Genomic DNA, 72,089 nt, shown 5'->3' on the forward strand with positions numbered 1-72,089 from the left:
CTCATGAGGGACCTACTACACGCAGAAAACTAAACGCATAAAACATATTCATGCACCAGAAACGCATTTTGATGCACTAAAGTGCGTGTTATGACTCTGCGAAGAATCAAGTTTACAGTTTGGTGCATTTTTGTATGTCGTGAAGGTGACACTAAAAACATTACACCGACCTAACCTCACCTTAGTTTCAAAATTAGAAAACCACTCCGACGCTAATGTTATTGAAAATTATATTCAAGATGGTTGAAATAAAAATGGAATTTGGGGTAAAAATACATTGGACGAATGTATGTCCTCTACGTCATATCACCATCGCCTATTAATGTATGGGTCATGGGTTCAATTGTTTGTGCAAACACAAATTCAGTTGTTCGTATGCCACGCCAATTAACCCATCTGCGCACAAAGTATTATTTCATTGCACTTTATACGGCACATAATTAGCACACAGCAAGAAGAGCTACTGTATATTCGCAATTCACATTACTCGCTCATCTTAAATTCATGTGTAAGATATCAGCGCAGAAAAAATGTCTTTCAAATTAATTTAAAACTTTAATTTCTCTATTACTTTAATTGGTTTAAGATATGTATAATTTTTTAATTAATTTAAATTTCTGTATGAAGTGTAAAGGTTTACCTTTTTACACCATAATCTACTGTTCTGAAACATAACTGTGTGGCTTGTAAGCCAGATACTGCTGAAATAACTTCATAAATTGAGCAGGCAGGGTTATGACCATTAGCATACTTGCAATGTACTCTACGTCGTGGCGAAATTCTCTTATCTTCTAAAACAAGGAAAATATAGGGGTGTGCTCTAGTTTTTTGCTTTTTTTCGCCTCTTGTTTTAAAACAAATGTGTGTTAAGTACGTCCGCGGAAGTAGAAGTGATATTTTCCACGCTCCAGTTTTTTTCAAGAATTTTCTCATTCCATGCTTCCACAAGACCAGTCTGCTTCTCGCAAAGGATCTACTTTTTCACATCTCAGAAGGCTGCCTTTGCATTCTGTATTACATGTAATTACATTTGTGCCACAAATATACTAAACTTTGCCAAAGAATAGCGGGACACTTTTAATCAATATCTTAAGTATTGCGTCCTTCATCACAAAATGGATACATGTTGCATATATTTAGAAACGTAATACAGCATACCACAAATAAAGATATATCTATCTTTTTCTGTGAGTATGCTTTTGGCAAGAAATATAGGATAATTCGGGGAGAGATGAACCAGAGATTCCGATGGACCAGTTTGTTATTTCTGAAATTAACTGCAAGAATGCACCGGTGACGATGTTGACTGGTAATGGCGGAGATTAGTGACACACTCTATAGTTTTGGTATTCATTGAGCAATTATTTTAGCCAAAATACCGTCTAAATTGAAATCAAGTGTGTCAAAGTTTTTACACTATTTTCATGGGATGGTATTATGAGTGTTATCTGATAATATTTTTGAACCAGCGTCTCATTCAAAGTGAAAATGATATCAGTCGTCGTTCTGTGTCGTAGCTGTGCTGGCAGCAACTGTGCCATCATGGCTGCCTGGTCCATCATGGCTGCCAGTTGGACCACGTCGCCACGGGAGAGATGGGCCATTTCGTATATGTGTAAGAAGTCCAGTTATCGGCAAATTATTGATAATTGGGTATTTTTATGAATGGTACTTCGGAAATCCAATCCATCTAAAGTGCATTTTTTTTATAAGAGTACTGTAATATTTTTATGTAAGATGCCCGTGCACGTACGCGTGCATGTGTACTTGTTTGTCTGTGTGCATAATGTGCGTTAGTTGTGTGTCTGTGTGTATAATGTGTATGTTTATTTGCGTGTATGATGTGCGTGATTGTCTGTGTGTGTGCTTGTGTATGTCTGTGTGTGCTTTTGTGTGTATGTATTTATTCAACTACTAGCGATAAAGACTGGATTTGATGTACAAAATGTTCCACTAGGCTACATGAGAACTGCAAAATAATATGATCAGAAATGCAACTTGTGTGGAAAGAAGGAATCTAAAACTTACAAACTAAAATAATTAAAATTTAAAGAAAATTGTGATTAGATATTTTATTTTGTCACAAATGTCTATTTTATACGAAAAAAATACCTCAAATATACTATACTGATAAAATAGTGTTTAATACTAATGTATTGTTCTAATTGCTCTCACTTTTATAAGGTCTATGACTCCCGTATAGCATCGTCCATTTAAGCCAGGGTGATATGGAATAGATGGACCACTGGCATAATTTTTCTTTATTTTTTAAAAGTATTTGTCTGTTCCTTTCACATTTATAACATTATTTATCATTATCATATATCGCCAAAATACTATGGTTCAATTTTTTTTACCAGTATTGCCATAAATAAAATTATAGCAATTCTTAAAAAGGGGGTCCATCTCTACCGGACTTACCCTATGTAGAAAATATGTAACGAAATTTTGAAATATACAAATTTATATTGAAATTATAAAGGAATCAATAACTGTGCATTCAATATTGGGTATTCACGTAATGCGCACCTCAAATATATTATTTTCTTCGTTATAATTAAATTCATCTACTTTACCAAAATGCCAATGTGAACTCCCCAATTTTTACTTGTAACTATTCACATGCCACAGGCCAAACCACAAAGTGTGTTTTAAATCCACATTATACACAGATAGCCTAATTGGGACTGTGCCTGAAGTTTAAAGTGGGATCCGAACCACCGTGTGCTTCCACCGTTCATCGAACCCGAGACACCTGAAATACAAGGCAACAGCGTTACCATTGCGCATCATGGAGGCCCAAAACATGCCACAGGCTCAAACGCACCTTAACCTTAAATATTACAGAATGTTCAGTTAGAGTCGGTTCTCGGGAATGCAGAGCCGACCATAAGGAAGGACAAGAAGGCACTTACGCAAGATTCTGCCGCACCTCCCCAAAGTGATTCAAATAATACCTGCTCAAAAATATTGAGAGTATATTTGCAACAGTTCTTTAATTCAAAGACATTTTACAATTATATTTTGTTATTTAGTTTTGTGCATAATCTGAAAAGAATGAAGAAAACTTCTGTTGTGTTACTCTATTCAATGTTGATGTTATTTTGTTTGTTATTCGTAACTATAGTGACTGTAGAAATTGCTTAATATACTAATTTTGTTAAGTAACATTTGAAAAGTTATTTTTATTTAAAATATTGCAACAAACTGCTCCACACCGGGGACAGTTGCAATAAATTGGCGACCCACAGCCAGGATTCGAAAATTGTAAGTTGATAAGAACTGAACTGATAATGCTACAATGAAGAAAAGAGAAGTGCCTTACGTGCTTCGAAGTAGTGTGTGCCTTCAACCGGATCTTAGTGATGTTGCTGAAGTAAGCAACGAAGAGGACAATTCTGGTAAGCAAATGGAGGATTTACTCTGTTGTAAGGACAGATTTTCTGACACTCGCATGATTGAATGCACGTCATGCAAGAAATGGGAACACGTAAATTGTAGGGGTCTTACAGTTATTCACTGGGTAATATTCAGCTCTATGAAAGAAGACTATTACTGTAAGGCATGCAAGCCAGAATTCAATCCATTCACTCTAAAATCATACTTGGATACAGTAAATCCCAATATTGACCAAATTTTATCTGCTTTTCACTTGAGTTTGGCCCAACATGAGAATAGGTTGCAAGACAAGTTGCTCCAGAATACCGAAACGCTGGAGAATAGGTTACTCCAGAATACTGAAGCTCTGGAAATTAGGTTACTTCAGAATACTGAAGCTCTGGAGAATAGGTTGCAAGACAAGTTGCTCCAGAATACCGAAACGCTGGAGAATAGGTTACTTCAGAACACTGAAGCTCTGGAAAATAGGTTGCAAGAGAAGTTGCTCCAGAATACCGAAACGCTGGAGAATAGGTTACTTCAGAACACTGAAGCTTTGGAGAATAGGTTACAAGATAGACTTGATCAGAACGCTGAAACGCTGCGCGAAAGTTTACAAACAAACTGTGAAGTTTGGGGCACAAAATTGGTTAGGTTGCAGCAAAGTACTGAAAAACTAAACGAAGGACTCCAACATGTAGAAAATAAGTTGCAGCAGGTTTCTGATTCTTGTCAATCAGCTAATAGGTTACTAAATGAACGTATAAATGATGAAGTAACTTTATTAAATTCGAAAGTCAGTGATCTTGAATCAAAACTAGACCATCATGATGATGAGTTAAAACAACACGTATCAAACCAGTTGTGCCAACATGAAACTTCTATAAGTACACTACAAACAAATATGAATACTACGCAGGTAAAGTTGCAAGAATTTGATTCCATGCTTAAGGATTTAAATGAGAAATGCATTAACTTAGAGCAAAGCGATGTTATTTGTACTAGTATGGTTAGAGACGTTCTACAACCAGATAAAGAACTAAGTAATGTTGATGCACTTATTAATGAACATAGGCATATAGCATGCCAAACTGATACATTATTAAATTCTAAAATAAAGCATGTTGTTTTTAGTGAACACAATAAATGCGAAACATTTCATACAGGTTCTTCTGGCTATGATACATCTGATGCTGAAGTGAATTCTGTAAAGGAAAATGTAACCAAATTGTGCAAGGGCAAATCTGCTCACAATAAAAGTAGAAATAAATTTGCTAAAGCTTCCACTTTACAAGGCAAGAATACATATGCATTGCGGCATTGTGTTTTAGATAATACTGGATTTAGTAATAGCAATCCTACTGTTGACAAAATCAATTGTACATGTTCACTCAATAACCATTCATGTCTTTCTTCGTTGAACAACTCTTTACTGTATGATAATAAGCACGTACATATTTGTGATACTGAAAATAATGCACCTAGTTCTTTATGTGCTACAGACACATCAAAGCAAATTTGTTCTACATCTAACAGAAATTCCATACCTTCTAGAACTTATGTTGCTTGTGATAATAAAGACAATTTCACAGGTCTTGAAACTTCAGTATGTGGTTGCCAACGTCAAAGTACATGTCATTCCTTAATCCATGATCAGTTTCCTGATGACTTAAATGTAAATCATAGTCCTTGTACTAGAACAAACTGTACTTATAACCCGATGTGGCTGAATAATGATTCTACATGGAATTCTTATAATCAGTCTGATACATGCTCTAATAGATTTTCACGAGTTAGTGAACTCAGTCAATTGCCACGTTTTGGAGGAGATGTTTCAAAACAGTCTGCTAGAGAATTTATCGAACAACTAACTACAATGTTGAACATAATTGGTGTTCCTCCCAAGTATAAATTATGTATAATTCGTAAGTGTTTTTATAATGTAGGTGCTTACTGGTTCAACAGTGAAAAGAAGAGTTTCATTTCTTATGAGGACTTTGTACATAAATTTCTTGATCAGTTTGCATCTAATGAGTTATTAGAAAGTCAGTTGACATTGTTACGATCAAGAAAATACAACCCAGCTTCAGGTTTGTCATTGGAAGCATACGCTTTAAAAACGTACTCTGCTTATTGTAACCTTGTGGAAACTCCAAACAAAGTTGAAGTAATACGGATGATTTTGAAGCAGCTACCTGAGTCAATTTCAAAGAATGTGGGCTGCCATAATATTACAGATCTTAAGCAACTGACGCAGAAATTAAGGACTATTGATTTGTATTCGAGCGAAAAGAATAAAAGTTTATCTTTGCCCGGTGATAATACAGATTCTGATGACAAGGCTAATAAGAAGAGAAGTTTCGACAGACCAAAATACTTCGTCGGGCAAGTAAATGTGGAGCGGAATTCTTATGATTCTACAACACAGACCGAAAATGCAGGAATCAATGTAAATCATCGCCCATCTCCCAGAAGATTTGAACGCAATCCCTCTAGAAGGCAGTTTGTAAGGTCTGAAAGAATTAATAATAACGTAAATAATTCGAATTTCAGACTTGGCAATACCCCAACATCTGATAACAGAAGATATAGTAGAACTGGAAATTACAATGAACAACCAATAGAGTATGGTAATGCATCTCATAGTTCACAGGAAAACAGTGTTACAGTAGGCAGCACCAACTTGCAGCGTAATTCTGCAAATATGGAACACCTAATTCCGACTACTACTACCAGCACAAGTGCACATTCTTGTAACTACTTAAACAACTAAGGCAGGGTGATATGCTCCGATTTACCTTGCCACAAATAAATGCAAAGGAGCTGGATGGTAGAGTTAATAACCCTTATTTAGTACATGTTAAGGAATGTCTGAACGATTATAATAAAATTAAATCTTTAGGCGTTACCAGAGATAAAGTTTTATCTGTAGCATTTTTATTAGAATGGTACGATTCTGAACCAGAGTGGATTATGTCAGAAAACGGTACTCCAATACCAAAAATTGAGAATCCAGAAATACAAGGTAAAATTGCGGATCTGTCTTTAAATTGTTTAATTGATACTGGAAGTCAGTGTAATTTATTAGATTATAAAATCTGGACAATTCTAAGTTCAATTATACCAGGAGCAAAATTGGAACAATTAGAAGGAATAGAATTGGCTTGCTTTGCAGGAGATCAACGTATAAAGGTAATGGGTTTCAAATATGTAACAGTTCAAATAGCAAATGAGTTTTTCCACATGGGACTGTATATTGTCAAACAGTTACACGCTGATTTAATTTTGGGTTCGCCATTTTTGTGGCAATATAAGGCGATTATAAATTACAGCAACGCAACCGTCATGCTTTCGAATTCATTAGGTCAGGAAATAATTGCTCCGTTTTTAGTGCAATCTGAAGAAAGTCTTCCGTCAATGAAGGGAATAGTACGTTCTTGCAAATTACCAATTTCAACCACTTCACAAATTGAAGGAACATCTGACATCGCTTCGGAGGAAGATATTCGGCGTGCAGCGTACATGAACAATACTCTTCCATCTGATTGTTTGGATCAGTTATTTCATCTTCTTCTCGAATACCAAGTTTTATTTTCTGACAGACCTAAAAAAGCAAATGTGGAAGCTTACGATATACAATTGGATACTGATGTGCCTATAATAGCACCCACTTATCCTGTTCCTTATGCTAGACGGGATGATATGGAAAGAGAGTTACAAAAATGGCAACAGTGGGGCGTTATACAAGAAAGCACATCTCCCTATAGGAATCCACTCCACATAGTCCCAAAGGCGGGAGGTTTATGGAGACCAGTGGTCGACTTCCGTAAATTAAACCAACACGTAATTTCTCCGATGACACAGGTAGAACCTATCTCGGAATTACTACAAAGATTGAAGGGAGCAAAATACTTCACATCTATTGACCTTAGTTGCGGTTATTTTCAGATTCCTTTGACACCAAGGTCGTTTAAGTTTACGGCATTTTCTTATAGAGGCATTTTGATGGAGTTCCATTTTTTGCCTTTTGGAATCAAAAGTGCCGTGAGTGTGTTCGTTGATAGAATGCATAAAATATTTGGCAATCATACAAATTCTTTTCTGATTGTTTATATTGATGATATTTTAATTTTCTCTCCATCAATTCAAAACCACTTAGAACATTTACGTTATGTTTTATCAACTCTGAAGACAGCTAATATGTCTATTAAATTGTCGAAATGCAAGTTCTTCCAAACTGAAATACATTTCCTAGGCCATGTGATTTCTGGAGAAACCATTCATATTGATCCTGAAAGGAACCAAGCAATCATGGATTTTCCAGTTCCTCAAAACAAGAAGGCTCTAAGGAAATTTTTAGGAATAGTAAATTGGAGGAGAAAATTTGTTCACAAATTTGCAATGATAGCTGCTCCTTTGTATGATTTACTAAAATCAAATAACAAGTGGGACTGGAAGGAGAATCATCACCAAGCTTTTAATGATTTGAAACAGCTAGTTACATCTCCTGATGTATTAGCTCAACCGGATTTTAGTAAAATTTTCCATCTTAACACTGATGGAAGCAAAGTTGGAATTGGAGGAGTTTTATGGCAGTTATCAGATGAAGATGAAACGTTAGTAATACAATATGTTAGTAGAGTATTGCGTGGTACAGAATTAACTTATTCAACTCATGAGATTGAATGTCTTGCTATCCTCTTTTCAGTAGAAAAGTTTAGTGTTTATCTTAGTGGAAGAACATTTGTTATTCATTGTGACCATCAGTCACTTTCATGGCTGCAGTCGGCTAGAAGTTTAAACCCAAGACTAAACCGCTGGGCATTAAAACTTCAAAGTTTTGATTTTACTGTTGAACATATTCAAGGTTCTACCAATATTGTGGCTGATGCCTTAAGCAGATATCCTGCAAGGGCACAGGGAGATTTATTCACATCGAAACTCTACGTTAATAATACAAATATCGATCTCCTATCCCAAGATACTCCACAATATTGGGTACAATCTCAACAGAACGATGAGCAGTGTCAAAAGTTAAGAATTGCGATAAACAAGGGAGATTCTAAGTTCGAAATCAGAGGACATTTTAGAATGCATGAAGATATCTTATTCTATAAATCTATTGCGTCTGAACACTGGAGAATATTTGTACCTAAAAAAGCTGTGGAAAAGGTACTGTATGATCATCATGATTTATGTGGACATTTTGGTTATTCAAAAACCTTCAGAAAGTGTTCAAAATTTTTCTTTTGGCCAAACATGAAAGCCAGCATTAAATTATATCTGAGAAATTGTCTTGAATGTGCCAAGTCAAAGCAGAGAGTGCAACGTGTCACACGAGAAGATCTTCACATATTAACTCCTAAAATACATCAATTCCTTTCATTAGATTTGATTGGTCCGTTACCAGCTTCTCAAGGTTATCAATATATACTAAGTATAGTGGATCTTGCAAGTAAGTTTATTATGGTTTATCCTTTGCGTAAAGCTTCATCTATGGAAATTATCAATAAACTAAACCAATCATATTTTCATCATTATCCTGCATGTCTAATTATATTAAGTGATAATGGTTCACAATTTAAATCTAAGGAGTGGCGAAGTTTTATTACCTCCAAGAACATCAAGCATATTTTTACTTCGCCATATTCACCACACGCTAATCCAATTGAACGCTACAATAAAGAGATTGTGCGTTTACTGAGGTTATTTTGCAAGGATAATCATAAATCTTGGGCTAAATGTTTGACAAACGTTGTCAAATTGTTGAACAATTCATATTCTGAATCTATTGGTTTTACACCTGCGGAACTATTTTTACACGATCAAGTTAAAGATAATATAACTAATATTGTCGATTGGCCTGAGAATATTGAAGAATTATCCTGGAAGGCAAAATACTTGGAGCTAAAAGAAAAACTTAAACATCGAAGAAATTCTAAAGGTGTTCAAACAAGCTCTGGTACTAAAAATATTGTCAAAGGAGATTTAATCATGATTAAAAATCATGCTAAGAGCTCTGCTTTAAACAAAACTATCTACAAATTATATGATTTGTTTATTGGCCCATTCTTGGTAATAGAAGTAAGAAACAATTGTGCGACTGTAGTTTCTCTAGATGGAAAGGGAACAAAAGGTAGACAAAACCTAGAAAACATTAAACCTTTTAATTGTTCGGAGGAGAAAAGAAAGGAGTTGTTAAGAAATACTGATTTATGTTTTAATTGTACATAAGGATTGAATTTGTTGTAATTTTGTGCAAAAACGAGTTCAGTTGTTTGCATTATGTATTTTATTATCATGTGTAAACCAGCATGAATTTATTATCTCTGTTCTGTTGATCATCATATTATCTTTTATGTAAGAACTTATGTTTGGCTTCTATTCTCATCAGTATGGTGTATGTCAATGTATTGAGGAAGAGTGTTGACACGAATAACAAAGGGAGAATTATACAAAGTGTCTCTCTGGAAGAATGATAAGAAGGAATATATATATAATGTAAGTTGAATGTAATGTGGTTCGCATTTTTATTGAAGGGCTTCGTTTGCACATATAGTTTCAAATGGAAGAAGTGCACTCGTTAAGAATAAAACCCTTTTAAATGGACATAAGATGGTTATGAAATAGTAATGGTAATGAGATTGCAGTAAAGAATAAATCTACTGAAGATGGCTGTAAAGAAGATGTGAAAGGAATAAGATTGGTGCCAAAGAAATAGTAGAAGAAGAAGTGAAGATGATACATTGAAGATGTTACGTTTGAAAAATATACGTATTTCTACATCAAAGTATGATATCAAGGGTTTCAACCGGAGGAGGAGGCTATTGCAACAGTTCTTTAATTCAAAGACATTTTACAATTATATTTTGTTATTTAGTTTTGTGCATAATCTGAAAAGAATGAAGAAAACTTCTGTTGTGTTACTCTATTCAATGTTGATGTTATTTTGTTTGTTATTCGTAACTATAGTGACTGTAGAAATTGCTTAATATACTAATTTTGTTAAGTAACATTTGAAAAGTTATTTTTATTTAAAATATTGCAACAAACTGCTCCACACCGGGGACAGTTGCATATTTCAAATGTAAATTATTAAGAAGAATCTTACATTGGCTTCAAATTACTACAGAATTACATAATTGATCAACCAAATCGAAATTAATTCTCTTTAGTCATTAGATTTGTTGATAGTGGATGTTTCACATCTTCCTCCTTTCTGTACAAGTTTCACCCACATTTGAATTTTTTGTAATCCATAAAGCAAGGACATTATTCAAGGGCGCAATTTTTTTTTAACTGAAAATAAGTCCTATCCATGAGTGTGCTAAACGACTATGTATCAGCAACATATGAAAACAATGCAAACATAACATGCAAACTTAACATGCAATGTGATTTGGACAATTCATTTTATAGGGTTTCTTTAAAAAAAAAAAATCTAATTTTCCCATCGGGATCGAGCCTACGACGGGCCGGCAATTAACCACAAGTTCAGTGTACTAACCGCCTATCTCACAGCAATGTTAAACCTGTTGGAAGTATTGAGTCGCGAGAGAGCATACGTATTTGATGCAAACCGTATTTGCGAGGAAAAAGCAACTAAAAGTATACGTGCAGAGGAGGTAACAATGTTAGTTATTTAAGAATAATAGCTGGTTGGAAAATAATAATCCGAAATATGGAACCAAAGATCGATCACATTACGAGGGTTGGAACAAGCTGAAAAACGTAAAATTAAAAAAAATTACAACGTACACTACCATGGAATATACACAAAGAAAGTGCAAATTTTGCATTTTCACAATACAAGTGATTTTTTCAAAAGTATATGAATGTTTTTAATTATTTAATTATTTATTGTATCTAACACTGATGACATTGCAGTAATTCTCTAGAATTGTTTTAACTTGCTTCGAAACTCGTGTATGTTAGAATGTGAATTTATTCTAAGCACTGCAAAACAAATACTACAGATGGTACAGACTAAGTCAGTCTGTTCAAGTTATATTCCTCCTGATAAAATGTGTCACTTTAATGACAGTCAGTAACATTTTTCTTTCATTTTTTCTGGAGCATAATTTCAATCTTACACATCATCATAATGAAACGAAGAAAAATGTAACCTATGATTATCGTTAAATTAACGTTCACATAAGCATGCTTTCAAGAAGATTAAGAAGATTTTTTTGTTGTTTACATTCAAATATACTAAATTATATCCATTAAAGAGAAAGGTAATTAAAAAAGAGACAATGAGGATTTTTGTTTCCAGAGACAGATTTAAGTATGCAAATTTTGAGACATTTTAAAATTTAGCTGTGCGTCCATACCTTAACATAAATTCTGCATGAGAAATCTTTAGTTGTGCCCTTAGAAATTAAAGAAGAACTCTCCAACTAAGTATTTATGTTTAAATCGGTGTTTCTTCAGTTGAAAAGAAACGTTGTTTTTATTCCTAACAGCTACAGTACCTCCATTTTGAAATAGGAGTGAAATATTGAAACAATAACTTAGTCATGCTAGATAAAATCATATAAAACCTATATAATATGTGCGTATTCTTAATGAATGCCACGAGACAGTTTCACCTGACCAGAATTTCACCGAATTATTAAAATATTCTGTAATGAACTCCTACAACTAAGAATTAACACGTTTGCATCTAAATTTAGTTTTTCTTTCAATAGAAACCTAGAACTTGGGGCAGAAGTCAAAGTAGTTACAAGAAACTTTTCTTGTTAAAGGGAACTCGTATTACGTATGGACTTCACGAACTCAGTGTGAAAAATTGCCTACGTGCTGTGTGAATGGATATGAAAGATTAAATATTTCTTTTAGTGTAAGTGAAAACCGGAATTCTCATATTCGGTGTGTAGTCAGGAAGCACAGAATAATATGATTGATGTAAAATGAAAGGTCCAAAATTGCGCCCAGGCAATATTTCATCTACGATTAAAAAATATTGAATGAATTTATCGTCTTGCATCGGGTATCACATCAAATTTATTATTTTTTTTCAAGTTGTTTTATTCAGTAGAAAAACAATCGTTAACTAAGCTTAATTCTTAAAAGGCTAGGGTTAAGCATAATTTAATTATAGAGTAAGTAATAAATAAAAGTTGATCAATTGAAGAGTTATATATGTATGTTTGTTTGAGTTGTTTTTAAGTCTACTTTATTTACACACAGTCTAATTGGGGCTGGACCTACAGTTAAAAGTAACGGTTTGTGTGTAAAGTATTTTCTTGTTTTTAAAGCTTTTTGTTTCTAAAGTCTTTGTAGTACAAAATGTGTTTAGTTTTATAGTTATCAAGGAATTATATAGAAAACCTAAAATTAGAAAATAAAAATAGTTTTTATTTTTTTTAGAACATATATTAGAAAAAACACACACGTATGTGTTTATCTAACCCGAGATACGTACAATTTTGGCTATTGATGCTTTTTTGTGATCGAGATTAATGATAACACGTAACCAAGGTAATGTTGGCAGATAACTAACTCAATTTAAAAAGGGGAAGCACAAAATTTCATGCAATTATAAACATTTTAATGTATTTTAGTGGTAAAATATTATGAAAACCTGCTAATGTTCCCCATTTTATGGCATCCATTGAATCTTTTTTTTCTGCTCCTTGTGACGCCGCTGGAAATGGAATCCACCACAATGTGAAAATTAAATTGAAATATATGTGGGAAAGTAAAATATGATACTTCCTCGTTATATGTTATTAAGTTTCGCGCATTTGAAAATTAATAATTAACTCTTCTGTGCTCAGATTTTTTAATTCGAATGACATAATAGGAAATCTGTTTGGAACGTTAATAATTTCTACCCACATTTAATAAATTCTACTGTTATTATTTTCATGCCGTTCGTAATTTTCTAATTTTTTCTATTTTTTTCCTTTCTTTTTGCTTTCAATACTAGAATGTTAGGGTCATTTCATGTGAGATGTTCCATGAGATGAAATGCCCCACGTGCTGTAACTCAGCGAAATTCTGCGAGAATGCGTTATTTGTTGTTCGTTGTTCCAAGATAGAGCCCGAATGTTATCGCCTGTGAAATCTAAGTTAACACGTCTATTATTTTTTTTATAATCGAGTTCCATCACTTCTCTACCTCGAGATTGAAATAACTTTTTATTTACAGTTGTACTTCTATAACAATGATTAATTTGACCAGTTTTGTTCTTAATGGTGCAAGAACACCCATGCCATCGTGTCGTCTCTCCTTTGACAAAAGGACAAATGCCCCGTTTTAGAGAAAGGAGAGATGCCCCATTAGTTTCATGTGGCAAGATGATGTTCCACCTTCTTTAATTCCTAATTTACTCTAAAAGAATAAATGTAATTTTTAAGAAAATAACTGATGATATTTCGTAAATTCTTGAGTAATATCTAAGAAATTAGAGATCTTGGATTAAAGGGAAATGTGCACGATGAAGAATAGAAGTTGAGAAAATAAGTGATGACGATAACCTAGGAACCTACGCTCTGGAATCCTCAGTTGACGAAGAAAACGTGGACTCACAATTGGGAAATGAATTCAAGTGTTTATAATGCTTGGAAGACTGGGATAGGCAACATCCAGAGTAGACTGTTAGAAGTGCATGCACGAAACATGCATATTGTATGGTGATAGATGTAATATTTGTGAGTGAAAGGGGAAAGTAAGGAACTATGAATACGCCTGGGAGGAATATGAATAATTCTGTTTTCTGTTTTCTATTATAAAACACTACTTTGGCGACAAAATTTTCAATTTTTCTCTTTCTTATGTCATGTAATGATGTTAAAATATATTGATTTTTCATTCAACAAAAAGATTGCTTTTGATAATGTGCATGTTTCTTACAATCAAACTCTATTTTAAACTATTTTGGTTTACTTTAAACAATATTTATGATGTGGGGCATCTCACTTATAATACGCATTGTTGTAAGAAATGGCTCAAATTTCATTTCCTATTTCATTTACAGAAATTGTAACCTGATTCATGGACACAAAACTAAATTAGATTTTGGTCTATTTTTACATATTCATAGTGAGGCCTAAGAAAGTCACCTGTGTAAAACTCAAGTTCTAACAAACTGAAAGAAAGTTTGAGCAGGCAGAAAACATAAATTCATTCACCACTTATTATCGTTAATCGCCAACTAATGAATAGTGTGTCCATTGGTTTGTGACACTACTTAGAAATAGCTATGACATTCAGAACTACTCTGCTACACTTCCTTGCGAAAATAACTGGGGGTTCAAATTAGGTGAAGGGCTCCGGCGTTGGTCAACTTCCTCCATTTTTTCTTACTGCACACAAGTTTTCTTTGGTTTCCTTTGCAGCAGGAGTAAAACATGATGGATACTCTCCTTAATGCAGGTATGGTAGCAAACCAGCAAAATCTACATTACAAACACTAGAAGGATCTTTTCTGAAGCACTGCTTGAAGCATAGCAAGTGAAAAGAGGAATTTGTTCCAATGTTGTACCATTCTCTTTTTGATGTTTGTTTTGTCAGCAACAAAATTCATCAGGATGCCGAAGCTTGTTGATTTATTGAAGATGATTTAACACCTTCTGTAGAAACTACGTGCATCTCATGTAAACCTTCCATGTATTGTGATGACCCAAGACATGTGTCCTAAGTTCTCAACATTTGTCATAGCTTCATGTCTAGAAAATATCCACCTAGAAAGGATAACGGAAAATTGAAGCTTTTGTAGCTTTGATCACTTTTGCTGGAACATTCCTTTGTAGCTCTTTTGACTCCTTGCCTTCTCTGAAAAAAATTCTACATACTAACTTTTCCTTTGTGTGGAAAATATATGCAAACTGAGATAAAGGTCGCTTTCTCCAGAAATTCCTTTTCACACTTATTAACACATAAACATATATACAGCTGTCCTAATTTGAACAAAGATACGAGTTTCCATGGGGTTGGCAACCATGGCAACTTCCATATTTGTTATTTGCGTTGCGATTTTGGATTGTCATTGTTGATTTTCTTTCTGTTGCTGTTTGTAACTGCACGTGTTCCTTGCAATTACTAGGTAAAATGAATCGCAGATTAACCACAAAGCCACTAGCATACACATGGGGGATGAGATGATGGGGCTACAGCCCCTCAAGGAATCTTAAGAAAATCTTTCAAATGAAAGCAGTAAAGGACTCGAGAGAAACCAAAGTAGTAAATGCAAACATTCCTTAAAATAACCCCGGATTTGCATTTTTGTTTTTGAACAACTTTTGAAACGAAGGTTAACAATGGTAGTTACGAAATACCTATTCGTAAAGTAAGTACCGTTTGAAAATATCGCCGCTGTAGAACTGCATTCGCGACCGTTTGAGTTCTCGCTGACGTCCTTCATCCGTTAGTAAGCCACAGGCACGTGTGGGAGCAGGTCAAGCTTTTTCCTCGTAGTTTTCTGAAGGTTTGAAATGTTCAAGAAAATCAATCGGCCAGCCGACTGTGAAGTTCGGACTGTGATTTGTTTTCTCAATGCAAGAATGGTTGAATTCTTGCCTAGAGGACACACCATCAACAAAGATACCTACTGTGACACTACTGCATCGTGCAATTCAAAACAAAAGACTCGGAATGCTTAGCGAAGGCATTGTGTTGCTTCACGACAATACTCGTCCGCATACGGCCCAACAAACTCAAGTTTTGGTCACGTCATTCGGCTGGGAACAATTTGATCATCCGCCCACTGCCCTGACTTGGCACCAAGTGACTACCATCTCTTTCTTTATCTGAAGAAGAAGTTTCTTGCTGGTCAGCGTTTTGACGAGGATGACGACGTCGAAGCAGCAGTACATGGATGGCTTTCATCACAGGCGGGAACATTCTATGATGATGGCATACAAAAACTTGTGCCACGCTACGACAAATGCTTGAACAATAGTGGAAACTACGTAGAAAAGTAGTTTAAGGTCTGAAGAATGCAATGAATAAAAAAAAGGTACGAAACTATTTTACTTTATTTTTTACACTCTTTCGATACTTATTTTCCGAATATATTGTATCCATCCCTAGAATGAAGCTATATACGAGGGTTATTTTTTTTTTCAATTTCCGATGATGCCGCCAGGTGAAGCGCTAGGAAGTGTGGCGTCACGCAGCGTGATTGGCGTCCCCCCTGCCACTACCACTTACCACTGCCAAGGCCAATGCTTCAGTTGAATTTGAACGACAGGCGCGTAGAAATGTCTGCTACAACCGACTCTCCCGCCAAGTGCGAGGTGCGTAGTGTGACACGATTTCTACAGGCAGAGGGGCACAATGCAGTGGAAATTCACCGTCGAATGAGCTGTATGCCGGAGAGGCATGTTGTCTTCAGGCATTGTCTTGCTTCATGACAATGCCCGACCGCATGTTGCTGCGTCAACCCAAGACCTTCTTCAACGATTCCACTGGGAAGTGTTTGATCACCCTCCCTACATCCCAGACCTGCCGCCTAGTGACTTCCCACCTTTTCCCGTCGATGAATAAATGGTTGGGAGGACGGCGCTTCCACAACAATGAGGAGCTTCGGGACACCTTGCAGACCTGGCTCAACAGACAGACGGCACCTTTTTTTTACATAGGGTATTGGAAAGCTTGTGCATCGGTACGATAAATGTCTGAATCTTATTTGTGATTACGTTGAAAAGTAGATTATACGTGTAAGTAACTTTTGTCAATAAACCCATTTCGCTATTCACTGTGGTTATGATTTCATACCCTATCGAAGGTTGAAAAAAATAGCCTACATATACTACAAACATTTACAATTCCAGTACCATCCAAAATAAATATTGCGCTCGTTAGTACACAGAGCAACGTGTTTTTGTGTTTCAACGTTGGTGGAAACACAATAAAAAAAAAGAGAGAATAAGCGATAATTAGACTTTGAACATAGATTTCCCGCCGTTCAACCACTGACACCTCAAGCAATGCGAAATTTATGCACGCGATTTGAGCAAACGGGAACTGTCACGGACTTACCACGAAGTGGTAGATCACGAACTGTTAGAACGGAAGAAAATGCATATCTCGTTGCTCTAAGTTGTGCCATTAGTCAAAAAAGCCCTCCCCTTTCAGAAAAGGGTGATTCTTACGGATCGACGAAACCTCCTTTGAACTGAACAACCGTGATCGTGTTTACTGGGCTAGAGAAACCGCATGTGAATTTATCACAAAAACGTAAACACTCCTAGTGTGATTGTTTGGGGGTGGCATTTCGAGTGGAAAAGTCATGGGACCATTCTTTTTTGAAGGGACGGTTACCAGAGAACGATAGCTTGAGATGTTACAAGTGGTGGTGATTCCATAGCTTCCTCTTTTTGCCGAGATACAGTCGATATTGCATGAAGTACCACTTCATTATGGTTTAGAGGCGCGGAACTTCTTAAACGAGAAATTCAATGAATGGATTGGCCATCCTGGCACAACAGAATGGCCACCCAGGGCATGCGACCTCACACCATGCGGTATTTTGCTTTAGGGTATCGTGAATGATGAAGTTTTTTGCTCAGAAACCACGTGATCTGAATCACTTGCAACAGTCGATCGAACATTCGATTCAGAACTTGGATATGAACCGTCAGCTCTGTTCTGCCATCCGTGAATCAGTGTCCAAACTCGAGAATCGTGGTTTCAATTTCGAACAAACTTTGTGCAGAATCGTACAATAAAAGATGAGAATACGTTTATACGTCCTTTGCTAACATTTTGTGCAAATCGACTTTTACCTTACCCTGTATAGAAACGCTTTTGAAAAATCAAAAGTTGAATGAAGGGACACAGTCGTATTCAACAGGTGCTCCGTCCTCTTTACTGTGAATATTAACCAATTGATGGGGAATCTACGTGGTAGTCATCGCAAGCATTTTTTGGAATTGAAGTGCATGTCACATTTTCTGTACTCTAGAGGAGTTTTCACCGGAAACGTCACGGCAGCTGAGTGCAAGGATTACTGAGACATGCTTCTCCTCGACTTCCTGGAACGTGATACAATTATGGTAGCCTAGTAGAATGGGTCTTATTTGATTTCACAACTTCGATTCTCTACAGCACGAGTAGTTATTATTTGAATTCGTCCAAGCAAGTCAAAAATTAATTGCCACTTGTATGTAGACTCTGTGATTACGTTTTCGGCATTTCTTGTTTCACCCAAATTAACGCTTACGTGTGTTTAGAACTCGATTGCAAAGTCAGTTCCAGTGTTGAGGCAAGTGCTAATGGTATTGGGTTTGTTAGAAGATAGTTACCTCCTGCTTTTTCGGACCTGCTTAAAATACCAAAGTCCCTGGTATTACAGTCAGGAGAATATCGGCGTTCATATTGAATCATTAAAACGAAGCCTAAAGTGTCTTTAATTTGTGTTACTCTTTGTCCAACAAGTCAGCTAGAAATGGCTTGGTTAAAATCAGGAGCCAATACACGATGCAAGATTCATTCTAAGGACAGGATGTAAGCTGCACGATTTTATTGTGTTTAAACGCTAGTCATTTCCTATAAAGGTGTAAAAGTATCATCGTAGTAGTATCTGTCAATTTACTTGCCAGAATTGGTTGTTAAAAATAAGTCTATATGTCAAAACAGAAACGAAATGACCAATGAAGACGCGAGGGGAAAGAGTGCATGGAAGGGGAAACGCAGCTGCAGCTACCAGACGTTTCTAGCATAGCTCACAGATTTGCTCCTACCACTCGCTTTCTCCCCTTCTCTGCCGTTATGCGCAGTCTTGCTCCACAGATTCCAGAGACAGGGTATAGAAGTTAAGAAACCCAAAAGGTGCTGTGTTTAAGTTCTAAATTTATCAACCAGATGGTGATAACAATTCTGTTCATTATTTTTTCAGCGATAGGGGACGAGATAGTCATTTTCCTTTGCCTTACTCAAGGCTGTTTTTTTTTCAACTGATCTCAGAGAAGGTGTTAAATTCAGTCCTCAGGTGGCCTATTGGATTAAGAATTTACTGTTGCTTAGCGAGCAGCGAAGTTCTATCTTTCCTCGGAACGGCAATCCACATCGAGTAAGGAACTTCTATGTATTGACAATACACATGAGGACTTGAGACCAATACCCACGCGTTTCCTCTGTCTACTCCAACAAATCACGATCGATGCACCCATTTGCACTTGCCCGCATTTCTAAAATTGTAACTGATTCGAGGTGGGATTTGAAATCCCCCTGATCGGCCTACCTTGTGTGTACATGTTTCCAGTCCCTAAATTCTTCCCCAGAGAGACTTCCTCTTTGTAGATTCATGAGTTTTCAGACGCAGTAATAAACTTTCCCAGCATTTGGAGACACGCCGAGCGAAAAATGTGGTTAACAAATCCAAGAACATTTTTCTCCTGTAAAAACTTCCTCCTTCACTAGTCGTGTACCTTTGGTTTACAAGCATCTACTGCAATGCAATTTATTGGTTTGAGTTTGAGTGGTGTTTTAAGTCCAGGTTATGAACAGTAAGGCTAATCGGGACTGGACATACAGTTTAAAGTGGGATCCGAACCACTTGTGCCTCCATCGGGTATCGAACCCGGGACCCCTTGATTACAAGGCAATGACGCTACCACTGCGCCATAGGGGAGGCCCCCTGCAATGCTATTTCTGACGTTGAAGTTACAGTGGCTTTAAATAGTTCGCTGAATCAATTATTATTTCTGTATTACTTTTACGAGGTAATGTTGTACCAAAGATGTACGATAAAGTATATTTTGCATAATTATAAAATCTCAAATGAAAATGTAATAAAAACTACTTGTCAGAAGATCACAAGCAGACTAAAATATTTCATACAATAGTATGTTGCAGAATTTATTAATGAACACATTTTAAAAAGATAGTTAACATTCAGATTGTCTCCTATCGTCACCTGCCCCTCTCCTCTTTTCCTTTTTTCCCCTTGTATTTTCTCTCGTCTCGTCTCCTCCACTTTCCTCTCGTTTCCTCCCCTGTTGTCCTCTCTCCTCTCTCTTCTATTTCCCCTTCCTTTCTTTACTTTCCTTACCTCTCTTTCTTCTATTTTCCCTTATTCTATTTTTCTTTCCTCACCTCTCTTTCTTCTATTTCCCTTCTTTTCTTTCTTCCCCTTCTCTCTCTCTTCTATTTCCCCTTCTTTTCTTTTTCTCTCCTCTCCTCTTTCTTCTATTTTACCTTCTTTTGCTTTTCTTTCCTCTCCTCTCTTTCTTCTATTTTCCCGTCTTCTCCTTCCACTTCCTTTCTTCCCTCTTGGTCAGAATTCCTGTACATTTTTCCACACAAATTTCCATTGGAAGAATAAAAAGTATCAAATCATATACACGTTGTATTCTAAAAAAAATCACTGTGTTGTTGAACAGAAACTGAGCAAGAACTATAATTTTACATACTTTATAAAATGTTGGTCTTCTTTCTAGACTACATGTCTGAGGCGAAGGAGAAGGAAGAAGGAAGGCAGATCGCATTTTCTCTCCGCTGGAGGTATTCCTTTATTGGACATTTTTCTCGCATTCCGGTTTTGTAATGCGAATTTATCACGCCCGATTTGCTTGATATTAACGCCGTAAAAGAAAAAAATGTTGACTTTGGTGTAGGCGGTTGCTAAAGAATGTTATTTGAGTGTCAATATACTCGACACACTGCACACTTTATTCAAATTAAAACTTGCTGATGGAAACTGTATGAACGCGACTACGTTAAAAAGAATAGGAGATTCGACATTGATCGAAAGCCTAGCTTTAAAATTTAACGGTTATTTCTTTGTGAAAGTAGACCTCGGTTACAGCTTTTATTCGTTTTGAAAAATATCCTACTTTACAGCAATTTAGGTGTAAATTACTTACTTACTCATGTTCCAAAAGTAGCTAAATTAATTTTACACTTACTTCATACTGAATAATTTATAATACGTTAACAACGATAACTTCAACGTCTGTAACGTTGTGTTCTTTATAGCCATTATCGTTATGACATACAAAAATTATTTACATTAAATCAACAGTGTCTTACTTGCTTTTGAGTCGAACCAATGTGCATTCGCCGATTATCGAACCCGTTTCTAACTCCAGTAATTGAAACTGCTTGTACTTTCCTTCAACATTAGGATATCATACAATGCGGTGATGTTAAGTGGTTTTCATTATTACTATGGTAGATTGGTCTTCATATAGTGTTTCATTTGGGAGAGAAAATTCTTTATTTCATCCAAAATGTACGGAAAGTTGTTCAGAAAGTTCTTTGGAGGTTGATTAAAAAATGTGCATTGCAACATGCCTTGAAGGCATGGGAAGGAGGAGGAGGAGGGTCCCACATATTGAGAATCTCGGCCGTACGTATGTGGAGGTGATATGATCAACACCACGCTCCGGCCACCCTTAACCCCCATGAGGGGGAGGCGGCCCCCAGGTAGGTACCCATTTATTACAGACGCTCCATGCAAGGAAATTGCTGGGAAAATTCCCACTTGAAATCAACCACCCCGGAAATCGAACTCGGTCTTCTGCATGGTAGTCAGACATCCTACATCCTGAACCACGGAGACTCTCGGATATCTATTTGCATTCACCAAAATACTGCATATTGAGAATCTAGTTTTTCTTAGTTTTTTTATTTGTAGTTCTGGGTTTATCGGAAATGTATTCACATATCCAGACACGCATTCGGGTGTCCAGAGGACACGTATTTCGGATAACTTGTATCCGAGCAATAGCATGATGTATTCATGTATAGACAAAGATATATGGATGATGGGTACCTACACAATGTAAAGCTAATTGTTACAATACACAAGATATTTTGCGTACGTCAATATATCATGATGCACGGAAGTGCTCTTAGGCTCCTACCTTTTATTGTGGCAATCAATTAAGCTTCCTGGTTCTCAATTACTTTTCATGTCCCACTAGTACCTTGTAATAGGAGCGTGTAAGAATATAGAGGCAAAGTGAAAGCGAAATGTATTGAGTTACTCGGATGTCTGACCTCCCTCCCTCTCCTGTCTACACTCTATGCAGACAAGTCATCGAAGGATATTCAATTACAGGAGCCATTGTAGCGTGTCATGGAACTTCTCTCCTTTCATTACCTGCTTCTCAATACAGAAAACCGTCCCGAAACACTACCGCTTTGAATCTTGCAATTGACGTGAACAAAGACTATAGAGTGGTGATATTTTACTCTGCCATTCACGACACAAACAAAAATGACAGTTATTACTGTAAATTAATGTAATATCGATGCAAATCCTTACATCTCTTGAGTATATTGGAGGTATATTGCCGCACACACGCGTGTTATTCAGAAAAATATTTTAGTATGCTTTGCACCATAGGTTCGAAATGTCAGAAAGGGAACAACTAAAATTGGATTGATTTGAATTGAATATAATTCTAATTCTTCCCTTGCTTTATTCCAACTCTGATAATTTGATCTCCATTGAGGTTATCTCTTACCCAGCAATATTCGTACGCAATGTGTTTAATATTCGTGTAAGGCCTCCCCGATGGCGCAGTGGTAGCGTGGTCGCCTTGTAATCAAGGGGTCCCGGGTTCGATAGCCAGTGGAGGCACAAGTGGTTAGGATCCCACTTTAAACTGTAGGTCCAGTCCCGATTAGCCTTACTGTGCATAAAGTGGACTTAAAACACCAAATCAATCAATCAATATTCGTGTAAAGCAAGAAAATTCCGAATAACTTGTTTATGTTTCAATGTGTTAATTCAGTACTGTTTTTATGAAATGTGTATTAAAACAAAACAAGTGACATAAACTTTTGTAACAAGGGCAATAAAATTTAAGATTATTTTTCAATCTTCCTCAAGATCACGATATACTCTTTCATGATATGGGGATTTCAATCTCAGTTTGGAATTATTATAGGGGGGAAAATGTTATGTTTTGTATTTGTATATTTTGTAGTTTTGCTATTTCACGTCTCATTTTTTCCGCATCTAGTTACCCGATGAACAAATGAAGTGAATGATAAACGAATACCCATGACATATCCGAGATCCGAACACATGAATCCTGGCATAGCAGGCCATTCTAAGCTAAGTCTATGTGTATTGTTATTACTTTCATGAATATATTTTCTTCTTAAAATACTTTTAGGCGTGTTTAACAATTCTAACCTAAAATTCATGGGTATTCATCCACTTAATCGCTTGGTTTACACATCCCTCAACCTTCGCATAGAAATGCTGCTTGTCCCATTTAATACTGTTGAATTAAAGATAGAATTCGCAACTTTTCTCTAGAAGTATTCACACTGCAGAGAGTTGCACTTATCTTTGTTTATACAGATTGCCTAAAGTACACGTACTAAGACTTCTAATGCATGGTCCAGCAAAAAATAATAAATGTTACTGTCAATCTTGTGTGTGATCTGTGGTCTGTTACATATAGGATAAAATTATGGTTTACACGGGCTCCTAGAGTCGAGATGGTGCATCAGAGAGGAAAATGTTATTAAGGAAAGTTGTTGGGCTCGATGTCCTCTGCACATTGTGAAAGATTCTCGGTGATATACACATTACGACACCCTTTATGCATATTCATACAAGATGTTGCAGTAAAATACAAACTATTGTTCACAGCTTCTAAAGCGAATATATAGAGGAATGCATTTTTAAATGACGTTCATCTTTCCAGCGTTTCGACGCTAAAAATCCTTAAAAAAAACTGAATTTAACCTGTACGTGTGCAACTTTGCAGCAGAGAATTACTGTTCACACTGATCTTTATTTCTCTCCCCTTTTCATGGTGATGCTGTGTAAATACCAAGGCTAAGGTAATACTAGTTTGAACCAATTTCAGTAGAGGTGTTATTACCGCTTTCCCTATTTCCAATAAAGGGGTCCCGGGTTCGATAGCGATACCCGGTGGAGACATAAGCTTAGTGGTTCGGATCCCACTTTAAAAATTGTAGGTCTAGTCCCGATTAGCTTTACTGTGCATAAAGTGGACTTAAACACCAAATCTATTTCCAATAGCAATGCTTGAACAGCCCATCGATTTAAATATTTACAAATATTATGAGACGGCATTTTTCTTAAATTTTTACTTCACCATTCATCGAATATAGCACATCTGAAATCCATTTGGCATATTATCTTAAAATTTGTCTCTTGTCCATTTAGGTATGTCATGGATGCATAAACTTTCTTCAGAAGTATTTATTAAATTGTATTTCCCAGAATTAAAAAAATTATTGTCTGGACCCCAATTTGTAGATACATGGAAATGCATCCGCAAAACCCAGGTTACCCTTATAGATTACAGACAGAGGCTTCACTGTTTTAAACTTGAATGGACATTCACATGGTCTAACCGGGAAGGTTAGACCATGTGTATGTCCATTCAAGTTTAAAACAGTTTTCTCAAAAATCGATGGGATTCCTTACAGTCCACTGATCATGATGGTGTTGTGAAAATGCGACATTTGAATGCATACATATGGGAAGGGGTTATTGGATGATAAATGACTGTATTGAAGAATGAAACTTTTACACAGGAATCTGGAGGTTATGTGAAAGCTTTCAACGTCGTCCCCTCGTCATACGGATATAATTTGATGGTGGGATAAAGCGTTTCAATCTTCCCTTAAATATACAGTATTTGCCGAATATCTTGTACAGAAAAGACAATTAACTGGATAAATCTAGCGAATTCCAGTGTTGTTAAGAGAACATCATGTTAAAATACAGTCTACAGTTCCGATTCATGTTCGTCTACAATATTATCCAGACGAAAATGCTACCTTCAATCATGTAATGCAAATACATAAACTGAAAAATAGAAATTTAGTAGCGAAACCAAAGAAGGACGACGGAGATTGTGCGAGGAAAGTAATTCACTGTCGGTGGAATCAAATGACTAAATACATCCAGAAAAAAATGTCTAAACATGTTCCTGAACAAGAGGACCTTGTTGGATAGGAGTTTGTGAAAGAAGTGTACAAAGGACTATGTATGCAGAGATAGCAAAATCTTTCCTAGGATTGGATTGCATTTCCTCTAATTTATATTATGTGTTGTGGTCAGTGCTGGAATGGGTAAACACAGTGTTTAGGACAGGAAAGCTGGATAAAATAAGTAAATCTGTACTTGCTATATTTATACCAAAAAACATACCATTCAGAGAAGCCATCCGATTATGGACCCATTACAATCTTTAACACCGATTCTAAAAATTGATACCAGATGTTTATTATACAACTTGTAATGATAAGATAGTTTCTTGATCATTTTTAATTTTATATGTTTAATTAATTAATCAAACTGGATCTGTCGGGTTTTACTGTCATGCGTTTGGTAATGTTGTTGATGTGTATGTATTCATGTATGTGCGTATTCTTGGCCGTTGGGTATGTAGGTGTGTCGCTGGACAGCCGAACAATAGAAAGTTTCCAGTAACGATTAGGTGATTAGAGGGGCCTATATAAAGGAAGGAAAGAGAGCAGTCGGCCTCAGATGTTTGGTGTAATACGGCGAGGTAAAGAGGTGCTTTTTCTCTGTGGGACGAAAGGCAGAATTTTCTTGATACTATGAATCGGCGGGAACTATAACTTTCTTTCTTTCTTTTAATACACACACTTGATCCTTTTTTCACATTTAATTCAATAGTACATCTCATGTGGGAAACCGTATGTGGGAAACATGTATGTACACATACCTTCAGTCACCTTTTTTGGTACTGAAGGTTATATTTTTTTCTCGTGAAGTCAGTGGCTACACGAGTCTACACGCACTCTCTTCGGGAAGGGGGGACAGGGCACACTGAAATAGGGATTTTGCGAATAACGGCCAAGAATTAACTTATGTAAATATAATATGAACATACCTATATATATCTAAAAGGAAATGGGCGTTAAGTTATAATTTGAAGAAGTACCTGTCTATTGCCTAAACTAGCATCCACAGAACTTCAGGTACTGCAAGTTTTGAACCTAGCGATAAGGATTCAAAAATATATGGTTGTGTATGTTGTGTATGTTGCTGAGAATCGCTCTAAAAACATAAATTTACACCCATACATACTGGGGGCTCAGAGTCGGGGATATTTTGTGAGAAGTACTGAAGGCATATGTTATTGCGAAGTGGAAAGAAAGCAACAGAAGACAAAATGGCAATTCAAATAGACAGGGAGCTCATTGGCAAGTTGCTAAGCAATGCGAACTTGGAAGGAAGGCCTGAGGAAGATATTGTTGGGGAACTTGAGAGACTTTCTCTAAACCTTACGCAAGGAACTTCGGCAAGGACGGGCGAAAAGAAAATGTGTAAAATCTTGGAAAAAAGCAATATTAACATTCCGATATTTAAGGGAATCGTCGGCGATGTAAGTCCACACGATTATTTGTATGAATTACGCAATTACCAAGAAATCATAGAAATTGGGTATACTTTTCTCTTAGATAGAATCTTGCCGCTTTCGTTGAAGGAAATCGCTGCAGATTGGTTCAGATTTTCGAGATCGTTCGGAACTTTTAGGGAATTCGAGAAGGCGTTTCTCTGCAGAATACTTTAGTGTCGATTACGACTCTGAAATAGCAAGGGTCATTCAGAACAATCACCAGTCACCAGACCAGTCTCTTCTTGCATTTATTCGACACACCAGGAAGCTTCTGGCAATGAGAGAAAAACGGGGGACAGAAGACGAGGTCACCCAGCATGTTTTGAAATTTCCCCATCCCAAATTCAGGACACACCTGTACAACAGACCATTCGCAACCTTGAAAGATCTGGAAACCAACGCTATGGACATTCAAAAGAGATTGTATTTAGAAGCCCTTTACTATTGTCCAGAGCTAAGGGACAACAGTTTACCCCATATGTCCGCCGCGGCGACTTCAGGAGGTGGTACGAAGCAATTAGCAGCCGCTGGGGCAACGAACCTCTTCGGCAGCGTGAGGACAGAAGTATCAATGGCCATAAATCCTGGACTGGTCAACCGGCTAAGCTTTTCCGAGAATGTTGGGACTCCGTCGAGAGCAGAAGATCCGACGAAGAGAAGGGGGGTCCGTTGTTTTTGGTGTGACGGTCCTGACCACAAAGCCGCCACGTGTACTGCTCCAAAAAAACTCGTTAGGCCCGAACAGAGCGACACCTCCATCGTAGTAGGCGCTGCGTGGAAGAAAAACAAAGAGGGGAGTAGGAAGATACGCAACTGCAGGAATTTCACTACTGGCGACAAAGAGCCGTTAGTCCCCTATAAAATCAATGGAAAGGACTTCTTCCTATTCGTAGACACAGGGGCATCTGTGAGTACTGTAAATTTTGAGATCGCAAAAGAACTGGAAAAACGAGGAAATAAGATTAACAATAAACGTATTAATATTTCTTTAGCAGTAGGCTCTGTACAATCATGTGGGGAAATGTATTTTACTGTACATTTGAATGGGATGAAATTTAGGCATAAATTCGTCGTTTTGCGCGATTCTTGCAAGGGATTCATCCCAGGTCGTGGGTTCATAAGGCAAGCCGGATTATCTCTGCACTTGAAAGAGGGAGGCAACAGCTTTGCAGACAGTGACGTCATCTATTTGTTTTCTGCAGAGAAAAGGGAAGCGGGGAAGAATCTTCAGATTCTTCAGGGGGTAACGTCGATCGTGGAGGCTAAAGCTGGTGCAACCGCGACGATGGGAAAACGTGAAACATGTTATGTAACAACCGCGACGATCAGATAATGCCAAACACGTCCGAAATAGCAGAAATGATTGAGCGTGCAGAATGTTCACCAGAAGTAAAAAGAAATTAGCAGATATTTTAAATATCTACAGTAAAGTATTTTCTGAAAAACCCGAAGTTACACAAATCTTACAGCACAAATTAGAACTAACCGATAGAACACCTTTCTATTCTAAGCTTCGTATTTTGACTTCAGAAAAGCAGGAAATAATGGACAACTGTATCGATGAGCTGTTAGCTGGGGGCTTCATTGAGCCCTGCAAATCTAATTACATTATTTCACAGTTGTTAATCAAGAAGAGGGATAAAAACAAGGTGTTCCTGGATCCTCGAAAGACAAACACAGTAACAGAGAACTCTAGGAATAAAGTCCCGGATATATTTGAATCTTTGACTAAATTAGGCAAGGCTAGATATTTCTGTAAATTAGATTTGGTAAACGCTTTTGGCCAGTTTTTGTTGAAAGGTAACTCACGCCAATACACGGTAAACAACACTTCATACATCTGCCATGCTCTTGCAGTGGAAGTTTACACGGACCACAGTGCGCTAACCACGATCTTCAGGACTGAAAACAACAGCGCAAAGATGTCAAGGTGGACCGCTCGTCTCTCGTGCTATCCTCTGCTCATCAAATACATGAAAGGAGAGCTAAATCTGGTAGACTTTCTATCGAGAAATGAAGTATGCAACACTTTTCCGTCTGAGTACGACGGGTTGCCGGCAGCGCAGGAAACAATCCCCCTGTAAGATGAAAATTATGAAGGTTACGTAAAATTCGAGATGGAAGACGGAGTTGTGATCGATTCATCAGATCTTGCACAGAAACCAGTTGCTGACCTCAGTGCTTTGTGTACTATACAAAGCGCGAAGCAAATTAAGAAGAAACGACGAGAAAATTTGCTTCGGGGGATCAAACTACCCAAGGTTCGTCTCTCTAAAAGTGAAAAGATGCAAGCCTTTTCATTGTTGCCTTTCTCCGTGGCCGAGGGGAATGAAGAACTCGAACCTCTGGATCCGAGCAGGCTTCTGGACACCACTTCAATCATATACATGCTGTGTATTTAAAGGGGACACGACTAAGAAGTAAGGCTTCATGGCAAGTAATAAAGAAACAGACGTGGGCAAGAACTTATACTGTGACATTCTGGGACCAGTCGTTCGTTCGAAAAAGGGAAATTTCCAATACGTTCTAGTATCTGTCGATAGTTTTAGTAGATTTACTATCTTGCGCCCTCGTCGCATTGTGACTGCGAAATCTGTACTAGAACAATTACTGGATATATTTTCGATCCATGGATTCTACCCGAGAATCTCCACTTATAATCAAAGCATTTTCAAATTTCTGAATGTGTAAACAGATGTTGAAGATGTTTGATTCCAAGCAGATCAGAATTTCTCCATATCGCCCGCAGGGCAATCTCGCAGAATGCTACGTAAACTCAACTAAACGTTCCCTTTCCACACTGATTTCGTCGCACAACGAGTGGGCGTCATCGCTGCCGTACCTGTAGTTTGCATTGAATTCAATAGTTTCCAACACTACCATATTCAGTCCAGCATATTTGCATTTTGGACGTTCTGTGAGGGGTCCTTTCGAGAAGGCCAGTGACGTTTTGCCTCAAGAACCCGAAATTAGGCAGGAGGACATCTTGGAATTTGTGGAGGGAACGAAATTCAGGATAGAAGAGGCCAAGAAGATAGCTTGCAGCAGTCAAGAGCGCATGTATAATGCTCAGAAGAAAGTATACGATAAGAAATGCCGCAAGTGCACGTTTAAGGTGGGGGATAAGGCTTGGCTTAAGGAACATCCTCTCTCTGATAAGGCCCACGGAGTAACCAGTAAACTCTCGGGAAAGTTCTCTGTACCACACACAATTGTGGAGAAAACTTCGGCAAATACTTTCAAACTAAAACAGAGTGAGGATGGAAGAATATTGAGAGCCAACAGCGATCAGTTAAAGCTGACTTCGCGAAGAAAGTAGCCGGGCAAAATTCAGCAAAAGGAGCGCACGTATTTTATGTGTTTAGTGCGATTTTCATCAACATACACAACCATACATTTTTTAATCCTTGTCCCTAGGTTCAAAACTTGCAGTACCTGAAGTTCTGTGGATGCTAGTTTAGGCAATAGACAGGTACTTCTTCAAATTACAACTTAACGCCCATTTCCTTTTAGATATATATAGGTTTATTCATATTATATTTACAAATTCTTGGCCGTTATTCGCAAAATCCCTATTTCAGTGTGCCCTGTCCCCCCTTCCCGAAGAGAGAGTGTGTGTAGACTCGTGTAGCCACTGACTTCACGAGAAAAAAAATATAACCTTCAGTACCAAAAAAGGTGGCTGAAGGTATGTTTACATGTGTACCCACATGAGATGTACTATTGAATGAAATGCGAAAAAAAAATTGTGTATTAAATGAAGAAAAGAAGTTAATGACCCCACCGATTCATATTATCAAGAAAATTCTCCATTTCGCCCCAAAGAGAAAAGAAACCTCTTTACTTTGCCGTATTTTACCAAACATCTGAGCGCGGCTGCTCTCTTCCCTTCCTTTATATAGGCCCCTCTAATCACCTAACCGTTACTGGAAACTTTCCGCTGGTCGGCTGTCCAGCGACACACCTACCTACCCAACGGCCAAGAATACGCACGTACATGATACATAGACATCCAAAACATTACCAAACACATGATACTAAAACCCGACCGATCCAATTAGATTAATTAATATAAAACAAAAAGGATCAAGTAATGATTGCACCATTACATAGTCCCCCCTTCCTGAAGAAAAGAAAAAGAATGTTCTGTAACCTATAATAATAATAATAATATACACAAAACACTTGCCCGCAGTTTCTGTTCACTTAACAGTTAATTGGAAGTTCACGCGAAATTCGCAGTCAATGTTCACACGAAGCATTCGGAAGTTCCACACTGAACATACAGTAAGCGCCAAAATATACAGTACTGAAATTAAAAGACGAACATTACATTGTTGTCATCTGTGAGTTTATTTATCTTGAAAGAAACACTACATACACACTATTAAGGAGGTATAACTTCCTTTTCACTACTGAGAACACGAGCGGCTGAAGCTATGCCCCATCGACAAACGCACATGCGCGTTCGAGGTGCGCGAGTTTCAGTACTGTATATTTTGGCGCATACCGTATATAACTTGTTCCGACGCACAGCACATCACACCACATACCTGAATATCGTTCCGTTCTTCTTCCTGGACCAATAAGAGACGGTTTCCTGGAAATTCATCGAAGTCCCAAAGGATGCTGGTACGACTCCCGGCAACGTCACTGCTCTGCGCTCCTGCCGATATCGGAAGACACCGCTTCGACCGATTTTCACATGAATGGGTCGAACTGGCTCTACATCCGGAGATGTCACTGCTATTCATTGGATTTTCTCGCCACCGAACTGCGGCTTCTCGACGATATTACGCTGTGAAAGAATACGCACTAACTTTGCGTTACTTTTGTGATGAAATTAACTGCGGAAAGACGCTTTTCTATGAGTACTATGTGAAGTATGGGATAGAGAAAAGAAATGAAGGATAGAAAATAAAGAAAAGATAGATAAATCCCTATATATAATATTTACAAAAATTCCCTTTTGAAATTAGATCAGAATCTGTTTCTCAGATTGCGGCATTTCTTATCATATACTGTCTTCTGTGCATTATGCATGCGCTCTTGATTGCTGCAAGCTATCTTCTTGGCCTCTTCTATCCTAAATTTCGTTTCCTCCACAAATTCCAAGATGTCCTCCTGCCTAATTTCTGGTTCTTGAGGCAAAACGTCACTGGCCTTCTCGAAAGGACCCCTCACAGAACGTCCAAAATGCAAATATGCTGGACTGAATGTGGTAGTGTTACAAACTTGTGAATTCAATGCAAACTGCACGTACGGCAGCGATGACGCCCACTCGTTGTGCGACTAAATCAGTATGGAAAGAGCACGTTTAGTTCAATTTACGTAGCATTCTGCGAGATTACCCTGCGGGCCAGATGGGGAAATTCAGATCTGCTTGAAATCAAACATCTTCATCATCTGTTTACAAATTCTGGAATTGAAAAAGCTTTGATTATCAGTGGAAATTCTCGGGTAGAATCCATGGATCCGAAATATATCCAGTAATTGTTCTAGTACAGATTTCGCAGTCACAATTCGACGAGGGCGCAAGATAGTAAATCTACTAAAACTATCAGCACATAGTAGAACGTATTGGAAATTTCCCTTTTTCGAACGAACGACTGGTCTCAGAATGTCACAGTATAAGTTCTTGCCCACGTCTGTATTTTTATTACTTGCCATGAAGCCTTGCTTCTTAGTCGTGGCCCCTTTAAATACACAGCATGGTTGGCACGACTTACAGTATTGAATAACATCTTTTGTTAGCCTAGCCACGTGTATTGTTCTTCGTTCCTTCCACCTCCTGGTATCTATCAGCCTTCGCTATGTCTGCAAGAAATTTATATTTAAGTTGTTCGGATATGAATGAAGTTTTGTCCAGAAGCCTGCTCGGATCCAGAGGTCCGAGTTCTTCATTCCCTTCGGCCACGGAGAAAGACAACAATGAAAAGCCTTGCCTTTTCACTTTTAGAGAGGCGAACCTTGGGTAGTTTGATCCCCCGAAGCAAATTTTCTCGTCGTTTCTTCTTAATTTGCTTCGCGCTTTGTATAGTACACAAAGCACTGAGGTCAGCAACTGGTTTCTGTGCAAGATCTGATGAATCGATCACAACTCCGTCTTCCATCTCGAATTTTACGTAACCTTCATAATTTTCATCTTACAGGGGGATTGTTTCCTGCGCTGTCGGCAACCCGTCGTACTCAGACGGAAAAGTGTTGCATACTTCATTTCTCGATAGAAAGTCTACCAGATTTAGCTCTCCTTTCATGTATTTGATGAGCAGAGGATAGCACGAGAGACGAGCGGTCCACCTTGACATCTCTGTGCTCTCCTGTTGTCAGAAGCAAGTGTGACAAGAAATATTTGTTGACAATTCAAGATTTAAAAGCAAGATATCTTTTTGTTTATCCTATTCGTAATTGTAATACAGATAGTATTTTAAGATGTTTGAAAGAAGGATACATCAGACATATGGGTATTCAAGATAGTATTGTTTCTGATAATGCTACAACATTCGATTCAAAGAAATATGTGGTAACATTAAGTTCTCTAGGTGTTAAAGTAATGTATACTCCAAATTATCATGCAAGTTCTAATTTAGTAGAAAGAGTACTTGCAGAATTCAATAGAATGATGCGTATGTGTTGTTCAGAAAGTCAAGAAGACTAGCCAAAATATATAGATATTATATTAATAGTTAATTTAATAAACCATAGTATCCATTCCAATTTAGGATATGTACCAGGGGAATTAATGTTCAATCGTAAGTTAGATGCCAGTGTAGTAAATTATTTTAATATTCCCCAGACAGAAGAAATGAATTGGGATGATAAACTTTTTTCAGCCAGTATGCAGGATATAAATAAGATAAAAATGAGACACTTGAGACATAATGTAACACAACAGAAAAGACACGAGATAAAAATTCATGATTTGGTATTTCTCAAAACACATTATCTCAGTAGTATTGTTGACAAAAGAATTCGAAAATATTGTAATGTATATGAAGGTTCGTATTATGTCTTTAAGGAACTCAGAAAAGGTGTATTTAGTTTAATTGAATTAAGTAAGGAAAAGTAACAGAAAACCATCATGTTGAAAACTTGAAAAAATGGAATTGTAGTGTAGAAAAAAGGAAATTTTATTTGGATGAATTTATGAACAAATATCCTGAAGTGTGGAACCGGATAAAAATTTTAAGTTGATTTTTGTTTATTCAAATATTTATTTTGTACTTTGGACTAAACTTGTTATATTTTCTTGTATATTTTGTGTATTGTAAATAATTTTTTCCCATGTCAAAAATTATTCTCTCCAGGGAGGGGGGGGGATATGACCATAAGGTGTGTAGTACATGTAAATTCCGCCATTGTGTGTGGGCAGCACTTGGCAGTGCTGCCCTCACACAATGGCGGAATTTACATGTACTACACACCTTATGATCATATATTTATGGAACGTATTAAAATACCTGAGAATGATCCGTAATCTAATAACTAGGGCTTGGATTTTTATGACCTAAATATCAGCAATATATGCCAAATAAAATATGCTCTTGTGACCTAAAATTTTACAAAATATGCACTATAATTTGAAAAATATGCCCTTATAACTGGACTGTTTCAAACATCAATATTATTATTACATATATACTATTTTTAGTTCACTTTATGGCCCTGAGTTGCAATTCACAATGAATACTAAATTTTCAAATAAAAATAAAAAAGATTTTGCTACAGACAAAGAAGAAAAAAAATTCTCGAGTAAACATGGGAGTAAGAACGAATCCACTTCGAAAATGACTATATTTCTTGAAAATACAAGAATATGCTGAATATGACCGAAAATCCATCAAAATATGCTATATCACGCAAAAATGGTCAAATATGCCAAAATATGCCCTTAAAAAGCGCCTTAACTTAATTATTTTCTTCATAATATGAATTTCTATATTTTTGGGGAACACATCACCCTTACCAAAAAAAATATGCTAAGTCATGAAACTGCTATCCCTACTAATGACACAAGTAAGACTTTTTTGTTTTAAAACAAAAGTAAACGTCTTCCTACTTTTACCGTTCTTAGTAAGAAATTTGTCTCGACAATTTGTCTTTACCCGTTGCACTTTTTGTATTATAATTAGCACCTTCTTAATGGAACGTAATGAATATATGGAATATATTCCAGTGAAACAGTTCACTATTAAAGCAAGTGCTTTGCAGATGACTTCACTGTATTTAAAAATCAACGATAATGCGTCAGCTTTAAGTGAATGCATGTAAAAGTACGAAAAAGTATCAGCAGTGAAGGTCAACGTTTTGAAAACAAGTTACTTGTAGTTAAGACTGCAAGGAAGTGAATGAATCCAACACTATTTCCAATTAAACATTCACAAGATATATTAGGAATAGATTTAGTACTACAATAACAAACAGTGTAAATTTAAGCTTTCAAAAAATCTGTACAAATGTGCAGTATTTTTATACACGTATAAACATTCTAGTGTATGTTTAATGTCACGTAGTACTTTTTTCAATGTATACAGTCTCATGCAACTGTGGTATACGTGTCAGATATTATCCTTGCCACAGACATTTTAATCAAGCACACAAATTTTGCTAAGCATATTCGTATGGAAGAAAGATGTGTTCTGAGTTACACAATAATGCTAATCACGTGCTTATGAGCAATGGCCTTGAATTTATAAATGTTGGAGTGAAAACTCGAGAATGGTATTGTCTTGAGTTTCTTTCCCGCGTGTTTTGAGTTTACTGGAGTCCAATACATATTTCTTACGAGATCTGTTTAGTGACACATAGCTGGTGGTTCCGATAAATATTCCAACATTGCCTCCTAAACAAAACGCCATGGCGCCACAGCCCTCTGAGGGTCAGGGCCCGCCAATCGGCTTTTTAACTGGGTGAAGTGTGGCCAACACATCGAGTCCCATTGCAATTGTTTTCTGGCTTTCGAAACCGGAGCTCACAACTTCTTCTCAAGTAGCTCCTCACTTTGCTGGGTCAACCTCGACATTGTGGGGGCTCCTACCAGGAATTACCTCCTACCTCCTCCTTCAATTATTATGGAATTGATATATTGCCTCGTACAAAATTAAGATCCGGCACAATTTAGTGCACCCAACTTACGTATGTAATCAAAGTGTCGCAGAGAAAATCCCTATATCTCATATGATGGAAAAATATACATGCCTATCATCTCACAAATATTCAAAGATCATTATAGTTAAGGGTGGTAAACGAATTGTTAGATTGTGAAGATTAGAGGTGTAGGTTGGGATTTAGTAAAGATCGTTTTGTGTGCAGTGGTGGCGAATAGAAGGGACGTGGGGGCGCCCCCCAACACTTTTTGCCACTTTTGTCCCCACACTATGCTTTTGTCCCCACACTATACCAATTCTCATAAACACACATTGGTATCATGCAAGAATACTAAACATTATTTCGATATTTGGAAATACACAAATTCTATCTGTGAACATTTTAGGAAACCAAATGAAGAAAATTTTTCAACTATGATATTTCCTGGCCAGCGAATACAGGAAAGTCTTCAGTGTAATTTAAATTGAATAAAAATAAGGAGGAATAAAATATGTTTAAAAATATGAAAGTCTGTAACAGATATCAAAATCTGTGGTATGGAAAAAAAAGAGGGAAAAATATTAAAGTAGAGAATCACATATGCAGCAGACTTCCCACAGTTGGCGCTTTGATCAGAACAGATTATATGCACGGCACCCGGTGATTTGCAAGGGGATTTCTGCTTCCAAGAGATGAAAATTGCGGAGAAAATTCAATCTAAATGCGACACACCATCTGGTGCAGTTCCTACAGGTTGTAACCGATGAGTTTTCGAGATCACCGAACGAATGTAGCACTCCTGTGTCAAATGCGAACTTTTTCAGAGCGAGTAATACAAGTTTTACGGCTTTATTTCCTTGCACAATGCCATTAGAGATATGCATCCTACTACAAGATTTACGTAAATTATTTAGTCCTTGTTAAAATGGATAACGATGCACAAATATCAGACAATTTTTGGCAATACGTATAAAAAATTACCAGCTTTGAACTCGAGTTTGTAAAGAAAAAAGTGATCGGATCCTTTGAGAGTAATACAACACGTTCGACGGGGATGCCCCTGACACATACTCGTATAATCCTTGTGGGAAAAAATAAACACAGATGGAACACGACCTGAAATGTCGCCCGGGTCATATAACTTCGTATGCGGTGTTTACAGGTCCATTGGTACCCAATTAGGGAGGATGTGCGGGATTAACTTTGCCCTTAAGAAAACTGAATTTTTGCAAATTTTCAACTAGGCTACTTACTCTTCAAGGTTAATTTTATCTGCAACCCACAATTTCCAAAACGCAAAATCTGATAAATTACATCAATTGAAATAGATTTGTCAGAATCAAGTGAGATTTTTTCAACGGTAATATTTATAAAACTATAGGGATGTAAAAATTGGCATGTCAATGTACTTATTGAATATTTACGTTGTTCTTTCATTTAGTTCATGTAATAATCGTTAATTCTTACAGAAGGGTGAAGATAAAAAATAATAGAAGAAAACTAGCTTGTAAATAAATTTTGTTAACCTAGAAGAATCTGACTACTCTTAGTTTGAAAACCTTATATTACAATTATTTGGGATTTCTTGCATTCCAACAAGGCGGTTCCATTATTTATCACCTTCTTTGAATTTGCGAATGTAAAACTAATAGCTTCGGAAGAAATATTAACATTCCTATTCTTTACATGTAGACCAAGGAACAATACTTTCGAAATTAGAAATATTAAATAAATGACCCTCATAGATAGGTTACACTGTAAACAAAATTAATTTTACATTATGAATTTAAAACGAATTGATTGATTGATTTGGTTTACTTTATTAGCTTTTGCCACTTTTGGCTAATCGCGAAGATGAGGATGAGTGATGATAAGAAGAAAACGATAAAGGAAAACTCACAAAGGACACCCATGCCCAGGCCTCTGACGTCATAGTTCGTACGTAAGAAGGACCTACGTTGATCTGGTCGGTAGGACGCCTGACTACCGCGTGGGAGACCCACCATATCCCTGCATAAAGAGGCTCTGGGTTTCGCCCAGCCTCAAATAAATGGGTACCGTGGGCATCCCCGGCTGGGGTGGGTAAATGCGGCCGGAGCGTGGTGATGATTACATCACCTCCAAAAATGGACGAGATATAGAATGTTTTGGGCCCCACTTCCACATACTCCTACATGCGCCTTCATGGCACTGTGCAATGTGAACGACGAATTTTACCTTTACCTTTATCGTGGTCAAGTGGTTAGCGCCACGCCAAGTGGTTTCGACGCCAGGGTTATCGAGTTCGAATTCAACCCTATAGGTGTTTTTTGTGAGTATCCCTTAATCATTTTCATATCATCACTCATCCTCATCGTCGCGACTAGGCAAAAGTGGATTAACGTATATAGTAAACAAGTGACACCAAATAACATTGTTTTTTTAAAAAAACTTAATATTACTAAATAATAATAATATACTGTCAACCTGTTACTTTTATGTAGAAACAAGTGAACGAGGACTCTTACTGTAAAAAGAACGAGCATAGCAGAAGTAGTCAGTCAGACAACCCCAAACGAAGTAACATGAGTGTTATGTCATTTATTTAGTGTAAATAAGTGCCTCTAAATAGTGTGCAATATATATGTATTAATTTATTATTAGCAAGCAATGGTAGTGACCTACACTCTGTATCGGGAATCTGTGGCAGAGAAGAGGATCAATCGATTGGGCGGAGCAAAACAGTGCTACAAACAGCTGGTAGCTACAGCCGCGATTTTCCATTCACTCACTCTTCCTCTCACGCATCCTTTGGTCAGCCCTCTCGAGCCACTACTTGCGCAGAGACTTGTTTTCGTTTACTTGCTTCAGAGATACCTGGGACAGAGTGTAGTACGATAGGTATTGATGTATTTTATATTATAATGTTTTAGAATAATTTCCTACCTCTGTATGTTAATCGCGACGATGAGGATGGATGATAAATTGAAAAAATAGTTTAAGAAACAAATACTTCAAAGCCGAATTACAGGAAACTGGGTTTCTAGTAGGAATGCCCTAGTTGGCTCTGGACTGGCTCCCTGGCTGGAAATGATGACTGCCAAGGTTGGCCGCTGGACTAGTTTTGACGACTAGACCGCGTTCTAATTGCAACTGGCTTTCTCTGGTAGATTCTGTGGAACAGTCAATCAGAGCGAAAGTTTGGTCATGTGAAGAAATCTGTGAATTTGGCAAGGGAAAGTTTTTTGTCTGTGGTTTCCGAGTGTTGTTTGTTTTTGTGCGCTGCTCGATAAAAGAGAAAAGTAAAAAGAGATGATGTGCATTCCTGTTCATTAATATTTAGGAATTTATCCAAGGAGATGATATTTGTACATGAAAAATGTGATTATGAGATAATGAAAATCCTTATTATTTCCAGTGTATTAATTGAATAAGGCTTTTTATCAATGAATCCTGCAAATCTCACTTATGAATATACATACTCAAGTTCATTAAAAATCTTGTGAGTACACATTGATTATCGTAATTTCTTTCGAACCAATTTCTAGCCCATACCTTCATTTTAATTATTTTAATTTTTAATAACAGCAGTAGCTATCCTCCTACAACGTTCTTCAAATCACTCGTCCATCTTATTAGCTTGTCTGCTCTGCGCGATGTCTTCTGGGAAGAAAAGTATACCAAAAAGTACAATAACAAGTAACGTATGCGACGAAAACTAGCAGGTGAGCCATTACAACGCAAGTAGTCCAAGTCCAACTGGAAAATCCAGCAGGAGATCTAGCCTCGTGTGATTCAGTCATTACTTAGGATTCTAAACTAGATTGTCTAGCTTTGTAGCGGACATGAGGTTGACTATCCATAATTGACATGAACTGGAGATCATCATATATGCTGTGTTATTAGAATCCTAATGTGTGATGCCCCAATAAAAACTTTTCAAACAATCATGAATGTATCCAATGAAATTCGTCCCTCGTTTTCCTTGTCAATTCTTCAACGAAGCTAGCGGTCATATATATCCTCTGTCATAAGTCCGCACATAACAAAAAAGGGGAGAAAGTGAGCGGGGGAAGAAAAGCAGTGCGCGCTACTGCAAACGGCTGGTATCTGCAGCCGCACTTTCCCCTCCATGCAGCCATTTCCTCTCCCGCGCGTTCATTGGTCGAGCCCTCTGGAGTCACTACTTTCGCAGAGACTTGTTTTCGCTTCCTTGCTCCATAGATTCCCGGGACAGAGTATAAGTGCAAAGCTTGAGTAAATGACGGACATTCACTTATGTTTATTCTTTCATCTATTATCCTACATTATCCTAGAAAGATAGAGAAGCAACACAAAATAACACAAAATAATTATGAATTCCGCCTCTTGCTTGACGTTATGCTTCGATTTTAACAAACGTGCATTGCTCCCTGCTTTTACCACGCACATCATTTCATTACAATGACACCGTTATTGCATATAATGGAAGGAATCTACGGTTTACCCACTTCACAAGAGGTATTTGTGTTTCTCATCAACATAACGACGTCATCGTTTGGATGCAGATGGATGAGACTTATCGGAATGCATTGTCCATTTGCCTGTTTACACACTCAAACCGGACGTACCCTTTAAAGGCACATTGAAACGTACTCGTATGTTTGTTAACCACGATAGTGACCCTGATGTGCGAAGAGTGACGACTGGGAATGATGGAACTCCGAGGAGCAAGTATGTGAGCTGTCCGTTCGCTGTCCATGTTAGCTATTTACACATGTTATTGAGCTCTCGGGATGAGTGAGGTACCTAACTGCCCGTGCAAAACGATGAACGCCTTCATATTATGTTGACTTGAAATGACAACCATAAATATTTGTCTCAGTAAACTCGATATATTAGAATATGAAACATGTACTTATTGGCAGGAGAAGTTCAATAAAGCGAATAAGATAAGAAAGTAATATTTTTAACATCTGAAACTGTTATTTAAAAAATTAACCCTTCTTAACACTGATTTAGACAAACTATCCGTCTTGTATTACATGTGTATGAAATTTCATGTTTTAATCATAAAGGATAGGTCATGACATTTACTTCGTTGATAATTTTCAAATTATCATGTAATTTTATGAATACGCTTTTTCATTTCATGATTTTTTTTTAAAAAAAATGTAAACCAGATATATACAGCACACAAACAGAAAACGTAAATTTAGCTCTTGTAAATTTTTGTAATTTCGTCTTTGTAAACAGAATGCTCTCTAAGATGTAGAACTGATTATTATTATTGTTTATGGAAATAAGCAATTAATTATTTGCATGTTTTGCAAGTCCACCTTTGGAAAAGAAAACAAACAACATATCAAACGCTCATTCCAAACAAGACTGTATGAATTTTATTATGGTACAAAATGAAATTGATATTTGACTGAAAATGAATAAATGGCGAATTTTTAAAAAAAATCTAATCGGTTTTCATTTAATTTTCTATTTTCCTCATCTGAGAATGTGTCTTTAGAATAATATGACATTGTGGATTGTAGGCTATTACTGAATACTGCACCAGTGGTCTATTGTAATTTCCAATTAAAAGCCAAACATTTCATATCAATATTTCACTCTAATATATGATATTGCATACGACATTGTATTAAGAATATTTGAATGTGAAATACAAAAAATAAATAATTTCTAATATGTATACATATTATACAACGAATTGAGCAGTAACCCATGTAATCTTAGCAAATAAGCGTGCATAGAAAACTCAGTTATATGGATAATTATCGAACATGAAACATGCACAAACACACACACACACACATACACAACGAAGAAACTACAAGAATCCATTGGAATAAGAAAAAAGGGCGTCACACAGCGTGCCTCTCCCCTGGATGACTACCTATGCAAGAGAGACGAAAAGTATCTTACTGCGAAGTTCTCAACCTCAAGTCACCTTCCAACCTCCTGTAATGTTTCCAGTTTCTTCACGAATTTCATGACCGTGATAATAGATCACACGGCTCGCCATCTCTATCAATCCCTGTCCACAAATCGAACATCTTTTTCAACTCCTTCCCCGTATCAGTTGTAAGGCTGTGGGACCAGTTGCCGAAAAACAAGAACCATAAGCTCCGTCGCTGCTTTCAGCGTATCCATTTTCATCAGAATATTTGCTAGACTTTTTCTTACCTTGTAGATTAAATGGCATATACATGTAATCGACACCGGCATCAATTTAAGTGTTAAAATATTGCATATACTCTTTCAAACATTATACGACTTGTAAGTATGAGTGTAGATTTATTGATTGAGTTAGTGTGTTAAGTCCACTTTATGGACAGTAAGGCTAATCGGGACTGGACCTGCAGTTTAAAGTGGGATCCAAACCACTATGTGCCTCCACCGGGAGTGTGAGTGTAGATTGTGTATGTGCTTGTATCTAGTGTGATTAACATATAATTTCATGTGTGTGGTTGAGTCGATCATTTAAAATAATTCATTAAGAAATAAATAATATTGAATGTTGCGGTATATTCAAATATATACTCATTTGGTTACATGACATCTTGTCCAACACCACATCATTCCCCAATGGACCCTATATATTAGATATAGTAAGATGCACTGTGGTGTTCCTCTTCACCATCTAATTGTTCACCCGATTCAAGGACGATTTTTTTTCATACCAAAAGCATTCTTCGATATAACAAGGGAGGATATACTATATAAACGTCTTGAAGAAAAGCACTGTTTCATAATGCAATAAATATGAGATTAAATTAAAAATTCTCTCATTGCCTCAGAGAATATCAGTGTGTGTTTCCGACATTTTCGTTTTGAAAACTAAATAAAATTAATAAATAAATATTTGTATATCTGGTCAAAGAGATGGTGGTTTGTGCACGTCTTCTTTAAAAACCACAACGTCCATCTTCGGACTTGCTTCAGGTCGTAACATTATGTCTATAAAATCTCTGACGCATTCGGATTAAGAATTTATCTTGTGGAAGTTAACTTTTTTATTACTGCCTGCTTTATGCTCTGAGGACGCCTGGGATGTAGACATACACTTTACATCATATCCAAACCGGATGACAACCCAACTGGGAATCTGGCTCCATATGTAATATTTAGAGGGAAAGGCCATTTCTTTCATAGGAAAGATAAAATGATGGTATTCCAGAATCCGTCAAGAATACGCATGCACAATGCTTACCATTGGAAAGAAATTTAAAATATAAAGCACTTATCGTGATGTTAAACCTTTAGATGCACAGGATATCCTTAGTTGATTCATTCTATGATATAATTGTACTGTGTGCATAAGTGCGCACATGTGTAAAGTTCTTCAGAATATATTGTGCAAAGGTAAAGTTAGAACAGGCCAACGTTGTACAAAACGGAGACAAGGCGATTAATAAAAAATATAATTATCGACATAAAATACATGATGTACACGTCAACGTTCCAATGAAACCGGAATGTCACAGGTATAACGAATGACCTCTTGATAAGACCGCCAACCTCTCATCCGATACATGCTTGTAGGCTAATGAGGTTCTGGCGTGGACCAACAACCAGTTTGGGGTTGCTTGGCCACATACATACTGAGTGCCTCTTTACAGCCTCAGCCTATAACATAGGAATCGAACCTTTGTCGTCAGATGTATGATTTGCATTTTGTTGTTACGGAGTTCATCTTTTTTATGAACAAATGAAAGAATTTTAACTGTACGTACTTTTATTGACGTTTACTTCATGTATTTCATGTCCATACTTTTATTAATTGTCTTGTCTCCGTTTTGTGTAACGGGAGCAAATACTGCTGTGCTTTCGCGCCTATAATTTCCAATGTCTATGAGTCAATGAAACTGGAACATGTCATGTTAAATTTCAATATATAATGATATACATGATTTAAAATTTAAACACTTTTTTCCTCTCTTGGACCCTTCTGGCTTTGAGTTTCTGCAATATCAGGTTTATGGCTTGCGCGTGTGTGTGTGTGCGGTGAGTATGGAGTTATGATAATAACAGTATGATTCATTGTATTGTCAAACTTGCTCCAAGCACGTATCGGTGGTACGTGCCTTAAATGAGAGCGAGAAGGATTTGCCGTGCAGGGGTGGAATTTTTAGGGTCGTGAAAAATAGGAAATGGTACATAAATTACACAATTTCTCGTAAAATTATGTCAGCATGAGAAACTCCGATAAAAGCACCGTTCCGTGCAAAGATCTGTCGTTAAAGTAAATCAAGTCTGTCAAAGAATTTATTTTCCAGATTCCAACAAAGTAGTCTCATCTCAAAGCATATTGAAATTCCCTGCCTACTAGTGATAAAATACAAAACATTAGCAAATTTAGAATCGTTCATATTCATGGAAGAATATTCAGTTATTGATTTATGACATGGCTATCAAGAACAATTGCAAATTGAACGAAACATTATCGCCGACGTTTTACGCAGAGTGGTTACTGGAGAACACCATGACGCCAGGGGTTCCAACTTTGAATCCTGATTTAAGGCGTGTATGACCATTTGTTTCTTTATCTATTTCTTCAGTGTGTAACGTTTCTTCGGTTGTCAATCAATATACACTATAATCCTTCCTTTCCTTAGCTGCGAACAGTGAGATTTAAACCGCCTACTATGAGATCACCTCAGACTGAGACAAACTATAAAATCTTATATCCAATACTATAAATATCCACACAACAACTGATCCAAAGATTCTCTCATTCAAATCTAAACCCGGTTATGTATATGTTCTATGTATTTTCAAAGAAGCATTGAAGGAAATTTTAATAATATTAAAATTGAACAACCTTTCCTCAATTACAGTTGTCAAAATTTCACAAACTAAACAATAATACAACACGACTTCAGCATTACTTCAACACCTAAAATATAACCCGTTTTAGCACCCGAAAATCTTCAGGTTACTCCATAACTACTTTGTGAAATTATACAAATGCGTCACATACTAGAAGTTGACTTTCTAACATAAGAAGAGCATTATATTTTAATCCTAGCATTTAAAATGGCAATTATGCGAAGGCTTAACAAGTTCCGGCATGATTAATCTACATAGGTGGAAGTGAATGCGAAGTAAAATAAGCAGATAATAAATATAAATACAGGAAAATTCAAAATACATTATTGCTTATTCTCTGTCCCTTATATGCTTCACTATATGCTATTATAAACCTATATAGCTAGTAAGTTAATATGAACTGGATAATACTAGCAGAGTGTATTTGATTTTTTTAATTGATAGGCTCTATTAGTTTGATGATAACGAAAGGATGGGAGTGCTTAACTTGACTATTTGCTGTGGAAGCTATTCAAACGAAAACTTATTATCGGATTAAACATTATAGATACTCGAGTTTAGACTGCAATTAAAAATTAACCACTAAACCTACAAAAAAACGAGTTACACCAAAATTTAGCTTTTTCAATTTTGCGTTAATCTATGCTAACCAATTTTTTTTAGTAAGCCTTATGTTTTTTAACGCGGTAAGAACAAAAAAGAGCAGTTTTTTAGTTTTGTAAACGATCGCTCTTTTTCAAATTCCATAAATAAAGAACAGATTTTCCGATCGTGATGAAATTTTAGTATTGTGAAGGAAGAAAGGTATTAAACATAAATCTTAATTTTCAGATTTTAAAAATTCGTCAAAAAACCGTTATCATAAATTTTGCGAAACATCTTTTTCTTACAATTGGGTAGCCCTATAAATACAATATTGGTCTTGTTTTAAAGATCTTTGCATCTGTTTTTAAAATCCATTATCTCTGTTAATTCACATTGAGAAACCTAATATATACAGATTTTTATTCAGCGGAGTAAAGATAAGCGCGGAACGTGGCAACCGTGGAAACTGCAGGGCTTCCACTGTGAGTCGATGTTTGCGGTGTTGCCACGTTCCGCGTACATCTAAATTTTGATGTAACTCGTTTTTTTTTTAGGTTTACTGGTTAATTTTTAATTGGAGTCCAAACTCGAGTATCTATAATTTTTAATCCGATAGTAGTGGTCTTGTGTGGCGCTTCGCAGTGTTCACAAAGAGCTGCGCATTGCCACCAAGTATATTTCTTATGGTGCCTAACAATCAAAATGTCTGTGTTTTCGATAATGTATATCCCTATTTGTTCGTTCTAGATAATGATAATTTTAAGTTATATTCTGATCTAATGGTATCATCACTCGAAGTAAAACAATAAAATTCCAATCTATAACCAAGAGGTACAGGCGCCAGATAATCTAAATTTCGATCATTTTGATAATCGCATGGACTATGTTATTTTTAACACTTATATTTTTATGAAATATGGTGGGTTGTTGAAATTTTCATACTTATCCTCGGCATTTGAGTCAGAAACACCTGAAAAGTGACCAATTCCGACCTCATAATCCAGAGCTTGCAAATTTCTCGTTCCTTTTGAAATACCCCAATTAAATTAATTTTTGGTTTAACAGCAAAAAAATTCTGAATGAAAACTGACATCAACTTCTTCCGCTTGTTAAGAGAGGAAATCTGCGGAAAGTCGGAATCGGAGTGATTTAGAATCGACCTGGCGTACATGTTCTAGATAGATCATTAAAATTCCACGAATGATTTCCATCGTTATACAGATGTGTAATTAATCTTTCCTCAGGAACAACTTTCAATAATTTTTGCTCATGCGCAGTCACAGGCCTATTGGATAACAAAATGCTGGTTCTCATTTCCAACATTTACTTTTAAGTGGTTATTGGTTTCTTCTGATCTAAGCAAAACGTTCGTTACTTACATATTTTTGATATGTTTCTCTTTAGAAAAAATCATAGAATCGTATTCACTTCACTATTGCTACTTAATTATCAATATCTTTATTCCCACCGTTCCATTATATCTATGTGGAGGGTACCGAGATTATAACTACCCAAAAATTAAGTGGGTATTTTCAAAACTGTATAATTTTACCTCATTATAAAGACCCTGCATAAGACATGCATAAGTATTAACATTGCATTTTATATAATTTTTAAAAAGATAAATTTGATATAATTGTAGTTTACATCTTCCTACATTTTGGAGGCATAGATTGTTGGCCGCGGTGGCTCAGTCGGTAACGCGTCTGACTACCATGCTAAAGGTCCCGGGTTCGTTCCCCGGCCGGTTCAAATCCGGGAACTTTTCTAACGTTGGAAGCGGCCCCGGCGCCCACCCAGCGTCGAATAACATGGGTACCTGGGGGAAACCCTGGGGGGTAAAGGCGGTTAGGGGCGTGGTGCTGATCACATCACCCCCACTCACGACCGGATCAAGAAAGTGTGGGGCGTTACCCCCACACCCCCTATACGCCTTCATGGCGTGGTGCTAAGCACAGGGGAACACTTTACTTTTTTGATTGCTGGGCACTATGAACACCTGTTCGGCTTTTCTATCGGAAGTGCAATGGAAATTAACAGTGCATTATTCAATGAATAAAAGCAAATTTAGGTTTAGTGGTTTTATTTATTTCGTTCACAATTGCCTTGTTTCAGAAACAGAATCGTTTATAGTATTTCAATTTTTAAATTCATTCAATTTCTTATTTTTTAAATATGGATATAAATCTGATCTCAGAAGTTCGTAAATGACTGTATGAATCACACAAGAATATAATAATACAAGTATGATCCTGATATTAGTGATTGAAATCCAAGTAAAAGCTGTTACTGTGATATAAAAGCATACACGTGAAGAAATCACAAATCACAAGGAAAGAAATGCACTTGCAGCGAACATGTAAGTTGTTGAAAGGGCAGTATCATTTATGTCCTGGCGTTTTCTTCTGTTCCACTGTTTTCTTTCTTGAGGAACGGTCCTGTAGTGAATGCAATGAAGCTGGAATCATAATCTTCTATATTGTCCTTCTTTCTATTGGTTCTAATGAAATATATCCCAAGATGCCCGTCGTCGGTCCTGCGGGAATGTTTCTCCTGCTGCTGATAACGCCGTGCCATAGTATCACGAAGAGGATGCTGCGTTTGACGTGTACGAGGAGGCATTCAGAAAATTCCCCAACTGCCCTTGGCGAGCTTTGACTTCAATGCGATCCCTGGAGGCCATCAAAGAATACGCTTTCAAGGAAGGAGACCACATGGTCCATTACGCTTCACGATTTAAGAAACTATCTTAAAGAGGAACAAAAAGACTCATCTGTCCCGCCGCAATCAATATCCTCCATTACGTAGTGCATTAAAGAGAAGGAAAAAGAAAATAGGAACTGTTAATGGTGATTTCCGTTCGTCTCTTTTCTTTATTTTTCATCTGGAATTTGGGATTCTGAGTAGACATCCCGCATGTTACCAACAGGAACAATATTATTTCTTCTTCGCGCCTTCTGTGTTGTTCGTGTTCTGCGCAGACATATTGGCGCTCATTAAGAACGTTAGATTTTGAAATGTTTTTAAATAATCAAAAAAGTATTGCATGACATATATGGTTTTCATGTAAGAAATTATTGCAAAAGAAGTCCACGTCTAGGGCGCTTTGGTTCCTGAAGATGAGAATGAAGTTAGCTCTCGAATGCTCACAAATGTTTTTGGCCCTCATCTCATTGATAACTACGAGGTTTATTGCTTGTTCGTTTTGGTTCAGATAGTCTAATCAGGATTGGACCTACAATGTAATGTGGGAACCGAACCACTATGATATGCGCCTCCACTCTGGATTGAACCCGGGATTGATTGATAAAAAGACGACAGCGTTACCATCGCTTTATGGAAGATACCATAGAACAGAAAAAAAATATAGATTCTGTGGTCAATGCTCATTTCGTTGCAATGTCAGTACTCTTTCAAAATCATACTTGTTTAAAACACTGTGGTGTTGGATTCTTTCATGTATCAATTTCAGGATTCCGCTAGTGAAATAACTATGTGGAAAGTTAACGTGACGCCAAATGAAAAACAATTCTTCCATGAAAATAAATATTCAAATTTTACTTACAGAATGATTTTTAAAGTATTTTATTATTATTTGTCATTTGCTAAACCTCACTTGTAAGAATCTATGCTAATAATATTTCTGTGGTTTTCTGTGAATTTGTTTTAATTTCGTTTGCGAAAAAATAATGCTCCATTTCCTATATTTTATCGTACTTAGTTATTTGTGATTCTTTTTATTATTGTCCTTTTTTTTCATACCGTTGGTTATCCTTTCCTCTAGAAACGGAAAAGTGAAGTGGTCACATATATCGTTTCTACTTTCAATCGTACTGGAAATCGAGTTGTGTTGGTAACGTTTCGGCATTGCCTTTGGAAAGCCCATTTGGAGAGACAACATTGGCTCTTTCCTCGAACATAAAAACGCCAATAATGTTTGGATTGTTCATCCATATGCATACCGAGAGCAGACGTGAACGTGTAAGAGATTGTAAAAGCATGTCAGAGCAATAATGTGTTTGAACGTGAAACGACCAGCATGTTAATGGCTTCCTTAATGCAATGAAGTTCATTGTTGCGCTCCAGAATGGCGGTTCACCGCAGATTCTGTTGCCTTTACCTTGCGTGCAGATAAAGGTTGCATTGGGATTATTGTCTGCCATTGACGCTGTGATTACTGGATATAAAATGTTGTGCATTAATACATGGGTTCTGCTTTTTAGAATTGTTTTTATTATAAAACTATTTTTATAAGATTTCCTCATGAATGAATTACAAGTGTAACGCAAGAGTGTAGTCGCCGACATACATGCACATATTTGTTAACTTTAAACAATTTGACAAAGCAGTCAGTGATGGCGCCAGAAAAAGTGACTGGGGAGGCGGAAGGGGTGGGGGAAAATATTGTAGGGGGTTGTTACGTTAAAACGCTCGAAAACACTACATATATATAATATATATAAATATATAATAATAATACTTATATTATTATTATTTTATTCATGTATGTTGTTTTGTGTTTGTCCTTTATTCAGAGTGGACGTTTACTGCCTAAATCTAGTTCTTGATTACGAGTTTATCTCCATATGATTCGTTATAATAAAGGCATTAAATATTTTTGTATTCGTGGAAACTGTCGTACGTTGCGTTTGGAAAACAGGTAGAAAATGGTCTCCATTTATAATTGTATAATTCAGCGTCTTTCTTGAGATAAAACTACTGATATAAATATTCAAGTTATAAGATAATAATATAAATAACAAAAAAAATGTTTTGAAGGCTGTAATTTTCTTGCAAAATAAACATGACGTTGGAAGAAATTAATTTTCTCAAGTATTAGGAAGAACGAAAGTAACTTGGTGTAGTGCAATTCTTTTGAGAACACATTGCCCACCTTTGATACGTCCAAGACTTATCATTCATTCTTCTCAATAGGAAGGACAGACAAATGAGGCAGTTGGCATCCAGCATCCTGTTTCGAGCAAGGCTTTTCAAAGGTTTCAAACACGAAATGATTCTTTCACACTCTGCATTGGAAACTGGGATTGTTACAGAGAATACAACCAAAGTGTGAACCTCGTGAAATGTCAATTTATACTTTCCTAGGACTACTTTCGTTCCATCTTCGTAAGAGTTTTGGACCTTTTAGAGAAATGATATCACAGGAATAAAAATCTGAAAAAGGTTATCGTTTTATCATAATTTAAGAAATATTTGACCCTGCTGCATCTCTCACTCTAGCAGTCCAAAGTATGTTTGTGCTACAAAATTACAAGTATCTATGGAGTTCTTGGTAGTAAGTTCTATGTGCAAAGAGCAAATCTGCATCTAATGATTGAAGGGCGGCAAATCCTAAAAATCTTTATCTTACCTGCACGTGATACAAATATCTGTCCCGTTCCTTTCTCACAATCTGACATCTGACATCAATGCGAATACTTTCGCCTCTTCCACTTCCTGGCTTATTTTGCTGAGAATAAGTGTGAACATTAAGCAGATTAATTTGTTTTGAATCGAATTGTGAGTAAAATTTGCATTTTAAGGTTCAAGTTCAATGCATTTCCGAATAATGTAGCCTCATTTTGAAATTACCTTCAGAAATCCCCTCTGTTAAGGCTTGCCTCAGACTCATCATCATCTCGAAAAGCTAGTCCATGAATATTAAGAAGCCGCGATGCATCCACAAAAACTGACATGTAGTGTCGGTTTTCTTGAATCACCTCTGAATGTTTTTCACTAATTAGCGTTGCCACTAACGAATCACCATTAGAATAATTTACCCGTGCTATATATGTTTTGTGGTCCTCAGAATGCTCGTGATGTTTTAAAACCATTCACATTTAACGCCCTTTTCCAGTTCTTTACTGGTTAAAACTTAGGTTAATCGCGACGATTACAGGACCCAAATAAATGCCCAGGACAGCGCTGGAATCTTGAACGAAAGTCACACACATATACTAAAACTAAATTAATTTTTGTTATAGTCATGTTGGTATTATAAGCAGGAAAAGTAATATTGTGCAGAATACAACACTTAGAAAATGTGAAAATCGTCACCCTTTTAGAAATGAACTCTCTCGTTATTCGATATTTCTTTAACTTTAGTTGAGGGGGCGAAGTGTGTGGCTAGGTGGCGCCTACCTGCCCCCCCCCCCCTCCGGCGTCGTCACTGAAAGCAGTGTCTGCGTTACTTGAGTCTTTTGACAGTTGAATGTTTCCAACATTTTTGGTATTGGCACATTCTTTTTCTTTCCGCGCTTTCCAGAATCCACCGGTGGACGCGCTGGTGCACCGCTGATGCACGCTTCGGCTTTCCGTATTTCACCAATGTGCACCAGAACTTTCACCAGGTTAAACCATGACGTCATCAATTTACACCAGCCTCAAGAGCTGGTGCGGCTGGTGAATCGAAATGGCGTCGTCTGGACTGAAACGTGTTCTGTTTCATCATATGCGTTCTGTAGGCAGTAGTACGGAATGTCACACCGATTTTGTTACACGTAAGGAGAATAAACTAGTTGCAAGTATAAACCGTCGACATTTTTAATACTACTGCTCCTTCACTTGCACATGCGTCCGTCTTCTGCTGCAACATACACGAAAGCATCTATTGGCAATATTCGACATTTTTACAAAAAAAATACCACTGAATTTCGTAGTACACATGCAAAATAAGATGTCGTTAAATGAAAATATATAATATTTATGAAATATCTTCTGTGATTTAGTCACCATCAGTGATTTTTTCCTAATAAACGTGAATATGCGCGCGCATTCCGAGTCTAGCTTCCTTTTGCTGTAGGATGAAGCTTTCCGTATTTCACCGAATTTGACGTCATTTTTGGTGCACCAGTCTGATGCACGGTGGTGAATTCTGAAAAGCGCGGATAGGTTCAAGCTGTTTGGTAGTATTGTAGTACTAATTATAAAAAAATATATTATTATTTGTGAGACACTTCGTTCGGACCCTACCCGAAATATTTTTCTATACCTTTTCTCCCTGGTGTTAAGTTTTGTGTACACTTCCCCTATTCTTTTTTCATAAATACAAGGAAAAAATGGTTGTTTTTGAAAGGTTAAAAATTGAAAATTTACACTCATGACTGTATTATTTTCCCACATATTCGTCACAAAAAATCAAGCTCTTGGTACTGTGACACCAGCTTTTCTAGTCTCTCGTCAATAACAACGCTACCTGGGTCCCAAGAATCTGTTGACTATCCGAGCTCCTTCATTTTTTAACATCAGGGTAACTTCACTTCGCTGAAGCAATGGTATTTTCTTGGTGCCAAGTCTAGGCTGTAAAGTGGATGGTAGAATGTAAGCGAGAATATATGTGAGCCGCACTAAGGGCCACGGGTTTCGGTGCGCGTTATTGTCAACCCTCTTCGTCAAGCACATCTCTGCGCCCATCTCTAAAATTCCTGCATCAATGCCTCTTGGGACTGCCACTCAAAACGTCCTCACCTTACTGGACGCATTCGACGATGAAGATGCAGAAAAAGAATCACATAACGGGACTCAGATAATGCAACTCAATGTCATTGCTGAGTAATGGAAACTGAGAGACGTTGGCCTGGAGGAAGTCGTGGCTGACCGGGAATGGCGTTTGGGGAAGCGTGAGGAGAAGGTGGTGGTGAGGAGAAAGTGGCGCGCTCAAAGTGAAGAGGTACAGTCATGTTCAAAAAATCTGTCGCATGGATTTTTTCTAAGTCCAACGTCTTACGAAATTATGTTGGTAGCTCAGAAACAAGGAAGTGTTGTGAAATATACGATCCTCCAATCAGAGTGAAGTTCGATTCGGAAGAGCAGGAGGCGTGACTCACGGTCTTGTCCACAGGAAGTTCAACCAATGCAGCATTTCCAAATATGAGATAACGTCCCCATTGGTTAAATATTGTTTCAATAATGCGAATCGGCAGAAAGATTGCGCAAAAGTTTACTTTGTCGTTTTAATTGCCTTTAATTGTTTCAAATTAGTATTAAATTGTCCCAATTATAGTTCACGAGCTTAATATAATGTATTCATGTATGTGTTTGACAATCATATATATCACTCATTAGAACAATTTTCACATTGTTTTCACTACGTGAGATGACATTTCATTTACATTTACGATAAAATAGTGGTTTTGGGTGTAATAACAGTTTTCATTAATTAATTTAGAGATGCACTTTATTTGTTGAGTTAATGATTAGGTTAATTCGTTATTTCTCGCGAAAAGAGGGAACCACAGCTGAGAGAAAATACAAAAATTGTATTATTGAGGTCAAGAGTTCGTTTTAACATCACTTTTTGCACACATAGGCTAATCACGACTCGGGATACATTTAAATTGGAATCTGAAACATTATGCGACCTGACTGGAACTCGGAAAAGGACACACTGATAACAAGACGTCGATACATTACCACTTGGTTTGGCGAACGCCAATAATAATGAGGGGTTGTGGGGAGTGGGAGATGGGTGCCGGAAAGTAGAAAATAAATATTATTTTTGGGGGTATTTAATGTTATATTTATACACATACAAACCTAAGAAAATATTTATTTTGAAACATGTGTGTGGGGGGTGGGGAAGGGGGAAAAGAGAGGGACAGAAAGATATTGGGAGAGATGGGACGAAGAGGTGATTGTGGAAAATGTTTTATTTGACGTTCAGTAATAAAAACAATCAAATCAATGATGATTATCTTATAAATACCACATTTAATGTAAACTTGTTTTAAAAATGGGGGCGGGGAGCTGTTTGTTTTACGTTCAGTGCAGGATAACAAGTGGAGACACATAGTGGTTCGTATCTCACTTTAAACTGTAGGTCCAGGCCCCATTAGCTTATCTGTGTATAACGTGGATTTAGAATTCAGTAGAAAATAACGTCGATCTAGTATTTTGGATTTTAGATGCGTTGAGACCACTAAAATTTCCAATTCTTATAATAAGAAACCTGTCCTCATATTACCATTTTGAAAGAGAGACAGTTAATTGTATAATCTTTCGTTGTTAGTTTCAAAGAAGACTAGTTCAAATAGTAACAATGGGAACGAATAAAGCTTACGAAAAGTTTTTGCCACCGTAGGGATTTGAACCTACGACCATTAGAGTGACAACCCAGTGCGATAACCACTATCCCACGAGTTCGTTCCTTCTTACGGCATGATTATGAGTTAAGACCAATTCGTTCAATATGCATTAGAAATATAATCCCCACACGCCTCTTTATAAACAACACACCCAAACGCTCCTTTGTAGCAAATGAAATAAAGGTGGTATGAATGTCACAAAACATTTAAGCAAAATCTACTATATTTACGACGCAATCGTTTTACATGGAGAGGCTACAGCTTCGAGAACTGAGGTTGTGGTTTGACTGTAATTGTAGGATACCCCATAGGTATCGATAAGCCAAGGCTCTAGTGTGCACTAAATTTGTTCATTTGTACTGACGTGCTCAGGAATTTGTAAAGAGGTATGTAAATATAAAAATGTGTTAATGCTTATTTTTTAAACAGTGAACTCATAATTTAATATATCTCTGTCCATCTCATTATCTCACTTAGGAACTAATTAGTATTGCAGGAGTCATACTGAAAAGAAATCTCACGTGACAATGACGAGAAATTAGAATTACGGAATGAATAGTTTTCATATTTTAAAACCTCGAAGGGCCTTGGGCTATCTCCCGACTGTCAATCTCCCTTCCACAATTCTACCTAGAGTTATCTTCAACTGGCAACGAGGTGACGTTGGTCAGCACGTCGAACCCTCAGCCGTTATAGAAGGTATCTGAAACCAGGTTACACCAGTCACTCGTAGCTCCCCAATTTCCTCACAATGGTGGGTTGCCACCGGTCCTATACAGATAACAGGCCGAGAACCCAGGACGACTCGAATCCATGCCGTCCCGCTGCAGTCGGAGTCCAAAGCACAGAGTCTTAGACCGCACCGTTACGGAGGAGGAGAGTTTTCATATTTCGTGTCTTATAAATGTCGACAATACATTAAATATATTACGCACCAAAAATTAGTGTCAAAAATAGCCGGTTCTATAAGAGATTCGAACCTTCGATCTTCACTCAACTAGGCCGCTATTTTTAACAATTTCACATTTTCTCACTCAATAACCTTCGTTGAACGTTTGTCTTAAGAGTTGTTAGAACCTTGTAAACCTTATTAACCTATCTGCTGTCTATCACAAATGTACTTTACAACCTGGAGTTGATTTTGATGTCTGCAATTTAGAACTTGACTTTCGTAGTAAGTAATTCTCTACCGTCTACTATAATAAATAAATCAAAGTCTACATATCTCATATTTTGTAAATGCGAAATGTCATTGTTAAATGTTACAAACTATTTCTTATTCCACCGTTAGTTCCAGATTTAGCCTCAGCATTCTGGAAACCAGCGTGAAACGTGTTTCCCACACTTCCAAGGTCAGGTGAACCCTTATCAGTTGAATTGGATGCCTGTGAACATGTTACTTCATACGTCATGATACTGTGGTGGATTTCTTCCCCTTCCCCTTTTACCTTGAACGGTAGTAATCCCCGACTGGGCACGTCGAATCAATCACAGAAAAGCAGACTGTCTAGTAAATCGCATGCCATGTATTATTTCGAGCTCCTAGGTTTTGGAAAGTGAAATAAAAAAAAGTATGTAACATTAATTCATAATGGTTGACTTCTTTGGGTTATTATTTCATGACTCTTTTCTACTTACTCCAATGAAACTTTTGTCTACTGTTTTCAGTAGATCAATAGGTGTTTTGAAACACCTACTGTGTTCAGATTTTCAAAAAGATTTAAATACAAAAAAATAATAAGGGGGTATGAAATTAATATTTACAGCCAAAATATTAAACTTAACATATTATACACTATACTGAATAAATTATTTTCACTTGCAGTTTCTCTACTGTACTGGTTTCAGTAGATCAATAGGTGTTTTTAAACATCTATGTTAAGATTTTTTAAATTTGAATTACAATTTGTGTGCCTGAAAACTTAGGGTATTTTACACGTCACGCTATACGGGGTCCAGCCCCTTATCATGACAAAAATAAAAGCGTGTCTGAAAACTAAAATATCGTTACCTGGGTTAAAAGCTGAGCCTGTAAAGCGACAGACAGTCAGCACAAACAAGGACAACACACACACAGTTCTACAAAGATTATACTAACAGTAGGTCCAGTCACCAGAGCCTCGTAAGTCTGCAAAATGCAGTTCAGGGTATACTACATGGAAGTGAGGTTGGTTCAAATTTTAAATAGATATAAAAACAAATTGTTAGTGAGGAAGAATAAAAAGTTATATTTACAGCTAACATGCTGAGCTAAACACACTACAAGGGTGTAAGGGATGACCTTCCACGAAGTATGTACACCCAATTGTTGCTTCCACGTATTACACCCTGGACTTCAGTTTGCAGACGAACGAGGTTCTGGCGACTGGCCCCATGGCCAGTAATTTTCTGTGTTGTCCTGTGTTTGGTCCTTGTGGGTGCTGAGTGCTTCTTTACAGCCTCAGCTTTTAACCGAATTCAGAATATTTTAATATTTTAGTTACAACACGACGTTACAGTTATGTTATTTTAGTTCTGGTAAGGGGCTGGACTCCGTATAAAGTGACAGGTGCAAAATAGCCTAAGTGCTGACGCACCCAAAATTTTGAATTCAAATTCAAACACACTACATGCAATATTACATGTAGTACTGAAGAGAATATTTCACTTGTAGTTCCTCAACTGTAATTACACATTAGGCCTACTGAAAGTGTTCAGTAGGAAATCATTGATTTTGAGTAGATTTCCGAGAGACACAGTAGAGTACTACAATTGATAACAGTAGATTCTGTCTACTGTAAACAGTAGAAATTACGTAGGTTTATAACGACGATGAGAATGAAACAGAGGTAAAAACAATGATAATGAAATGAAGAAGCGACCTGGAGCAAACAGGAACGTAGAATATCTGGCAGCGAGACGCAAGAGTTGATCAAGCGATTGTAGCGTCAAATTTAGCTTAGAGCTCATAATTGATATTTCTACATGAGATCAACATACAAATTACATACAATGAGAGAATTGAATTGAGTTTACATATCACGTGATATGAGTCGAAACTATTGTTGCACATTGAACTGTGAAGTGAATCAATATTCAATTCGATTAACTAGTGAATGGCGATATGCTGAGATTTTGTAACGAGATGTGCCAAATGGCTGACAGTATAATAACTTATGGACACACTAATTTAATATATTTGAATAATCTTATAACGTGCGATTTTGCATGAAATTTTATTACTTGAATCTACATCACTTCATTGCAAAGGATACAAGGCATTTTATGGGTTGTAAAATTCTGTGTTCGATTCACCGTTCTGTTAACTCTGCGATTTTTATTTCTTATTAAACCGAAAAATTATTTATTGCATTTTACTTATTACGAAAATTCGTATATTATTTGATTTGCGAAATGTAGAGAATATATTGTTTTTCATGCTTTTTACAAGAATACAACTTTGCGTGATGAACAAAAAATAATGTAAAATAAATACTATTCACAAAAGGATGCTAGTAGTATTTATTTTGTTTCTTGATAATTTTCCCAAAATAAAAAAGTATAACTTTCGCTGTACATGACATTTCGTCGAATATGACACATGGATCATTTTTATGCAAATCCTAGTAAAATGATGAGAAATTCAAAAACATATTCTGAAAAATTATTTTCAAAAATAACATTGAAAAATCATTAGAAAGGAGTGTTATTTTTTAAAAAAATATATATAGAACATTTTTATTTCTTTAAATTATTAATTAAATACAATACTTAGTTGCTATATATAATAATAATAGGGGTATAGTCAAACCTATAATCTTCGGCGTGTAATACTGATAGCCTAACACTGAACCACTTTACCATCATAAAAAAATTGAAGTTTTTTTCTCGGAAATTACTGGCTAGTGCACTCTGGAACCTTGCCATACGAATATCTACCCTACCACTACAAGAAGCCACGTCACAACCTCAATTTTCGAAGCTGTAGCATCTCCATGTAAAACGATTGCGTCGTAAATATAGTAGATTTTGCTTAAATGTTTTGTGACATTCATACCACCTTTATTTCATTTGCTACAAAGGAGCGTTTGGGTGTGTTGTTTATAAAGAGGCGTGTGGGGATTATATTTCTAATGCATATTGAACGAATTGGTCTTAACTCATAATCATGCCGTAAGAAGGAACGAACTCGTGGGGTAGTGGTTATCGCACTGGGTTGTCACTCTAATGGTCGTAGGTTCAAATCCCTACGGTGGCAAAAACTTTTCGTAAGCTTTATTCGTTCCCATTGTTACTATTTGAACTAGTCTTCTTTGAAACTAACAACGAAAGACCATACAATTAACTCTCTCTCTTTCAAAATGGTAATATGAGGACAGGTTTCTTATTATAAGAATTGGAAATTTTAGTGGTCTCAACGCATCTAAAAACCAAAATACTAGATCGACGTTATTTTCTACTGAATTCTAAATCCACGGTATACACAGATAGGCTAACGAGGCTTGGACCTACAGTTTAAAGTGAGATACGATCCACTATGTGTCTCCACTTGTTATCCTGCACTGAACGTAAAACAAACAGCTCCCCGCCCCTATTTTTAAAACAAATTTACATTAAATATGGTATTTATAAGATAATCATCATTGATTTGATTGTTTTTATTACTGAACGTCAAATAAAACATTTTCCACAATCACCTCTTCGTCCCATCTCTCCCAATATCTTTCTGTCCCTCTCTTTTCCCCCTTCCCCACCCCCCACACACATGTTTCAAAATAAATATTTTCTTAGGTTTGTATGTGTATAAATATAACATTAAATACCCCCAAAAATAATATTTATTTTCTACTTTCCGGCACCCATCTCCCACTCCCACAACCCCTCATTATTATTGGCGTTCGCCAAACCAAGTGGTAATGTATCGACGTCTTGTAATCAGTGTGTCCTTTTCCGAGTTCCAGTCAGGTAGCATAATGTTTCAGATTCCAATTTAAATGTATCCCGAGTCGTGATTAGCCTATGTGTGCAAAAAGTGATGTTAAAACGAACTCTTGACCTCAATAATACAAGTTGTGTATTTTCTTTCAGCTGTGGTTCCCTCTTTTCGCGAGAAATAACGAATTAACCTAATCATTAACTCAACAAATAAAGTGCATCTCTAAATTAATTAATGAAAACTGTTATTACACCCAAAACCACTAGTTTATCGTAAATGTAAATGAAATGTCATCTCACGTAGTGAAAACAATGTGAAAATTGTTCTAATGAGTGATATATATGATTGTCAAACACATACATGAATACATTATATTAAGCTCGTGAACTATAATTGGGACAATTTAATACTAATTTGAAACAATTAAAGGCAATTAAAACGACAAAGTAAACTTTTGCGCAATCTTTCTGCCGATTCGCATTATTGAAACAATATTTAACCAATGGGGACGTTATCTCATATTTGGAAATGCTGCATTGGTTGAACTTCCTGTGGACAAGACCGTGAGTCACGCCTCCTGCTCTTCCGAATCGAACTTCACTCTGATTGGAGGATCGTATATTTCACAACACTTCCTTGTTTCTGAGCTACCAACATAATTTCGTAAGACGTTGGACTTAGAAAAAATCCATGCGACAAATTTTTTGAATATGACTGTACCAGGACTGGAGAGAGAAAGTATTAGGTAAGTGAGAGGGGTCTACTTCTAGTCCAATTCGGGTCCGCATGGTCAAGGTTTTTAATAAATATTGAGAAGGGATCAAAAGTGAGTGTCTCTACTGTTACGTCTCCGGGCTACCAATAGGTAGTTCAACAATATATATATATATATATATATATATATATATATATATATATATATCACATACACACATACATACAAGTAGAGTATGAGTGTTGCCATCTAATGAATACTCTGTGATTCCTGTTGTCTTTATTGGTACGTACATTCAGTTATCATTGGCCATCTGATACCTAACAATTGTTGTTTCTGCTTTTTCCACATGAGTTCATGCAATCAGTTTCCTAGATAGGTAGTATCTTGGTCCCTGTGTGTACGATAAATCGATTCTATGTGCATTTATCTCTTGTTGTTTTACTTCTTTTATGTTGAAGAGAATGCAATTTAACTTTTCACATTTCATAAAATATAATACTTTTGGCACGATTTTTTCTTTTGGTGTCGAATCAAACCTGATAGTGTACAGTTATTGCATTTTTCTGAAGAAGCCAAACACATTCGGTGGCGAAAATCTTCTTCTTAATACATTCTTCGTCTATGCTTCCTACACGTTTGATATAATTATGGTGATATGTTCCACCCATCTTCAATGCTCTGGTAGAGATTACTTCTTGAACTTCATTACCATATATTGGTAGGAAGATTTCAGAGAGTAGGCCTATATGTAACTAAAACTCAAAGCTCTGTTGTTTGTCTTTATCGTGCTTGATGCTGTTTCCCACATTATCTCTTCATTTGCACTTGAAGAAACTATTCTGAAATAAAATGTGCTTCCTTTTTAGATTACCAAATTCTGTCATATCCTGACAGGAAATGAATGACAGATTATTGAAAGAAAAAATATTGTCAAGCAAATTAAAAATGGTGTGTTTATTTTCTCATGTTTTATGACCATGAAATATTAACACAAATGTTTCAACAAAACAGTTGCAATACTGGGAACATTTTGTCGTGTACGGCGTATGTTAAAGGGAATCTAGACAATTAGTCATGTTTGCCACTTATAAATGCAAATAGTTCAACTAGAAATACAGGGTGATTCAGAATTCCTATTACACACTTCTAGAGATTGTAGAGGGGACTTAGGAGATCACATTTTGATAAGGAACACATGTCCGTAAATGTACCGTTTTGGTACTACACAGATGACAAGATCACATAATATCACATCTCCCACTTCACGGTAGGCAACCCACATTGACGGAGGGCGACGTCTTCAGTCACCTGATGTCATGATGTCATGTGTGCTGCTTCCAACGTCCTTCGTTTACAATCTGTTTATACAGCACATGTGATTCCAACATGATGGCGCACCAGAACACTCTTCCCATGACGTCCGACAACATCTCAATCAAATATACGGGGATAGGTGGATAGGTCGCCGTGGACCAACTCCTTGGCCACAACAATCCCCGGATCTAACTCCCCTTGACTTTTTCGTATGGGCCACATGAAGAGTCTTGTTTATGAGACTCCTGTAGTGTCGCAGGAAGACCTGGTTGCACGAGTTTTGGCTGCAGCAGACACGATTCAGCGCACCAGGTATTTTTTTAGCGTGTGTGTGCAAGCATCCTTCGGAGGTACACTGTTTGCAACGAACTTCAGGGTCGCCACATCGAGCAGCTCTTGTAGTGACGAAGGTGAAGCGGGAGATGTGATCTTGTGACTGTGTAGTACCAAAACGATACGTTTCCGAACATGGGTTCCTTATCAAAACTTGATCTACTAAGTCCCCTCTACAACCCCTAGAAGTGTGTAATATGATTTCTGAATCACCCTGTATAATGATAGAGACAAACTAAGTGAATGTGATACAATCCCCATAGTAAATATTAGGTCAACAAAATGAATGACCATTGCGATTTTGAGAGATTGAGAAAGTTTCATGTTCAAAGACAGTGGCCGTTAGTTATTGTTGATTTGTCCGTGGTTTCTAAATCAAATATGAATATTATATATGTGAATATCAATATAAAATCGAATACATATGAATATCATGGACGATTCTTTGCTTTTTAATACTCCTTTCAATTGTTTGTGCTGTACTCTTCGTCCTGCATTTATTCAGCCTATATGAACCGTGGTAGGTCAATCGTTAAGGTGTTTGATTGATTGATTCGGTTTATTTTATTTCGCTTTTCTGCCACTTTTGGCTAGTTGCGAAGATGTGGAAGATGAATTTGAAGAAGGTAAGAACACCCATTCCGGGATTTGAACCCTGGACCCCTGGCGTCGTAGCGCGACGTGCTATCCACTCAGCCACGGAGGTCGGTTTGTAGTAGCCTACGTTTGATTTGCATGCTGGAGTCTCAGAACATATTCCGGGTGTTGGTGATCCCAGGTGATAATTTCTCAGACAATGCCCTTTCATAAAGTGTCTCTGGAGCTCAAGCAGCCTCGACAACCTGGTGATAGATCTTGCACTGAGGTTTTAAATAGAATGCATGACTTGGTTAAAAAGACGCATTTCAGAATTATTCTTTTCTCTGGTATTTTTTCAAGTAGTAAGTAAACTGAACAGCATTGATATGGAATTTTTCGGCAATAAATACAAATTTTGTATTACTTGCCAATAAAGTGCAAAATGTACCGGATTAGTCAGGGTAGTTACTCATTTGGCCAAATATGTTATTGTTTTTTAAATTGGAAATTAATTTTTGTAACTATTTAATATACTTAAATATGCATTCTACATTTAATATTTGCTGTAGAGGTCAATTCACTAATATTTTATTGTCTTTGTCTTTGTTAGTGTTCCTTCATCAATTTCATCTAACCATCACTCAACCTTGTAGTAGTGATCAGCCAAAGTGGCGGGAAAATGAGGTAAAAAAAAATATACAAATACATTAATTTCATTAGCCTCACATTAAATCCTTGCACGAGAAAACGGGAGACTGTATTCGTTAGTATACAATGAAAAGTAGATCGCCCGCTTACGTGATGGAGTGGTTAGTGTAACACGTTAACGTAATGCACTTTTAATGTAATTTTATGCACTTTTTCTGCTGAATATATTAATCGTAACGATTGAGATATGTGGTCAATTGATGAGAGAGGTAAATTACATATAATTAAACATCATGCCTAATCATGTTTCAAACACAGAACCTCTAGCATCACAATACTGGTTTTCAAATGAAATAAGGTGAATCCAATTTTCAGGGAATTATTTACAAGTAAATATTATAATTTTTGAAGGGGCTTAACCACAATAAGCCTGCTTAAATATGCCATTCATGAATGCAATACTGATTCCATAGAATATACCATAATGTCAAATAGTGTTACAGTAATGTAACTGAAACATTACACAACGTTACGAAAATGTATCTGTAAAGTTACATTGACATGTTTCTGTAATATTACGTATGCTATGTTGTGTTCGCGGACATTTCGACATTACTGAAACATACCTGAAATATTTCTGAAATGTTTTGCAATATTGCTGCAATTTTTCACGAGTTACGTAGCAATAACATATTTGAAACCATGTTGTTCTGTATGCGGTTACGTAGCCAGAAGTTCCATGTTCGAACACTGGATGAGACGTTTGTTTCGTCGTCATTTCATATGATCAGTATTCATTTCATCATTGCGATTACTCAAAGAGACAGAAATCAATGTAAAAAACGATAATTAGAACAGTAGATCACTCTGTTAGATCTGGAAGTAATAAGAGTAATAGGAATCTAAATGGATAGAAGTATAGCGCCAGGATTAATGAAAGCATGATTGAAGCATTTATCATCTGAAGTTTTGAGGAAGCTCTCAAGTTTCTTACCCCTTTCTTCTAGTGCTATCAAATTTATCATACAAGAAGGTCGCTTGTTCTTCCACGATCATGCTAGTTCCTAAAGTGTGAAATCAATAATCCTTTGTTTCCAAATCTCTTTGTTCAGATTTAAGGGGAAGATGTTGGGCTCAAATGAGATCATTCGATCTAGATGATTGATGCCAAGGAACGGATGTGTACTTGACCTCGGCTGTCTGTTCCACAACTGGCGGTGGCAGGGGGCGTGGCGTGTTTTCACGCCGTTTCTGAGAGATAGAAGAAAAAAACACCATGGCGTTCGAAAATGACATCTTCTTTCTGTGTGGCTTAATCTTGTAGCCGTATCCATGGTCAGAATTCACAAGGCCCTTCAGCTTTCCTTTCTTCACAAAAGATAGTGGAGAAAAATCCAAGAAGGTGATGCCACAAACTTTCCAAGCGATGAAGAAGTTACTTTTTGCTCACACACACACTAAATTACGCTCCAGTAGCGTTCCCAGAGTAGCGTTCTGTGGTATATCATCCTTCTCCTTAATTGGTCCAGTTTTCTTTAAGAAAGGAAATAAGAGAATGTCGGATGCGTGGAAAGATAGATATGCTATTCGGCTATTGAGAGAAAAAATCAGTAGGAGAACTTCCATTTTTATTTAAAATTAAAAAAATTAATTGGAAAAGTGTACACGAAAATTAGAAAAAAAATCCGATGCAAGAGCTTGTTGATAATATATGGATGTTTTAATATATATATGTATGTATGTGTGTGTATTCAAATCGTTCATCAAACTTATTAATATCGAGTGATTAAGTAGAGACTCTGAAACGATTTAAAATTCTAATTTTCGCATATTCACAATATGAATAATTTTGCAAATCACATGCAGCCCTGTAAAGAAATAGTTTCCAAAAATATTACTAATCAATTTGTCCTGTAATTTCCAGTGTATGCCTGTACCTCCACGATGGCGTCACCTTGTAATCAAGGGGTCCCGGGTTCGATTCCCGGTGGAGGCAAATATCACAGTGTGTCGGATCTCACTTTAAGTTATAGGCCCAGTCCCGATTAGCTTTTCCGTGCATAAAGTGGACTTAAAACAACAATTTAAACAAACGAATGCATGCCATGAAAACTTGTTCAATACTTCATGCATATTTTGCAATACTACACGTATTAAATGGACGATGTGTTCTTATTTTTTATCAGATCATCAGGACGTTCTTCTAATGTGGTTCTTTGCATATGTAACCTACATTCCCATCAGTGGTACTAGTAAAAATAAATATCCATTGGTAAATTATGTAAAGTAACATGTTGAAATTATCATGCCTGTGTTAAATTTTTAGAAATTATCGTAGATCTGTATAGATCTAGATCACATTTTAGAAAGAGAAAGCAGGCTAAATGTTTCCACTTTTCAAGTGGCTCCTTTACACAAAAGAGCTTCTAATATTATAATAAAATTCCACATTAATCCGTTTGAAATCAAAGTTTTACTTAAAATAAACGAAATGTAAGGCAATGTGACGAGTTCAATATGATATTTGTACTTCAGAACAAACTATTTTCAAATTAAAATGCATATATTCTAATTCGGCTATTTCAATGCAATTCGATGATTTTGTGAACAAAATGAGTCTGCTAAAAATTGTAGATTTCCTTTTCGTTAAGGCATAAATATTTACTGTTTTACGTCTACAATATATAAATGTCGATCTCTCTATATTTGCGTAATTTGAAACTTCGTTCCTACTGTTTATTAAAAATTCCCATACAAATAAGCCTCCATATTAAGTTGTAATAATAATAGGAATGTCATTGTTTGTTATTGTTATCATGTTTGCTAATTGTTATTTTATATTTATGTACTTTCCTCTACATATGCCTGAATGTAATACCGCATTTAGTATTAAGTTTGAAAGCATTTTACGTATATGCTGCTTAGTGTGCATGGTTGCTGCATGAAAACATGAAATAATTAACAAATGTCAATTATATAAGGTAAGTAAAAGAAACCACATCTCTGCTTCATGACCCTGTTTCTAATGCATAACATGATTTAATGTAATTTACGAGAAAATTTCAATTTAAATCAATTATGAGCGCTCCTGATAAATAAACAGCATTAAAGCCAGTTCATTGAAGCCAACTACAAGGGTTGGATAAAAAGTAATGGCAACACTGCTGTCCAGTGAAAGGGGCGAGTCACAGCGCCACAACCGTTTCGTGGTTGATAAAGGAATGTCAGACGAGGAAGTATAGTGAGTGGGGTGCGATTGTATGTTATTCAGTCAAAAACAGCAGTGCTCTGAAGCAGAAGACGAGAGTGCAAGCGCCCTAACAATATGTTTAGGCAAGAAGAACAACGTCTCTTAGGCAGACGGTCAACGCAGCCTACTACTGCACCTTCTTGCAACACCACCTTCGTCTCGCATTAAGAAGGAAGCGACGGCACGTTCTGGCACGGTGTCCCATCATCCTGCTTGACAATGCAAAGTGTCACACTGCGAACACTGTGACGGCGCTCCTGCATAACTGGTAGTGGGAGGTACTGGAACATCCGCCGTATTCACAGGTATGAGACCGTGTGATTACGACCTTTTTGCCAAAATGAAGGAACCACTGGGCGGGAAGCACTACGACACGCGCGAAGCCATCATACGTGCTATAGGGCGGTCATTGCGGGACATCGACAGAGATGGACGCGCTGATGGTGTACGACGCCTTCCATACGTGTGACAGAAGATCGTAGAGATGGGGGGGGGCGATTACATTGAAGGAATGTAACACGTGCTCCTCTGCCAATACAGTCAAGTAGCAATTATACCAGTGTTCCCATTACTTTTTATCCAACCCTTGTATATTACTTACGGTTGCGCAGGTGAGGAGCGGTTAATTGAATTTTCTTTCATTCTTGTTTGATAACAGGCTGTTTCAGTTTCAATTTCATAATCAAAAAGTTTATATTTGAAGATGACATAATACGTTTGAAAGTGTATGAATACGTAATTATTTGTCGTAAATTTTCTTATCCTCTCCGCAACCAAATCTGGAGTTTGACTGACTTGGTAAATTATTTCGATTAATAAATCACAATATACGTGATATTTGTTGTTGTATTTCCATGTAAAGTGTAACATATTGTTCTATTATAATTCAGGGTATAATAATCTTTTTTATTAAAAATTTCACAAGATCTTAGGTATTAAGCCATTTACACGTTTATAAATAAGTGTTATATTGAGGTGTAATGTCCTATATTGTGTTTGTAAGTGTCCATTTATCAATTTCATCATATCACTCATCCCCATCTTCGCAATTTGCCAAAAGCTGGCAGAAAAGTGAAGTAAAATAAACCAAATCAATCTTAGTCACTAACCAATGTTATATATTGGGGTGAGTTTCATGTCCGTTTCCTCTTTACGGTGGTCTCCAAAATATCTTCACGTCCACTAGAATTAAAGGAAGAGGATCGTTTCTTGTAAGGTTTTTGTCAAGCGGAAGATTCATGCAGTCAGCAAACACTGTTAAAAATGCGTTCGATCGAATAATATATGCATTACACGCATTGAGTTTCGAGTTTAAACTCGAAAGAACAAACTTAGAAGAATTTCTGACCTTTACAGAAGATTTACAAAAAAATTTCACTAAACATGTAATCATGGTGTGCAGAGTCAAGTGCTCGTTCAAAATCTATTGCTAATATACGTAGCATGATCATGGTTTTGGCCATTGATTCTATATCATGTCAGCACTTCACAAAGCGTTTGTAAGACATTTGTAATTTTCTTGTTCATACCAAAAACATATTGTGTATCTCCGACTAGTTTTTCTACATAGGGCATAAGTCTGCCAAGCATACAGCAAGAGTATCAACATCCAAGATGTTTGGTAGAGTTTGTTTGGTATTCCATCTAAACCAGGTGCAGAAAACGGCTGCCCCCCCCCCCCCCGCCTTCACCGCTCTGAATACTTCTTCGATTGTGTAGTCGTCATTTAATTTCTCACATTCCTCATCGTCAAGAACCTGGGACAAGGATTCCAATTTATTCGTCCAGTCTACATTATGTGTTATTGGTTGGGAAAATTGGTTCTCAAAATAGTTATAAATTCTGTTACGTACTTCCGAAGCTGTTTTTTATTTTAGTTCCCGAATTATCGTTTATTTCACTAATTAATTGTAATTTCGCATTGTGTCTTTCTTGCAGCACATGGCTTATAGATGCAGCCCCTTCTTTATCAAAATAGGGGACTGTACTACGAATCTTTACACCTTATCGCCTTTCAGCTGTCATTCGCACAAGTACAGCTTGTACATGTTTTACATCGGTTTGCACTTGTTTCCCTTCGGTTACTTCGTTTATAAGTTCACGTAGCACACGGTAATGAAAGTTATATTTATTTTTCCAATCACTAGAACGTTCCTTATAATAACTAAGACAAAACCATTTTATACTCGGTTTAAGAATTTCATCCCACCAGCGAATTATATCACTTTGTCTGGTACGGTGTGCTCCCCATACATTCCATTGGTCTTGAAAGGCTCGTTGGAAATTTAAATCTGAAAGGATAGAAGCATTTAATTTCCAGTAGCCATACCCTCTAGATACTATCGGTATATCCACATTTATCGCCATGATTACAGCACTATGGTCCGAAAAACAGGTGGGTGTTATACTGAGTAACTTGATCGATCTAACCGAGAAGCACAATTATTACGAATGTACGTGTACTCTTTCTGTCCAAAATATTTGTCGTTCCATACGTCTATAAAATTAAACCAATTTACTAATTTTTGCAAGGAATTGGAGTATTGAAGCCATGTTTGGCCTGGGTGGGCCTAGGCCAGTTTTCCCCTCGCGGTTTTTTCTTCTTCAAAAAAACCCACCTTGAAAAAGCCCACCAAAAAACCCACTAAAAATTTGTTGCTTTTTTCAGAATATGTTGTAAATTATTGCTTTAAATAATTGTGAGGTTCTAGAATTGTCAACAATTTGAGAAAACTTGTAAAATAAAGGCTTAGCCAAGCTTATAATACTCAAAATAATTAATGTGGTACAAGTCACAGTGGGTTCTTTCAAGATATTTTTCTCAAATCATGCTAGAAATAGACTTTTAACAGAAATAATGCGAACATATATACAAGAAACAAAAATCAAAAGAATCTGAAATATTTAGATAAAACATTGAACCAACACAGCTTATAACTTTGAAATGTGGTAGCATTTTAGATATCAGTCACTTCCGTATTTGGGCAAGCCTGTGACCATCAACTTTTACAATACATTTTTCCATGTATAAAACATTAAAAAGGAGAATTGACTTAATTTTATTAAAATGTCGTGAAAGCAGAATAAAGTTAACTGTGGTATAATTAAACCAAACACTTTTCAAATGATTCATTTCATTTCTCAAAATTTAGTATGTGTGCAAATGTTCTGTTTTATTTCCAATGCCTGAGAGACTGACCCCTCCCTCCCTCCATTTCAGTGCATTGATTGAACGTAATGGGCTCCTTGCCCATGTAGGATAAATGTTATTTTTGGTTAGAAGCTCTATACCCAAGAAGTCGAGCACTCTCATAATCTACCACAATTTCATTTTTTCTTAAAAATAGGGGGTGTTGTGTACTCAAGTAAATACAATGCATACGTATACTTTCATATTTTGATCATTTTTGACATTTTTAAACCTTTTCAGAGACTACAATTTCGAGCTTTGTGCATAAAACTTTCAGGAGCATTGTGATGTTACTTGCACAGTAAATTCACAATAAAAGTATCGAAACATAATGCACGATTTAGGAGGACCATGGGTGGGGTGGATGGGCAAAGAAAGACAAGTCATCCATTTAGTGACCATGATAACACGTTTCTACAGCTAAAAACATGAGTGAAATTGAACAATGTGTTTCAAGAGAAACTGATTTTCCTCATGTTGAACGCACTCTTTATACCATGCTCTCTTTTCCCCCAAACTGTCTACAACGCATTTCCGGAGTATAAGGAACTAAGCCCAGTCATCGTATGATAACACTGATAAACAATGAAATACTCCTTTAAATAAAACTAAGTGATCTTTATGTATTCAGATGTGCCGATAACGAATATCGCATCCGTTTTCCTGTATCACCTAAAGTTTTTTGCAGAACACCCACATTTTATAGTTTTATGGTTTCAGGTCTGCGCACCCTGCTCCGCATACGGCTTAACGTTTGGTTCCTAGCAAATGGATCAGAACCTTTTTGCGACCTTGTGTGTTTATGACTGGCACTTAATATTTCGTGGAGGAAACATCTGTCAGTAGAGTAATTTACTGTTTCTCTGTTAAAATTTGTTCTTTTGTGGGTTAGTCGAGTCTTAACTTCCTTTGCGATAACTTCGCGAGTAGCGTTCGCGAGTAGCCGTATTTTATGTTTGTGTATGTTCGTGAAATTGTGAATGTAATATTGTGTATAGTGAAGTGAAGTGTAAGTTGTATTTTAAAAAAAACTATCAGAGCATTCATAACTGTTTTTTTAAAGAAATATATTATAACTCAATTAATGAGTTCGCCATGTCACGCAAATGTGTGAATAACTCGAACTTGTTTTGTTATGTTTGCGGGGAGTTTACTCAGACGTCACAGAGAAATACTATCACTCCTATAGTGAAAAAAGCATATGAGTTGTATTTTGGAAGTAAAATAGACGAGGGAAGAAGCTGGGCACCAGGTAAAATTTGTTGTAATTGTTCGCGAACTATACGTGGTTGGCTTAATGTCCAGAACAGAAAGATCATACTACGGATTGTTACTTCTGTTTAACACACATAGTGGGATATAGTTCAAAATCAAAACATTCTATATTTTATCCTGATGTTCCTTCAGTCAATAAACCTATGAGTCATGATTTTATACCAATTCCTAAGCCTCCTAAAGAATGGACAGTGGATGAAACAGAACCAAGCAGTGCTTCTCCAGATGACGAACCTGGACCCTCATATTCAAACACCATTCCAAATTTTCCAGATCCAAATATACATCACTTTATTTCCCAATCCGAACTAAATGATCTAGTCAGAGACCTCAACCTTTCTAAAGTTCAAGCGGAATTATTAGGTTCTCGTGTCCGAGGGTGAAATTTATTACAAGATGGTGTTAAGGTGTCATATCGGAAACGCCAACAGTCACTGACACATTTTTTTTCTGTTAGTAATGAGTTAACTTACTGCAATGATGTAGAAGGCCTTCTGCAAAAACTTGGAAGGAGTCACAACCCAAACAAGTGGAGACTGTTTTTAGATTCTTCTAAGAATAGTTTGAAAGTAGTATTGTTGCATAATAGGAGTATATACCCATCAGTACCCCTTGCCTATTCTTCCACAATGAAGGAAACGTATGAAAATATGGATACAATATTAAAAGTGATAAATTATGAAAAATATGGTTGGCAGATATGCGGAGACCTCAAAATGATTGGTATACTGTTAGGCATGCAGTCTGGGTTTACAAAATGTTGTTGCTTTCTTTGCGAATGGGACAGCCGGGCAAAAGATAAACATTACAACATTGTGGATTGGCCCATACAGAAAAACTTAATTCCTGGAGAGAAGAGTGTTAGGAATCACCCTCTACTTGAGAAAGACAATATTTTGTTACCACCGTTGCATATAAAGTTAGGGCTGATGAAAAATTTTGTTAAGGCTTTGGATAAACACGGTGAGGGTTTTGGGTACTTGAGAAAAACATTTCCTAAACTCAATGATAGTAATTTAAAAGAAGACATATTTATTGGGCCACAAATCCGTGAGATCATTCATGATGACAACTTTGTGGAATTGCTAACAGAAAAAGAGAAATGCGCATGGTTAGCTTTCAGACAAGTATGCTGTAATTTTCTTGGAAATGTGAAATCTGACAACTACAAGGAACTTGTTAAGAACTTGTTGAAGTGTTATCAGCGCATGGGATGCAATGTGTCCTTGAAAATTCACTTTTTACATTCGCATTTGGAGTTTTTCCCCCCTAACTTGGGCGCGGTTAGTGACGAATGCGGCGAGAGATTTCACCAGGATATTTCTGTCATGGAGAAACGATATGCAGGAAAATCGGTACAGAACATGTTAGCAGACTACTGTTGGAACCTCAAGGAAGAGTTTTCTGGTGGAAGTTACAAACGGCAGAGTTCAAGAAAGAAATTTTGAAAATGTGAGTAAAAATGTGTTGTTTTTTTCCTTTTCCTGCATGAAATTTCTTAATTGAACACTCAAAATAGGTCCTATATATATTTTTTATTTTTTTTTATTTCATAGTTATTCACTTCAATATTTAAATCTTATTTCATGAGCAAACAAACAAAAATAATT

This window comes from Lepisma saccharinum, chromosome 2 (genome assembly GCF_977018435.1).
Source record: "Lepisma saccharinum chromosome 2, izLepSacc3.1, whole genome shotgun sequence".
In the NCBI taxonomy this organism is placed as follows: domain Eukaryota; kingdom Metazoa; phylum Arthropoda; class Insecta; order Zygentoma; family Lepismatidae; genus Lepisma; species Lepisma saccharinum.